The 72,089-nt window shown below is 37.4% G+C and overlaps 4 protein-coding genes across 4 annotated transcripts; 2 read left to right on the forward strand and 2 right to left on the reverse strand.

Annotated features, from left to right (window-relative positions):
- Positions 1–500: 500 nt before the first annotated feature.
- LOC124960049 (olfactory receptor 2D3-like) lies at positions 501–1,424 on the forward strand. The gene has a single exon (XM_047518574.1). The coding sequence runs from the start codon at positions 501–503 to the stop codon at positions 1,422–1,424; it is 924 nt and encodes a 307-aa protein (XP_047374530.1).
- Positions 1,425–21,978: 20,554 nt separating this feature from the next.
- LOC124960003 (olfactory receptor 2AG1-like) lies at positions 21,979–22,929 on the reverse strand. The gene has a single exon (XM_047518523.1). It carries the CDS (start codon positions 22,927–22,929, stop codon positions 21,979–21,981), a length of 951 nt encoding a protein of 316 aa, XP_047374479.1.
- A 16,905-nt stretch (positions 22,930–39,834) lies between these two features.
- Positions 39,835–40,788, forward strand: LOC124959512 (olfactory receptor 2AG2). The gene has a single exon (XM_047517938.1). The coding sequence runs from the start codon at positions 39,835–39,837 to the stop codon at positions 40,786–40,788; it is 954 nt and encodes a 317-aa protein (XP_047373894.1).
- A 5,705-nt stretch (positions 40,789–46,493) lies between these two features.
- Positions 46,494–47,435, reverse strand: LOC124958952 (olfactory receptor 2D3-like). Its single transcript, XM_047517563.1, has one exon. The coding sequence runs from the start codon at positions 47,415–47,417 to the stop codon at positions 46,494–46,496; it is 924 nt and encodes a 307-aa protein (XP_047373519.1). The 5' UTR covers positions 47,418–47,435.
- Positions 47,436–72,089: the final 24,654 nt, after the last annotated feature.

The following is a 72,089-nucleotide window of genomic DNA, read 5'->3' on the forward strand; positions in this document are numbered from 1 at the left end:
TACTATATCATCCTTTACCTTAACTTCTTTTTTAATTGATCACAGTGATGCATTATGATCGTTTTGTAAATACGATGAAAAGTATCAGCCTTCGTATATGCTAACAGACAGTTCACAGCATAAAAATCTAACAGGTTTAAAGTCACATCATTTGTTTTCTTCCTAAACCTAATTAGAAGGAAGGTTGCAATATAAACATCATTATTGTCTTCTGACTAACAGGTGGTCCATTTGGGGGTTGGTGTGCAGCAAACTTGGAATGATTTTTTGCACTGGTGCTACTAAAAGATTCAAGAGGTGAAAAAATTGAAATGGCTTTCAATGATTGAAATGAAGGAAAAAGAGAACCAGACTTTTGTCATATGGAAACTAGGTATAAGACAGAAATCAAGAAGCAAACTTTAAATGTCAATTAAAAAATATCTAAGATACTCAGATCTTCTGAAATAACTAATGCACTTCTTTTCTTGATGCTGTTCTACAAACAGGGACAAACATTCATGGGAGAGGAGAACCAAACCTCTGTGACAGAGTTTGTCTTCCTGGGCCTCTCACAGGACCCACACACCCAAGTTTTGCTCTTCCTCCTCTTTCTCCTCATCTACCTGCTGACAGTGCTGGGAAATCTGCTGATGGTGGTGCTCATTCACATAGACTCCAGACTCCACACTCCCATGTACTTCTTCCTTAGAAACCTGTCCTTTGCTGATCTCTGTTTCTCTACTACCACTGTGCCCCAGGTGCTCGTCCACTTCCTGGTGAGGAGGAAAACCATTTCCTTTGCTGGGTGCTCAATGCAGATCATTGTTCTGCTTCTGACTGGGTGTACAGAGTGCGCTCTTCTGGCGGTGATGTCCTACGATCGCTACGTGGCCGTGTGCAAGCCCCTGCACTATTCCACCATCATGGCGCACTGGACATGCGTCAGGCTGGCTGTGGGGTCCTGGGCCAGTGGAGCATTTGTGTCCCTGGTAGACAGCACATTCACATTGCGACTTCCCTATAGAGGAAACCATATCATTAACCACTTTTTCTGTGAACCTCCTGCTCTCCTGAAGCTGGCCTCAGCAGACTCTCACAGCACGGAAATGGCCATCTTTGCAATGGGCGTGGTGATCCTCTTAGCTCCTGTCTCCCTCATCCTGGTCTCCTATGGGAACATTATCTGCACTGTGGTCCAGATGCATTCTGGAGAGGGGAGGCTCAAGGTCTTCTCTACCTGTGGTTCCCATCTCATGGTTGTTGGTCTCTTCTATGGTTCAGCAATATTTGCCTACATGAGACCAAATGCCAAGCTAATGAATGAGAGGGATAAAATTATTTCTGTGTTCTATACAGTGGTGACGCCAATGCTGAACCCCATAATTTATAGCCTGAGAAACAAGGACGTCAAAGGGGCTCTCCGGAAAGTAACTGGAAAATAATCTTTTTGGAGGTGGAGATCTTGGATCATGATGACCATTTTAGGGATGTGGATAGAAGGGGTTTTCTTGAAGTTTTCCCAGTTCCATCCCATTTTTTCATTTTCCCCCCTTCTGTTTTCCTATATGTCTTCTCAGATTAAGTTGATATATTTCCTACTCAAAGTAAGCTACCTTGGTAGACAGAAAAGAAATTAAATTTTAAAAAAATGAAAGAAAGGGGAGGAATAAAAAATAACATAGGGGAGGTAATTCCAGATAAAGGAAGAAAAGAAGAAAGGTAGGAAAAGAAGGAAGAGAGAAGTAAATAGTCTCTTTTCTCTTAGCCCACAAAAAGGAAATAAAGAAATTAAAATCAGTAGACACATGATTATGCGTCAAAACACAAGCAAAGAACCAATAAATAAAAGCAACAGTGCAGTCTTTAAAAAAAAAAGTGGCAAGAAAAGAGTCATTTCTGGTAAGAGTCTCAAATGTCTCAGATTTTTATGGATTAACAAAAAATTGTTGAATTTGTCAATGAAGTCATTGAACTTGGCAAAAACTACTGCAACTGAATAATGGAATCATATAGTCATTATAGACTGTCACAAATGCTACAGAATACAATCCTGAGAAGGGGGGTTCTTTTGTTTTTGGTACTGGGGATTGAACTCAGGGGTGCTTAACCACTGTGCCATACCCCAGCACCCACCCCTGCTTTTTTTTCTCAAAATTTTAAGTCAGGTTCTCCAGGTTGCTTAGGGCCTCATTAAGTTGCTGACACTGTCTTTGAACTTGTGATCTTCTGCCTCAGTCTTCCAAGCTGCTGGAATTACAGGCATGTGCCACTCTTCCCTGTCTTCTTTCTAATTTTAAACTTGTCAAATCAAATTTTAAAATGCCACTAGAAATTTAATGGTTATTACATTGACTTTAGAGATTATTCATGAAATTAACATATTTAAGCAATAGTATTAATTCTTTTTCATCTAGGAATGGGTATATTCTACTATTTCTTAGGTGAATATAGGAAGAGATTTTGAATATAAGAAGAGATTTATACACACACACACGCACGCACACAATCATATATTTTAAAAATGCCTAATGTAGATATTATGCTGAAGTTATTCCCAGATTTTATGTAGAAGCAACAATGACACCTGTAAAGATTAATTTGATTTGTCAGCTTGATTGGACTAAGAGATGCTGAAGAGTAAAAGCTTCTGGGTATGTCAATGAGGGTGTGTCTAGGAATGATTGGAATGTGAGATAGTGAACTGAAGTGGAGATCCTCCCTAAGCATGGGAAGCACCATCCAGTAGGCTGGAGGCTTGGATGGAATAAAAGAGGAACAAAGAAGTAGCAGCAGATACAAGCTCCATTCTTCTAGATAGCATCATTGATCCCTCTTGTACTGAAGGTTCAACCTCTTGGACTATGTAGCCACTGGTTCCTCCAGCTCTCCAGCTTGAAGACGGCCAGGTGGACTATCCAGCTGTGTGTAAGCCAATCTAATAAATCTCCTTTTTATAATCACATTTCCTGTTGATTCTATCTTCTAGAGAACCCTGACAATACAATACCCAAACCGTAATCCATGCTCTTAAGGTGCTTTTTTGGAGGGTGGAATCAGAGATTAATGGAGTAAAGCAAGGCATAAAAAAGTGAGTTTTGAATAATGATAAATATTATGATGAAAATAAAACAAGATGACCTTTGGTTTGGGTGCACGTTGCTTAGAAGAAGTAAAAATTGTGGAATAGGCAAAGATTATGGAATAGGCATTTTAATTGTATTTCAAGTACCATTGGAGGGGAGTAATATTTGAGTTACATTAAGAGAAAAACAGTAGCCTATAATGCTATACTGAAAATTTATTTTTTAATTTATTCTGGCTTGTACCAGAATGGTATCTATGGAGAGTGACAGAAGTGGCCAGAACTGGGAAAAATATTTTAGAAGTACAGCTAACAGGATTACCGATGTAACAGAAAACAAGCCAAAGAAGTTCAGATAATTGTTGCATTAATGCACTGGGTAATGGAGTAACTGGTAATCTTATTTGTTTAGATAAGAGTGCTGGAAAAAAAATGAAAATAATATTTTGAATATTTTCATGTTCAGGTAGAGATTTCCCTTAGACGTATGTGACTGCATCTGGGACACACTGCTACTTCTTTTGGGAAAAATGCTTCCTGAACTCTCCATTTTCCTAATCCTTTCAGCTGACTATTCCTAGTTACCTTTTAGATTTTGATTAGGTAATTTTTTCCTCCTAGAAACCTTGTCTGAACCTCCCTAGACTTGGTTATTCTATGCTTTTTGTGTTCTATGGCACCTTTTCCATGACTTTTTTCCCTTGGGATTTACTATTTAATTTTCTTTTCACTTCTGTATTTCACTAAAAAGCTAGCTGCTTATTTCCTTTTCCAATTTATCCATTCTCCCATACTACATAAGCTGATTAATGATACTACTATTCACTTTGTCATCTAGAACTCTACTTCTCAAATCATTATTGATAAAAGTTAGAGTTTGCTACTTTTAAAATTTAGTGTGAATCAATACATTGCCCTGCTGGACATGACTAGTGAGTAGCTCACGTCACACCACAAGCTAGGCAACCTCAAAATGGGCCCATTTTCTCATCACCAAACCCACTGATTATGTACCTCAATAGCACAGCAATGTCAAATTGCCATAAATATTTATAAATATTCATTCTAAATTTGTGAACTGTCTTGTCTGAACTGGTACCAAACTGATCCACACCAGTTTTCCCACTATACTTTGGCACTAATCCAAGCATAACAGGTTCCATTCTCCTTCGAATTGTCATTATATTGTTAAATTTTAAATCAAATGAGTATTTTGTTTACTATTCTCATTTCTGCCTTTCTGCTCTTTCCTGTGATCTGGCATAAATCCAGTCAGTAATCACCTCTTGGATGTTCTATCAGAGACATTTTCCAGTTAGTTGTTTTTCTCTTTGTGGCAGACAGTGTGCTGCTGAAATACGGCAGTGAGAAGCCTCCATTTCATATTATCTTAAAGTTACTCAAGGGATGATTGACTATTATTTCTGCCCAGTAAGGTATCAGTAAAGAGGATGTGAATCATTTCCACAGAGAGATGAATGAGAGCAACTGTCAAGGTCTCTGCATTCTCCAGTCCCTTTGATGGCCACTGTGGAAGCTGCATGTTGAAAGCAGAGAATCAGGTGACATGATGAAAGTTCTTTTTTTCAAAATATTTTTATAGCGCATTGTAGGTATACATAACAGTGAGGCTCATTTTGACATACCCATACACGCATGGAACATAATTTGCTGCATTTCAGCCCCCTGTTCTTGCTCTTTTCCTCTCCTCCTCCCTCCCCTGTTCTCCTTCCTCTGTTCTTCTGGTTTTCCTACAGAATGAATGAGTTTTTTGATCTCCCAGTCATTGTGTGGAAAATGCTGCCCTGAAAAGTCACCTCAGAATTCAACTTTGTTGATTAATAAAAATTTTAGGCAATTTGTTATGCAGTATAATTTAGTTAATTTTAATAGAATCACATTCTCCTTGTAGCCATCAAAATGATTTTTAAAACCATGTCTCATCTCACCATTTCCGTATTTAATTTTTTTAATGCTTTGTTACTGTTTAAATGATGAAGTTAAAAAAAAAAACCTTTATACATTGCACGTTCTGGGTGTAGCCTATCCTTATGGTTTTGTTTTGTGTCATTCTTTTAAGAAACGTCTGCTCTAGCTGTACTGAAGGATGTGGCACTCATTCACTCTCCATGTGTGCCTCCACCTATCAGAGACATCCTTCTCTCCCCCAGTCCTGTCTAACCAGGGTGTTTAGACGACTCCTTATTGGTGTCATCATTGTCCTCTCACAACTGACAGTTCAGAGTGCCTGATTCTGTGTTTGCTCTGCCACAGCTGCAGAACATTGTTCACACTTCCTTGTGGCTGGAATTTCTCGGTTCCCACTATGCTGTCAGATACCTACTTTAGATTCTTTCAGTTTGAGTTTTTAAATATCCAGAACAAACAGAATTGTAACTTATCATAGTGCTTAAATAGGAATAATTACAATTCTAAGAATAAAACAACAAGCCTGTCCAGGTACCATCATTTGCCACATAATGGCATAATGGCATAGTCAGGCTCAGTTTCATTATCTACATAAAATGAACAGATGATACGACAACAGAGAAAGATCATACTGAAGATTAAATGAGATAATGCCTACAAAGGGCTTAATTCTAGGTCTCTCAATGATCTTTAAAAAAAGGATGTTGAAAGAAGAAGGAAAGAAATGATAAAGGAGGTGCAGGCAGGGTCTAGATTTCCAAGAATTTATTGAAAGTTATTGTTTTCTGGTTACTAACTAATGTAGTTTTGATGCAGAACATTTAGATACTATAGAAAAATAAATAGATGAAAAGAAAAACCCACTCTATCATCATCAGTCAGAAAAACACCACATGTACACCTTAGGGAGACAAATATTAAAATGAGTACTGGGGGAGGACCCCTGGGAGGCTCCATCACTCAGTTATATCCCCAGCCCTTTTTAAGTTTTTAGTTTGATACAGGGCTCACTGAGTTTCCCAAGCTGGTCTCAAATGAACTTGTGATCCTCCTGCCTCAGCCTCCTGAGTAGGTGGAATTACAGGAATGCATCAATGTGCCCACTTGGCAAACGTTTTTGATGTCATAAAATATTTCACTTTTTCTCTGTGTTTGCCTATCTTGCTGCATCCTGCACAGTGAGGGAGCAGTTAACCCAATGGGAGCAGTGAGCCACCTGAGAAAATAAAGGTCTGAAGTAAAAATAAGAAATAAAGAGAAAAGACACAAAGAATAGTTTAATAGCAGGGGCCTGCTGTGGGGATTAGACCTGATGTGTCTGACCCCTAACAAAGAGAAAAACCCACCAACATTTATTATATAGACAAACATATTAAAGGGATTTAATGTAAGAAAAGGTTCTTCAAGATAAACAAGAAGGAAGTGAGACCCTCTCTCTAAATAAAATACAAAATAGGGTTAGGGATGTGGCTCAGTGGTCCAGTGCTCCTGAGTTCAATCCCCAGACCAAAAATAAAGAAACAAAAAAGACCAACAAGAAGGGAGAGGCTGTGAGAAATTGGTCTGATTGGAGTTCACAGCAATTCCTCTTTCTGGCAGCTGGTGCCTCAAGTCTATGAGAGCCATCCATGTCTTGTCCAACCCCAGAGAGTAGCTTTGAACCTAGGGCTATTTGAACCAACAAATTCCATGGAATCACAGAATTCTCTTTGAGCAGGGCATTGCTAAGGCAATGGAGCTGTCTCAAATCGGTGAGATAAACACACAGAGTTCTCCAAAGGGCATCACCTCTGCCTAGAGATGGCTCAGGCAAGTCCACAATTCATTTGTGGCCCCCGACATGCATAGTATTTCATTATTTGGGCATTGCATGTTCATGTCTGGATACACTAGTACTCTCTTATCCTCAGGGAATATGTTCTGAGAACCCTAGTAGACATCTGAATCTACAGATAGTACCAAATCCTATATATGACTTTTACTGCAAATTTAATGCATTTTCCATCTTAACTAAGCACTTGGCCTGCACTGTAGCCATAAGTTTTAAGTGTGACAGCAAAACTAGCACAAATTTTTTATGGTCACAATTTCAGGCAGATGCATTATTAATTAGATCTTTGCAACCTTAGCATTTTTTTTTCCTTACTTTATTGAGAAAGCTCACCTTTTCAGAAACGTTTTCCATTTTCTTTTTGGCATATACAAATTTACAATATCACTATTCTTATATTCAGGGGCATTATTAAGTAAAATAAAGGATCACAAGGACTGTGATAACTCCACAGTCTATATGATATTCTAAATGACTTATGGGTAGGTAGCTTATATAGTGTGGATATAGTGGACAAAGGGATGACTGAGTGAGACAGCAGGACAACATGAAATAGCGTTCCGAATGTTTTACAATTTTAAACCTATGAATTGCTTATTTCTGGAATTTTCCACCTAATATTTTCAGATTGTAGTTGACCACAAGTAACTGACAACACAGAAAACAAAACACACAGGTAAGGAGGGACTAGTATGTTTGTCTTTTTAAAAATAACTTTATTATAGTTAATAATTAATAAATATTCTTATTACTGATTCACTTTGTCTAAATTATTTTGACTGTATTTTTGTTATTTATTATTATAAAATAACATTATATCTATATTCAAGTATTTTTTATTTTAACAAATTTAAATTTAATTGAAAAGCATCTGATTTAATTTTCCTCTTAAAAATTTCCAGGGATTGAAATTTATTATAAATTGACAATTCACACTTATACTTTTTTCTTGGAGTATTTTTCATTTATTTCCATATTAGTATATTATACTGCCTATGCTAATGATATTAGTCATTGATATGCTTTGTATGTTATGGTCGTATTCTTGTATACTTGTAATTTTCAATTTTTATTTTGTAAATGTGTATAGATTTAAAATATTTTCTGCAAATTAACATTTCAATGATTTTTCTTTATACTTTGTCCCTTGATTGTCAGGTACAGTAAAGTCTACTTCACAAGATCAAAGTAAAATCTCCTCATTGTTAAATGTTAATGTTACTTACATATGTGCATCTATACGAAATGCACAAACACACATCCTGAATTCTTCTCAAATGTTTTCTCTGTGATAAATTATGTGGACATGATAACATCATTTGTTTGTCAACTACTATGTCAACTGTCCAGTTTAGAGTAAGGTGCACTTTTCAGACTTATTGAAAGTGGTAACTTGATTATATGCTTAATTTTTAGGCAGCCTCTACTGATTCTGATTTCTATTCAGACCCATGATTTGTCTTTCTGTTTTTCCACTACCCTATCTTTACTTTCCTTGCTACTACTTAGTCTATATTTTATTAAAATTCATGTTTTATTTAAAATGATTTGTATTTTATGTTTTACTTAGAAAATGTAGGTTAAATTATACAATAAGTCAAAAGACAAACATAAGCATAAAAACAACAAAGAGGGAGCCTCTTCTCAGCCATTTGTCCTACTCCCTCTAGGACTCCATTTCCCAAGGGCCATCACTATTAATAGACTTCTTTTCTGTGAGTTGACTATCCACGTATACAAACTATTCTGCTGTGGCCTGATAAGTTTCCCTAAGAGTCTTCATGTATGGTTATTTTTATACATAAGGTTTTTTACTATTTGGGAAGATTAGGTTCTAATTTCAGACTAATATGACAATGTTAATTTCTTCTGGGGAGTTTCAACAATAGAGGAGTTTTTAACTAATTTTAAGTAGTTTTACTACTTATTTTTGCTGTTATGGGAATTGAACCCAGGGCCTTGGGCATGCTAGGTATGTGCTTTAACACTGAAGTATCTCCTTAGCCTTAGCCTTTTTTTTTTTTTTTGGTAGTTGGTAGTTCTCAGCTTCCAGTCTCCCAGAGCAGGGTGGGAGACAGATTGTGTATTCTTGCAGTGTGTGTGATGCAGAATTCTAAATTGGAGGCTCCAGTAGTTAGGGTTTATTCTTGGCTGAACTTTGGAACTCTGTGGGTGGATATTTGAGATCTGATCCATACCTTCTGTTGCTGAGGTGATGCCAGGCTCTGCAGGACATCTGGATCTCTAGGGCCTTTGGTCAAATCCAACTTTAAGGCATAGGGACTGAACCTCCACAGGTTTCACCTTTACTGCTCTGAGTATAAGTTACCTGGTGTCTGACATAGAGCACAGTTGCTCCTGTGCCCTTCTGCGACCCCAGTCACAAAGAGCTTTCTCCCTTGGTATCTAGAACCTGTATGGTACAGGTACAATTTTCTTTGTGCCTATTTCAGTCACTGGTTCAGGCACACTCTGGGACTCACAATATGTGACTACCGGCCACTTCCTTTATGAGTTCACTATCTCCTAGCTCTGCTAGGTGCTGCACAGAACTTACAGATGGTTCCCATTCTGTGTAGTGACCAGTTTCTGACCCTGAAGCATTTTTCTGCACTTGCTGGATGCTTTCCATGCCCGCAATCCTGGTTCCCACCAAACTGTCTGCCCCTGGAGCAAGCTATTTTGGGTTGGCTTTTTCTAATCTGCTTTCCCCACCAACTCCATGTCCATTAAATTCGTATGTTGTCTCTAACCCACTAGTTTCTCCAAGCCGTTTTTCTTTATTTTCATTTATTTATTCCACAGGGGGCAGTATTCTCACTTTCTGTCTCTCTCTATCCTCTTAGCTGCTATAGTTACAGCAGCTGCTGGCCAACCTGGCACATCTCTACAATATTATTTCTTATTATTACACCCAAAGTTTCTGACTTTCTAAGTCTGTATGGTTTCTTTTACAGTCCAGGATTAAGTTTCAGTGAATTCCCTTAGTGACCTACCTCACTGAGGAGCAGTCTCCCTGCTTGTAGGTCTGGTGCCAAAGAACTGCTGGGAAATACCTCCTTCTTCTAATTTGCCTCTTCCCCTTCCTCCTTCAGCCCTTTAAAAAAATTTTTTTTTTTTTTTTTGGCAAAGTCTCACCAAGTTGTCTAAGTTGGCCTTGAATTTATGATCCTCCTGACTCAGCCTCTGAGTAACTGGGTTTACATTATGTACCACTGTACCAGCCTATTTTTTGATACATATTTAGGAAAACTTTTATAATCCAAAGATTGTATAGATGGATGGATGGATGGATGGCAGACAAATATATAGGCTATGTAATTTTATCTGAAACTTAAATGCCTTAAATATCAAATTATTACTTCATTCCACAGTAATGTATGTTTATACATAATTTTCTAAAGTGAATAAGTGATTCTCTCATACCTTTGTTAAGTAACACACTGATGTAAGGTGGTCTTTTATCATGAATATTCATCTATACTAAGCTCTTCTGTGGTTCTAAAATATACTTATTGGTTGGATGCTTTATGTCTACTTAGTATACACTATATTATAGAAGAGAAATTAATAATTCATATCTTGCACAATGTTTCCTGAACTCCCTCATTTTAAAAATTTTACTTAGTTTTACATTTAATTAACACATAATAATCATACATATCTATGGGATTCACTATTATATTTTTTTACACAAAAGGGTAATAAGTTTATCATGTCAAACATTTATCATTTCTTTGTTTGGGGAACATTCCAAATCCTCTCTTCTATCTCTTTTGAAATATACAATAAGTCACCATTAATGATAGGCACACTGCTCTGCTACAGAACACTAGAACTCTATCTTCATAACTGTACTTTTGTACCTGTTAACCAACTGTTCTCTATGGCTGTCCCAGATTCTGGGACCACTATTGTGCTCTTTACTTCCATGAGATCAAATATGGAGCTTCCACAAGCGAATGTGAACGTGTTTGTCTTTCAGCTCCTGACTGTTTTTTTCCTAACAGGAGATTGTCCGGTTACATTCATCTTGTGGCAAATGATAATATTTCATTATCTTTGATGGCTTAAAATATTCCAATAAATATATATATCACATTTTCTTTAACCATTTATCAGTTGACAAATACCTAGTTTTTTTCCCCATATCTTGGTTATTATGAATAGTGCGGCAATAAACATGACATTTTCTCTTCATGTATATCATTTTATATCATAAAGCTACTTTCCTTGATTAAATTTAGATTAAACTTGTTAATTTCCTTACCACAGTCCTCTGTGAACTTAGTGGGAATTTTTGTGAATTTATAGAGTAATTCAGGGAAATTAACATGTTCATAAAACTTCAGGTAATAAGACTCACAATTTTCTTCAAGTACATTTTGAATACTTCTAAAGTTTTCACCTTGTTCAGCATTGTTCTTGTTGCAAATGATATTTTCCTCCCAAACCATACTTGATTATTTTGGTACATAATAATGCAGTAATGTTTGATTATTCATCCTATGTCCCACAATATTTCTTTAGCTATTAAAGGATTGAAGGAGGTTTTTAAATTTATCTTTATATATGCCATCAAATTATCTAAAAACACTGATTTTCATGAGTCCTTGTATTCCTTTAATTGTCCTTTGAGCAAGACCCAAAAAAAATGTTGAAAAGTTTTTTTTTAAACATGCTGTTTGCTCTTTCCAAGTACTTATATATTGCTACCATTAACTTTTGATAATTAGCTCTAACACCTTTAAAATGGAAAATCTTGTGGGCTTATATTCAAGGAATGGATGTGAAGTATAGCTTGACCTTCTCTACAACCAGATTTTGAGAAAGAAAGACTGGTCTAGTGGTGATGAATTCCCTCTGCTTTTGCTTGTCTGAAAATGACATTATTTCTTCTTCTTTTCTGAAGGATAGTTATGATAAGTATAGTATTCTTGGCCTAAAATTGTTAGTTTTTGTTTTTTCTTCAGTCCTCTGACTATACCACTCTATTCTCTTCTGTCCTTCAAATTCTCTGCAGAGAAATCTGCTCTGATCTAATGTGGATTCCATTATATGTATGATTTGATGTTTTCTCACTGCTTTAAGAATTCTATGTTTGACACTTGACAACTTGCTTATAATGAATTTTGGAGAGGATCTCTTTGTGTTGAGTCCACCTGGGGTTCTGTGAACTTTCTGGATCTGGATGTTCAAAACATTTCTAAAACATGGAAGTTTCCACCTATTTTCTCATTAAATATGCTTTCTATGATTTTTCCATCTCTTCTCCCTGTACTATTCCCATTTGCAAATATTTGTTTGCTTAATGGTATTCCATAGGTTTAATCTTGGATTATGATGAGCAATAAAGGAATGTGGAGAGTAGGAGTTTTCTTGAAAAGCTTTTCCACCTTCATCCATTTTTTCACTTTTTTTCCTCCTATTTTCCTGTATCTCTTTTCAGATAAGTTCAACAAATTGTCTATTCTAAATACGTAAGTATTATTCATCAAGTAAAAATAAAATTAAAAAACCAAAGCAAGGCATTTTATTTATTTGTTTATTTTTGGTTACCAGGGATTGAACACAGGGGCACTCAACCACTGAGTTACATCCCTAGTCCTTTTTTGTGTGTGCTTTATTTAGAGACAGGGGCTCACTGAGTTGCTTAGCACCTTGCTATTGCTGAGACTGACTTTGAACTCTTCCTGCCTCAGTCTCCCTAGTCACTGGGATTATAGTTTCTATGCTACCACCCTCGCCAAGCAAGGTATCTTAACAAACATGGGAAATAAATTACAAAGAAAGGAAAAGAAAGTGCAAAAGAGAGGAAGATAGAGAAGGGGGAAAGATTCTGGAAGCAAACACAACTCTCTGAATCCATACAATCTAAAAAGGACTTAATGTAGGTATATAACTATATATCAAAAAGAAAACAACCATACAAAATAATTACACCAATATGAAAATATGTGTTGGCAAATGGATTCATTTATTTTAATCCTACATGTAATTACTATATATCTTTTGAATGTGTTCTATATGTCCCAGGGACCATTTTGAGGTTAAGGATATAGACACAAAATATAAAGTCTTCATGGTATTATATTTCTAACCTGGCTTTTAATTCTAAATTTAACAATTTCTGACACTGAAAAGGGAGAATATTTAAGGAATAATAAATAGTAAATTTTCTAAAGCTACATGTATAGTTAGGGAAATAGTGAAATAAAAGGTTTGAAAAGATAAAAAGACCTAGATTGAAAAGTACCTTGAATTCAGTATTCTTCAATACTGAAGAATCTGACTAACATGTAATTTAGAAAACAAACAAACAAACAAAAGCTTTGCTGAAGATTGGGGGAATACGGTGACAGTAGCAGAAAATGAGAATGGGGTGAGAAAAGGAGGTCCGGGAGACTGTCTCATGCCTTGGTAGGACATTTGGACTTTATAATGTAGACCAGAGTTTGCATAACATGACAGCAATGGTTCCCAGGTTACTTGTTAAAAGTAATATTTCTCAGGACTTGGGATGCAGCTCAGTGGTACAGTACTGGCCTAGCATGTCCATGGCCAAGTGAGTTCAATCTCCAGCATGACAAGACAAGATGAAACAAAACAAAACAAACAAACAAAAAAAAACAAAGCATAACATAATATTACTCAATCTGGAATAAGAAGAAGCAGTTGATATCAAGAATTTCCATTTATATAATCCCCTGGTGACTTTTAACACAATTAGGAAATAGGATAAGTTTTAACATAAACAAGGTATGCAATTATCAGCTTAAATCCCAGTACTCCGTAGGTTGTAAACTGTTTTCTTGATGTCTGTGTGACTACTGCAATAAAGTGCCCAGATATCGCCATTGCTCAAGCAATACCCTCCTAAAGTACTGAATAAAGCAGGAATTCAGAAGGAGTTAGTGGCTAGAAAAATACTTAGATGCTAGTTTCAAATAAATAAAAGCAAGTGGATTTGATACATTTAAGGATGTGTGCCCAAAGTATAAACCAAGAAACCAAGTGTTCAGGTGGTTAGTTAAAATAGAGACATTGGTTCCCACAGAAGACCATAAGAGTGGTGAAGATGGAGGAGATAAACATCACATCTTGTGGCAAGAACTCAAAGTAATTCTTAATCTCCTAGATGAGACTTGAGGTTGCTAAAAGTAGTGTATACGAATCCAGGACAGAACCACAGAGTTATCAACAACTCAAGAGAGACCAAGTACCGTCAGTGAAGTCTGACACAGGAGGAGACAGAGACTCAGAAGGAGGACCCAGGTGTGCAGGAAAAATTTCTGTTTCTCAGAGTTTTGTATATAGAATTGTCAGTTAGGTCATTATTGATCTTGGCAAATACATTTCAATTGAATAACAGAATCACATAGTTACAGATATTAAGGAAAGGAGCAGAAAGAATTCCGGAGAAGGTATTTTAATTTGAGAATTGAAATATGAAAGAGTTAACCAGGCAAAAGGTATAATGGGGGTGAGAGGCAGGGAATAATGGTGTGGAGGAATACCTAGATTTTATTTTCTAAAAACAAATGTGTTTCCAAAAAACCTTGATTTGCAAAAGCAGAGCAGTTGGATCTGGCCTCATAACATAGTTGGTGATTGGCTACCCACCAGCCACCACACTCAAACCAAAAAATCCTTAATCTCAATGGCTTAACAGGTAAAAGTTATTTTTCACATACATAAATCCGAGGTGAATGATAGACTAGCAGGTTTGTGGACCCAAACTGAAAGATTGGTTCTTAAAGATTCAAGAGTTCCCTGCTTATTAATATTCAGAAGCTGAAATTAAAATGGTTATTCACTGGTAGGTTCTGTGGCTTTGAAGGAGCACAAATCTCACAGGGCACATTCTATGGATTGACACACTATCATACGGTTCTATGTAAATGCAAGGGGGTTCTGGGAAACCTAAGAGTGGGATTCTGATGTGGACAGGCTGATACAGAAATTTTATTACAATCATTTGATTACACAAATGGTATGCCTTTACTCCATGTACAAACAGAGAAACAATATGTATCCCATTTGTTTACAATAAAAATAAATTTTAAAAATATCTGGAATTCATTTTAGGAGAGTTTATACTTGTTAGTATGATAGTTTTTCCCCAAATACTTTGTAGTATTTCTTCTACTAACTGCTACCATGGTTAGTCATTCCTTCCCATTAATTTAAAATTCTATCATAATCTATAGTTGATTTTTCATATATGCTAGTGTGTTTGTCAATTACTGCACTTATTTCATTACATTTTGCTTCTTTAGGTACATTTTCATTTCATAATTTTATTGATTATTTTTATTTTTTCTACTTCTCAGCATTTCCACATCCACATTTGAAAGTGCCATGTCAATACTGATGGTTGCTACATTGAATTTATAGTTTCTTTAGCAAAAAATATTTTAATTTTTTAAAGCAAGAGTGTTAATTCTTTTTCTACTAGGAACTTGGCATATTCCTCTATTACTTCAGTGAATGTATATGCACATACACATATTTTTTTCATATTGCTATTGTAGAGATTGTACCACATTATGTTCCTGAAGTTTATGGGAAAAAGGTTATGATACACATATAGCATAGTTCATGCTTCTGGATCTTATTTTGGATAGTGTAGTCAAAGAGTAATGAATCCAAATCAGGAACATAAAGGGAAGTATTGAAGAATGATAAATATGATAATGAAAATAAAACAAAATGCATCATAAAATTTTTGGTTTGGGTGCATCTTACTTAGATTGGTATCTTCTTTGACAAGTTAACATTTAAAGTGAGATTAAATTGTGAGAAGTTGTAAGAGAGACATATTTGAGGACCACAGGTTATGAGAATAGTTAACTGGTCCTAAAGCAGGAACAATTACAGACTGTGTCATTGGCAGGAAAGAAGTCAATGCAGTGAGGTTCTAGTGAGGACAAGAGGACAGAGTATCTGACATAAACTAAAAGTAAGTGGAAACAAGATCATGTGCACCTGTGCTAAATGTAACATGATCTAATTAATGGTATTGGTACCCAAACAGGTTTGAAGACCAATGGAATAGAAGACACAGAAATAAACCCACATAATACAGTTGTCTCATATTAGACAAAGGTGCTAAAAACATACATTGGATAAAAGATAGCCTGTTCAATAAATGGTGCTGGGAAAACTGGAAGTCCATCTGTAGTCTACATTTAATAGACTCATCATGCTCAAAACTCAATTCGAAGTGGATCAAAGACCTAGACATTAGGCAGAAATCCTGCCCCTACTAGAAGGAAATGTAGCCCCAACTCTTCATCATATCGGCTAAGGAACAAATGTCCTCAACAAGATTCCTAAAGCACAAGATGTAAAATAAAAAAAAAAAATCAATAAATGGGAAGTAATCAAATTAAAAAGCTTCTTCACAACAAAGGAAACAATAAAAAACGTGAAGAGAGAGCTACAGAATGGGAGAAAATCTTGCCACCCACACCTCAGGTAGGGCATTAATTTCCAGGATATATAAAGAACTCAAAAAACTTGGAACCAAAAATTTCCAATAATGGGTAAAGCAACAGTCAACAAATATATGAAAAATGTTCAACATCCCTTGTAATTAGAGAAATGCAAAGTGAAACTACATTGAGATTCCATCTCACTCCAGTCAGAATGGTGATTATCAAGAATACAAGTAATGGTAAGTGTTGGTGTGGATGTGGGGAAAAGGTAGACTCATACATTATCAGTGGGACTGCAAACTGGTACAACCATTCTGGAAAGCAGTATGAAAATACCTTTAAAAAAATAGGAATGGAACCATCATTTGACACAATTATCCCACTCCTTGGTATATATCCAAAGGATTTAAAAGCAGCTACAGTGACATGGCTACATCAGTGTTTATAGCTGCACAATTCACGATAGCTAAGCTATGGAGCCAATCTAGATGCCCATCAACATATGAATGGATAAAGAAATTATGTTGTATATATATGCAATGTATTATTACTGAGCCTTAAAGAAAAATGACTTTATGAGTTCTGTTGGTAAATTAATGAATCTGGAGACTATCATGTTAAGTGAAATTTAGGCAATTTAAGGCAATTTCCCCCAAAACCAAAGGGTGAATGATTTTTCTGAAATTTGGCTACTAAACCACAATAATTGGTGCTGGGGGGATACAAGTTCAGTGGATTAGACAAAGGGGAATGAAGGGAAGGGAGGAGGGGTAGGAATAGGAAAGAGTGGAATAAATCTGACACAACTTCCCTACCTACCTACTTATATGAATATACCACAGCGAATTCTACCATGTGTACCTCCATAAGACTGAGGCCCTAATTAGAATAAGATATATCCATCAGGTATAATATTATCAAAATTGTCTCTAATGTCATGTATAACTGAAAGGAATCAATAAAAATATAAAATAATAATATTTTTAAAAGTAACATGATCTGATTTATGTTTATGAAGGTGCATCTCTACTTTGGAGAAAACTGATTATAGGAGGGCAAATCAGGAAAGAGAAAGACCCGATTAGTAAGATATCGTTGAGCAACAGATAATGGATTATGATGACTGGCTGAGGCACAAGTGTAGGGGAGACCAAGAGAGGAACATGTTTGTAGAATTTATTGTACACATGACGCTGACAGGATTTACTTTTGCAAAGGAGAAAACGATGTTTATACGTCAGGTTTTAGTTTGATCAGTTTCACAAATGGTGATGTTACTGATGGAAAAAAATGTAATGAAAAAATGAAGGAAGACTAGCAGGAAGATGAATCAAAAGTATATTTTTTGGCTATGTTTGAAATTCCTATTAGACATGCAAAGTCATCAATTAGTTATAGAAATCTGTGATGTATGCTAGTGGTCAGGTCTTTGGGTGTCAAGAGCAGGCAGATGGCACTTAAACCAATGCAGTCAGATGAAATTACTCAGGAGGAGTTCTTGAGTGAGGGGAAAGGAAGATTAAAATGAGTACTGTGGGGGTCTGGGGATGTGGCTCAGTGGCAGAGTGCTTGCCTAGCACGTGTGAGGCACTAGGTTTGATTCTCAGCACCATATATAAATAAATAATTAAAAATAAAAAGGTTCATCCACAACCAAAATTATATATATATGTGTGTGTGTGTATATATATATATAATATATATATATATAATATATTTATATATGTAAATAAATACATAGGAAGGTGAGGCAGGAGGATTGCAAGATGAAAGCCAGCCTTAGCAACTTAGCTAGGCTCCAAGCAATTCAGTGAGTACCTGCCTCTCAATAAAGTATTAAAAAAGGGCTGGGGATGTGATTCACTGCTTAAGTGACCCTGGGGTCAATCTCTGTTACACCCCTCCCAAAAAAAAAAAAAAAAAAAAAAAAAAACTAGTTCTGTAGGGAACTTCCACATTCAGAGAGATAAAGGGATCTGAAAAGGTAAAGAGAGTGAAAAGAGGCAGAAGGCAAACCAGGAGTGTGTGGTGTCTTTAAGTCAAAGGAAAAAATGGTTCAAGAGGAAGAGAGTGGTCAACTGCATCAGTGTTGAAAGAGGTTGAAGGAGGAGGATCCAAAGCCACCATTCTATTAGTGCAAGAAAGATGATTCTGCCAAACAACAGATCCTTGGAAAGAGAACACAGCTTGATTGAAAGTGAGTTACAATGTGAATAGAGAATCAGTAGACAAGAAGGTAGACATAGAAACTCCTTCAATTTTTTTTTAATTGTTGTTGTTTTCCTGTAAGATAAACTAAAAATATGTGATATTAACTGGAGAAATTGAAGGTGGAAAGGGTCTTTCTTAATGGAGTTAGCAGAATGTATTTGTAAGTTTATGGTTACAATCCAGGACAATGGAAAAGAAGAGATATAGAAGAAATTGATTCTGTAGGAGCAAAATGTGGAGAGGGTCAGACCCAGGGTGCCAATTAAGTGTTTGTCAGACAATGGTAGTGAGGGGAAACTGTGTAAGTGCAGATGCCCCTGGGTGGCAGTCATCAAGAAGGGAAGCCCAAGGAACCTGTGGTTGAATGCTCTGTTCTAAATGAAGTATGGAATAAGGTCATTTGATGGCGTGAGGTGTGAAATAGTTTTTTTAGAAAAGGGAACAATACTAGTTTGGGAAGGGCAGTAATATGTCAGGTTCTGAAAGGTGAGGATGAGTATTATAAAAATATCCCAATTACAAATTAATCTGAAAGTGGAATATACTCACAATCATATTGCCAGTGGACTTTTAAGATGTAGAGAATAGAATCAAATGTCTTCAGAAAAAATGAAGAAGAGACAGATGCTAGAACTGAGGAGACAGGCAATGTGTATCTTCATAGAACATAAACGGTGGTGAAGGAAGCAGAGCAAATTAATGGGGGATGGGAGGATTATTTAAAAGTATTTCAGGATAGTGACCACTTTAACAATAGATATGTATTTTACATGTGAACATGAATTATAAATTTATTTTAAAGCTTAATGTAAATTAAATGTAAATTACAGAAGGAATGAGAAGAATTGACAAAATACCCAAGGTTTTACTTTAATAAAGAAAGGAAAATCACATCCTAGCAGTAAAATCATCAGAAAGAAACATGGATATCTTATAGTGTGCAAGTATTTTAAATAGTTTTTTTGTTAAAAAGTCCCTTTCATAAAGATATTAAGCAAGTAACAAGTAAAAAATTAGAAGTTAGTACCATAAATAAAATAAACTATGTGTCCTTGGTATTGAATTTGTAAAGAATTTCAAAAAGAAAAATATAAAGTGACTGTGCAAAGTAAAATGATAGATAGAAATATTATATCTAATAAATTAGTAAACATTCTACAAGGAAATAATGCAAACTTTTGACATTTTTAAAAATTCAATTTTTCATTTAATTAAGTCAAAATATACTCTACTATCGTATATAACTTAAAAGAACTAATGAAAATTAAGAATTTTAACCTTAATGTATGTAACTTCACTTGTAAGAAATTTCATAAAGAAAAATTCATTTTCTTAAGAGATTAACATTGCTGATTTAATATGCATAAACACACATAAAAACATTAAATATTTAATGTGATGAAAGAGTTACATAACAAAACATCCATATGATGTAATATTATACCACTACTTAGCATTTTCAGGACAATTTAATCATACGTGAGTTAGGATTTATGAAGTAATCATTCTACACCAGATGCCTCACTAAATATTCCATATTTATATTCACTAAATTAATCATCACAAGAACACAATGAAATATTATTACTATTACAAAATATTATTATTATTACTGTCAACTTACAGTTTATACAACTGCAGAATTCAGTTCAAAGAGGCTAAGTAGCATGTTTAAAGTTTGACAATAAGTGGAGGTGTTGATTGTAACCTCTGCCCTCTGACAACCCACCCATGGCTCTTCATACTGCCACTGTACAACACAGGAAAACATCACTGTTTAAAATGGGTAAAAATTGTCTTTCTCCATGGAACATATCAACTCAGTTTTAATTGCATTAGAAATGGCAGGAAATTCATCTAGATATATGCAGAGTTTATCTCTGGGTTAAGGAGATTTTACATGAGTTTTGCCTTCTACTATACTGATTTTTATTAATTTTTAAAACAACTTCTTTTTCATATATTTAAATGATTCACAAAAGCACAAAATGTACATTTTAGTGGGGTTCCATATTATGTTTTGATACATGTATACATTGCATAATATTTGATATATGGATATATTGCATACTATTTAAATTAGATTAAACATGCTTATACCTGGAACATTTACCATTTCTTTATGGTGAAAACTTTCAAAATCCTTTATTCTAGTAACTTGAATGGTGCTGTATGTTATCATTATATGTAGTCACCTACCGTGCAACAGCACACCAGAACTTCTTGCTCATATCTAACTGTAACTTACTATTCATCCCTTCCCTTCACCCCAACTTTCTCTGGCCTCAGGTAACAACTGTTTTATTTTCAATTTCTATGAGATCAACTCAAAAAGATTTTCTTTTAAAGATAAAAATGAAGCAGTTGTAGCATGATTTTATTAAAAAAAAAAAAAAGAAAATAATAGCCAATTTCTACAAATAGCAGAATCATCCAAAATAGTGTCACAATATTTTTAAGCTTCTCTTTTGTTCATAGCTTGTGTTCTAAATATTTTCAGACTTATAAACAAACTAATAGCAGTGTAGGATACTTAAATCAGCAAGAAAATGAATTACGTTGTCTCGTTGTTTTCTTAAAATTTGAATTTATTTTATTTAATACATAAAAACAGAAAAATTGTACCTATTTATACAGGTACATGTGATATTTTGATACAACATATACTTTGTATAATATTGAACAGGGGTACACATGCCAAGCATATGGGAACAATGTTGCAATAGTTGAAATCTGTTAAGACAGGTTTAGAAAAATGGAAAGGCAAAGTTTTGCTCTACTTGAGTGCTTTCATGATTAACGAGAGAGAAGAAACACAGATGTTTGCCATGGCCCTTGCTCATGGAAAGCCTACACTTTCTACTGTATTCATTTCTTTAATATTTGAATTTTAAGCACTGTTAAAAGTCCCCATGTCAAATGCAAACAAACACTCATGTACATACACACAACAAGCGAAGACACATGTGGGAACAGCCCTATTGGCCAATGCTGGGAAAGAGGAAAAGGCTGAACATGAAGCAGATACATGTAAACTACTACCAACAGGGACATCAGACCAGACTATAACTGTATGCTTTTTAGACAAGATCAGTTGGTTTTAAATTTGTGCAAATCTCAATACTCCTACCCTATTGTTATCTGAGTCTTGTTTAGTGCACATACTAGAAATCATTTTCTCTGGCTCTAAAGTTGATCCAGGATGGGCTAAAAAGCTCAGTGGTCAAGTCCAAGTTAATTCCCTAGAGAACCTGTTAATTAAGTACCTACTTGGGGAAATAATAAATTTTAAAGAAAGTTATTAGTAGTTTTAAATGGTATGGCTGAAAATACCTCTTGGAGAGACTGAAGGAGAATTTGAAAGTACAGTATGTACACACCTAAACTTCTCTGTCATAAAATATGTTCTTTACTGTATTGGTTTTACTGTAAGCATGTGATTCGTAATTGAAATCTCTGACTTTGAGGAGGAATGAAGTTTGGAAGGTAGCTATCAGAGCAATCTAGAAGGCTGAATGTGTTGTCAATGAGTGTTTTCCAAAGACCCTCCTCAAGGCCCCCATGACCTCCTTATTCCTCAGGCTATAGATGAGGGGGTTCAGTGCTGGAGTGACAATTGTGTAGAAAACAGAGATGATGTTGTCTTGCTTGGGACTGTGGAAGGAACTGGGCAGGACATACATGAATGTGGCAGCCCCATAGAACATCCCAACCACAGTCAGATGGGAAGAGCACGTGACAAGGGCTTTCTTCCTTCCCTCTTTTGAGGGCATGTGGAGAACAGTGAAGAGAATTAGTGTATAGGAAGCCAGGATGGCAGCAAGAGGGGGAATCAGGAAGGTTACGCCCATTACATAAACCATAAGCTCATATCTGGAGGTATCTGTACAGGTCAACTTCAGCAAGGGTGGGATCTCACAGAGAAGATGCTTGATCTGTGCTTTGCAGTAGGGATAGTGCATTGTATACACAGTATATCCTAGGGCACTTAGGGAGGCCAGGATCCAGGATGTGGCCACCATGAGCCAGCAGACCCTTGGGCTCATGAAGATCATGTAGTTCAGAGGATGACAAATGGCCACATACCTGTCATAAGCCATGAAGGCCAGTAGGAGGTCCTCTGCACCACCCAGCGTCAGAGCTAGGAACATCTGGAGGGCACAACCCCCAAAGGAGATGCTGTTTTCTCTGCGCAGATAATCCATGAGGGCTTTGGGGGTGACAACGGATGTGAACAGGAGGTCCATGAGAGAGAGCTGCCCCAGCAGGAGGTACATGGGTACGTGGAGCCGGACATCTGTTGTGATGACCAGGAGCAGCAGTCCATTGCTTGCCAGGGCCAACATGTACAGGACAGTGATCGTGGCACAGAGCAGTTCAGGAGCCCCGCTGTCATTCAGAATGCCCACCAAGATGAAGCTGCTTCCCCAGGTAGAGGAGTTCCAGAGCTCCATTGCATGTGATTCCTTTAGTTGCCTAGAACCAGAGGGATTCTCAGTGAGGTTTTGCTAAGATGGACCCAAGTATTGTAATGTCACTTACGTTATTGGGAGAACTAGAAATACAACAGCTGAGGCGCTCCCCAGGAAGATGAGTGTTTGTGTTTGGGACAAACGATGAAGGCAACAAAAGAGCACTATTGCATGTTGTAATTAGTCCCAGTAATTCTCTGCCCTCTCCTGCTTTTGTCCCAGACATTCACTTTCCTTTCTGAAAACCCAGAGCATATGCACTGAATAGAAAAGGCACAGGAACAGTGAGGAAAGCTGCGTGTGGTGCATGGAATCCACTCCCATGAAGAAACCAATAGAGGCCTAAGATTGACAGGAATCAACACTGCGCCCATGGAATGGGACAGAGAAAACCAATTCACAGCATGCAGTTAAAGGTTTAAAAGTGCAATATCCTCTGTCAATCATTTAGCTGTATAAATGTGGCATAAATGTGGTAAAATTTCATTGTTTCCACTGATGTCTTTGGGGGCTCTCAGTTCTTAATAGTTAAAATAAATAATTGCAACAAGACTATCATCAGTTTTTCAGTGGCCCTTGTGGAAGCATTCTGATATGAGCAAAAATGCCCAGAGGCCAGCAATAGCAAAAGACAGGTTTTGAGAATCCTATGGAAGCAGATACTCAGGCCTGGCCTATAGCAGACTATCAATCCTAACTAGTTCTCTATTCATGTTCAGGAAACCAAAATTACAGAGATTGGGATGAAAAACGAAGCACAAAGCATGAGGGAATCTCGCAGACAGAGTAGTTTATGTTCTTAGGGTCTGTGTGCAACTCAATTTTTGACTCAATTTACTTAGAAGCTATATACTTCCCTGAAAGGGAGACAAAGTCTTTACCTCCAGCTGTGAGAAAACTCCATTCCTAATCTCTCAAACTTCCCTGGAGTTGTCCAAAGGCTGATGATATTCCAGTAGAAAAGGGAGGTAGGATATGACTTTCCTCAGCAGTGTTTGTTGGTTGAATATTTGCTAAGTTGGTTAAGTATCTCAGATATCCCATCGAGATCAGGTGTCAGGGTGCTTCTATTCCCTCCTCTCATCTGCAAATCTTCTGTGAAGATGACAGTGGATACAGACAGCAGCTAACACAGTCTTTGGGTAGTTTCTTGTGGCTTTTCTGCTCTCACACCTGAAAGGAATTAGTAGAAACTCCTAATGTCATACAGGTTTCTGGGCAGGGAGCCCGTCCAGCTGGCGGTATTGTCAGACTGAGTTCTTGGATCCAGATACGCAGGCTCTCCTTTATTCCTGTTGGCATCTGGGAGTGACGATGAAAGCTGTGGGGTTGTGGAGGAACAGATGATAGAAGAGCTGCCCAAAGGAGACAATGTCATGCCAACGGCATTATCCCTCAGGTCAGTAGTGAGCCAGGGCTGTGTCCCAGAGGAGGCTGATTCTATTTTCCTCTCTTTACTCTGTCCTACGTCTATTTTCAGAGGGACTTATTTATCCTGGCAGCTCACATGACCTCCCTGAAAATGCTGATCCAGGATATAGGGTGTTAATGATCCTCTTGGGTGTATTTCTTGTACTGGTATTCTGCATTCTTCCCTCATTAAATGACCTCTGAGGCCCTAAGTTTCTATTCAACCCTAAGGGAGACACTGATGACCTACTTCTGTATTTCTGCCTGATTGGACCAGGAAGCAAAGGCTCCCTGTGCTAGAGATTTCCCCCAGAGCATTAGGAGCTTTCCTGGCCTGTGGGATGCCGCTTCCCTTCCTGATGGCCCTCTTCACCTGGACTATTTCCCTTCCCATATGACTGCTCTGTGTGGAGAGTGTAAACATGAGGTCTTCTCTTCATTGACCTCTATACCCATTTGGCTTATGTGTGTGCACATGTCTTGGTGTTACAGTTGCCTCTTATAGTGATGCTAGAAGAGAATACTCAATTTTCCAAGTATTGAGCATAAGATAAAAAGAGGTCCATAGAGTAATGAAGTTGTAGAGGTCAATATTTCTTAAAGTCTTCTAAATGGTCTCAGAGATAAAAGATTACCCAGTAATTAAACATACTTAGATGACCATGGACTATCAACTGTGGTAGTAGGACAAGGGAGAAATATATTTTAAAATGCTGAGGAAATATAACTTTACACCTAGAATTCCATGTGCAGCTGAACCATCATTAATGAATGATGATGAATTGAAAGCAACAACGAAAAGGATTTTCCTTTAATTACTCCCCTCAAAATAAATTTAGGAGTAGGAAAAGTAATGCCAAAGGAATATATACAATGCAGGGAGCAATGGGGAGCTGAAAAATTGAGTTGGTATTGAATTGGGAAGCTTAATACTTTAACAATGATAAAAACATTTATGATTTTTCAAAGGTAAAAAGAAAATGTTTTCCACAAAAACAATAACATGGGAGTGGAATTTTTTTCCTACATATGGTCAATAAAGGCTAAAGAGGCAGAATATTAACATCCATAAATTCATTCATTTGAAATGATCATTTTTTTTATTTTTAAATAAGGTACAGTTTAAATATAGTAAGATTGATCTTTCTTTAAAATGTTTTGAAAAGTCTTCATACAGGAGTCTGCCATATGGGCCATTCGGCTCTAGGCTTCACTCTCCTGCTTAAGAACCCCAGGTTGCTCTGCTGTGCAGGGGCTGAAGAACTCTAGGGAGAAGGACTGGCTCCTGAACACCCAGAAATTGTTCAAAAAACTGGAGAGACACTGCTCTGAATGAAAGCAGGGAGCTTTAAGCAGAAAGCTTCCAGAGGCGCCTATCATCCGCCATTTTCTTGCCTCTCGCCTGTCCATCGTCGGCCTTACAACTATCCATCACCCAATGCACGAGGTTCACCTCCTGATCGTCAGACAACAGTCAGCAAACTGATCTTCAACTGCCAGTGGAGCACCAGCTGCCTGCTGTTGCCTGGAAGTTCACTGTTACAGTACCTGCAGGATCCCTCAGTCCGACCGATCATTCCCTGCCTCTGGGGCCTTCACATCAACTGATTGCTCCCTGCTGCCAGTACCCCCAGACCAACTGACTGCGCCCTATCACCAGGACCCCAGACCCACTGATTGCAACTGGCCTCCAGGATCCCACAACCACACCAAACACACCCAACCTCCAGGACCCCTGCCTGACCAACTGCATCCCGCCTCCAGAACCCCCAGCTGACCATGGCCACACCCTGAGCTGCAGCTCCCCATTTGCCAACACATTTCAAAGCCAGAGCCGCCATCTTGGATAATCCTGGAAGCCATAGCTCCAATCTTTAGGTGGGGCAAAACCCATCCTGAGAAGCCTGCTGGAGGCTTGAAGCTCATTGTCAGGTACCTCTCATGCATCAGGCTACTGAACTCTGGGAGGCTTCATTACTATATGACTGTTATACTGTAGATTTTCTTTTTTCTCCTTATTGAAAAAATTTAAGTTTTTATTTCTTTATTTTACTTTTCTTGCTCTCTTTTCCTTTTGTTTACCTGTTCCCTCAGAGTCTCTTTCTCCCTTTTTTGCATACTAACATCCAATTTCTTTTGATTACAATCTCACCCTTTCTATTATCTAGAACTTCTGTATATTCTTTTCTTATCCCATTAACAGCCAAATTCTACATCCCTCTGCATTCTCTTTGTCCTCCATTTGAAACTGCAGACCTTATTGCAAATTTGTTTGTTTTACTGAAGATAATATTTGAACTCATTCTATTTATTATGACAATGTTGTTATTGTCCTCATAGGGGCTATTTGGTCTAGGATTGCATAGTGTCTGAATTGGGCACTGCTAATATTGATCTCCCCTTAAAGAAAGGGTTTTGGAAACCTATAGGGCCACTATAAGCCTATAGGAGGAAATCTGTAATACCCCAGATCTGCACTGCTAGAGGGGAAGATACATGAACAACATGAAAAAACAAGGGAAGAAAATGATCCAAACAAATCTAGATTCTATATTAATAGAATCCAATGATAGTATGTTAGGAGAAATGTCAGAAAAGGACTTCAGATTATACATGATTAAGATGATTTGTGAAGCAAAGGATGAGTTAAGAGAGCAAATGCAGGCAATGAATGATAATACCAATAAACTGAAAGAGCAACTGCAGGAAGCAAAAGATCATTTCAACAAAGAGATAGAGATTCTCAAAAAAAAAAAAAAAAAAAAAAAAAAAAGAAATCCTTGAAATGAAGGAAAATATAAACCAAATAAAAAACTCAATGGAAAGCATCACCAAAAGACTAGACCACTTGGAAGACGGAACCTCAGACAATGAAGACAAAATAATTAATCTTGAAAATAATGTTGCCCAAACAGAGAAGATGGTAAGAATTCATGAACAGAATCTCCAAGAACTATGGGACATCATGAAAAGACCAAATTTAAGAATTATTGGGATTGAGGAAGGCACAGAGATACAAACCAAAGGAATGAACAACCTATTCAATGAAATAATATCAGAAAATTTCCCAAACTTGAAGAATGAAATGGAAAATCAAATACAAGAGGCTTACAGAACACCAAATGCACAAAATCACAACAGATCCACACCAAGGCACATTATAATGAAAATGCTTAACATTCAAAACAAAGATAGGATTTTGAAGGCCGCGAGAGAAAAGCATCAGATTACATATAGGGGGAGACCAATACGGATAGCAGCCAACTTCTCAACCCAGACTCTGAAAGCTAGAAGGGCCTGGAACAACATATTTCAAGCTCTGAAAGAACATGGTTGCCAACCAAGAATCCTATACCCAGCAAAACTTACCTTCAGATTTGAAAATGAAATAAAATTCTTCCATGATAAACAAAAGTTAAAAGAATTTACAAATAGAAAGCCTGAGGTACAAAATGTTCTCAACAAAATATTCCATGAGGAGGAAATGAAAAACAACAATGGAGGTCAGCAAAGGGAGGAACTACCGTAGAGAAAAACCACTCAAAGGAGACACCAAGCCAACTTAAAAAACAAAAATAAGCCAAATGACTGGGAATACAAATCATATCTCAATAATAACCCTGAATGTTAATGGCCTAAACTTATCCATCAAAAGACATAGACTGGCAGATTGGATTAAAAAGAAAGACCCAACAATATGCTGCATGCAAAAGATTCATCTCATAGAAAAAGACATCCACAGACTAAAGGTGAAAGGATGGGAAAAAACCCACCATGCACAGGGACTCAGTAAAAAAGCAGGGGTTTCCATCCTCATTTCAGATAATGTGGACTTCAAGCCAAAATTAGTCAGAAGGGATAAAGAAGGACATTTCATACTGCTTAAGGGAACCATAAATCAGGAAGACATAATGATAGTAAATATTTATGCCCCAAACAATGGTGCATCCCTGTACATCAAACAAATCCTTCTTAATTTCAGGAACCACATAGACCACAACACAATAATTCTGGGTGACTTTAATGCACTGCTGTCACCACTAGATAGATCTTCCAAACAAAAACCAACCAAAGAAACCATAGAACTCAATAACACAATCAATAACCTAGACTTAAGAGACATATATAGAATATTCCATCCATCACTGAGCAGATTCACTTTCTTCTCAGCAGCACATGGAACCTTCTTGAAAATAGACCATATATCATGCCACAAAGCAGCCCTTAGGAAATGCAAAAAAATAGAGATACTGCCTTGTGTTCTATCAGATCATAATGGACTGAGAATAGAAATCAATGACAAAATAAAAAACAGAAATTACTCCAACACCTGGAGATGAAATAATATGCTATTGAATGAAAAATGGATAACAAAAAACATAAGGGAGGAGATAAAAAAATTTTTAGAGGTCAATGAGAACAACGATACAACATATCAAAATCTCTGGGACACTATGAAAGCGGCACTAAGAGGAAAATTCATTGCATGGAGCGCATTTCAGAAAAGAATGAAAAGTCAACAACTAAATGACCTAACATTACAACTCAAAGCCCTAGAAAAAGAAGAACAGAATAACAGCAAATGTAGTAGAAGACAGGAAATAATTAAAATCAAAGCTGAAATCAATGAAATTGAAACAAAATAAAACAATTAAAAAAACTGACAAAACAAAAAGTTGGTTCTTTGAGAAAGTAAACAAAATAGACAAACCCTTAGCCACACTAACAAAGAGAAGGAGAGAGAAGACCCAAATTACTAAAATTTGTGATCAAAAGGAAATATCACGACAGACACCACTGAGATACAGAACATAATGAGAAGCTACTTTGAAAATCTGTATTCCAACAAACTAGAAACTACCGAAGACATTGACAAATTTCTAGAGACATATGCTCCTCCCAAACTGAACCAGGCGGACATACACGATTTAAACAGATAAATATCTAGCAATGAAATAGAAGAAGCCATTAAAAATCTACCATCCAAGAAAAGCCCAGAACCAGACAGATTCTCACCCGAGTTCTACAAGACCTTCAAAGAAGAACTCATTCCAATATTTCTCCAAGTATTCCAGGAAATAGAAAAGGAGGGTACCCTACCAAACTCATTCTATGAAGCTAATTATCACCCTCATACCCAAACCAGGCAAAGACACATCAAGGAAAGAAAATTTTAGACCAATATCCTTGATGAATATAGATGCTTAACAAAATATTGGCAAACCATATCCAAAAACATATTAAGAAAATTGTGCCCCACAATCAAGTGGGGTCCATCCCTGGAATGCAAAGATTGTTTAACATCCGTAAATCAATAAACGTAATCCATCATGTCAATAGACTTAAGGGTAAGAATCATATGGTTATTTCAATTGATGCAGAAAAAGCGTTTGACAAAATACAACACCCCCTCATGCTCAAAACACTAGAAAAAATAGGGATAGTAGGAACATACCCGAACATTGTAAAGGCTATTTATGCTAAGCCCAGGGCCAACATCATTCTTAATGGGGAAAAACTGAAACTATTCCCTTTAAAAACAGGAATAAGACAGGGATGTCCTCTTTCACTACTTCTATTCAACATTGTCCTTGAAACTCTAGACAGAGCAATTAGGCAGACCAAAGAAATTAAAGGGATACGAATAGTAAAAGAGGAACTTAAGCTGTCACTACTTGCTGATGACATGATTGTATATTTAGAGAATCCAAAAACCTCCTCCAGAAAACTTCTAGAACTCATCAGTGAATTCAGCCAAATAGCAGGCTATAAAATCAACACACATAAATCTAAAGCATTTTTATATGCAAGCGATGAAACAGCTGAAAGGGAAATGAGGAAAACAACTCCATTTGCAATAGCCTCAAAAAAAAAAAAAAATACTTGGGAATCAATCTAACCAAAGAGGTAAAAGAGCTCTACAATGAAAACTACAAAACAATGAAGAAAGAAATTGAGGAAGACCTTAGAAGATGGAAAGATCTCCCATGTTTTTGGATAGGCAGAATTAATATTGTCAAAATGGCCATACTACCAAAAGTGCTATACCGATTCAATGCAATTCCAATTAATACCCAATGATGTACCTTAAAGAAATAGAGCAAGCAATCGTGGAACTCATCTGGAAGAATAAAAAACCCCGAATAGCTAAAGAAATCCTTAGCAGGAAGAATGAAACAGGGGGCATCGCAATACCAGATCTTCAACTCTACTACAAAGCAATAGTAACAAAACGGCATGGTATTGGCACCAAAATAGACAGGTAGATCAATGGTACAGAATAGAGGACACGGACACAAACCCAAATAAATACAATTTTCTAATTCTAGACAAAGGTACCAAAAATATGCAATGGAGAAAAGATAGCCTCTTCAACAAATGGTGCTGGGAAAACTGGAAATCCATATGCAACAGAATGAAACTAAACCCCCATCTCTCTCCCTGCATAAAAATCAACTCACAATGGATCAAGGACTTTGAAATCAGACCAGAGACCCTGCATCTTAGAGAAGAAAAAGTAGGTCCAAATGTTCAATTAGTTGTTTTAGGATCAGACTTCCTTAACAGGACTCCCATAGCACAAGAAATAAAAGCAAGAATCAATAACTGGGATAGATTCAAACTAAATAGCTTTCTCTCAGCAAAGAAACCATCAGCAATGCAAAGAGAGAGCCTACAGAGTGGGAGAATATCTTTGCAATCATACTTCAGAGAGAGCACTAATTTCCAGAATCTATAAAGAACTCAAAAAACTCTACACCAAGAATACAAATAATCCAATCAACAAATGGGCTAAGGATATGAACAGACAATTCACAGAAGAAGATCTACAAGCAATCAACAAACATATGAAAAAATGTTCAACATCTTTAGTAATAAGAGAAATGCAAATCAAAACTTCACTAAGTTTCCATCTCACCCCAATTAGAATGGTGATTATCAAGAATACAAGCAACAATAGGTGTTGGAGAGGATGTGGGAAAAAGGTACACTCATACATTGCTGGTGGGGCTGCAAATTAGTGCAGCCACTCTGGAAAGCAGTGTGGAGATTTCTTAGAAAACTTGGAATGGACCTACCATTTGACCCAGCTATCCCACTCCTTGGCCTATATCCAGACGACTTAAAATCAGCATACTACAGAGATACAGCCACATCAATGTTCATAGCTGCTCAATTCACAATAGCCAGACTGTGGAATCAACCTAGATGTCCTTCAATTGATGAATGGATAAAGAAAATGTGGTATATATTACAATGGAATATTACTCAACTATAAAGAATAATAAAATTATGGCATTTGCAGGCAAATGAATGAAATTGGAGAATATCATGCCAAGTGAAATAAGCCAATCTCAAAAATCCAAAAGACGAATGATCTCACTGATAAGCGGATGATGACACATAATGGGGGGGTGGGAGCGGGGCAAGAATGGAGGAAGGAGGGACTATATAGAGGGAAAAGAGAGGTGGGAGGGGTGGGGGGGAAGGAAAAATTAACAGAATGAGTCAAACATTATTACCGTATGTAAATGTATCATTACGCAAATGGTATGCTGTTACTCCATGTACAAAGAGAAACAACATGTATCCCATTTGTTTACAATAAAAATAAATTTAAAAAGGTTTACATACAATATTCCTCACATTTGAATTTTTTAAAATTCTCAGAAGTCATGTGAAATAAAGCTTATAAACAGTTAAAAAAGTGTTTTGATTAGTTCATAACAATTATACATAATATTGCATTTGATTTTGACATAGTCATGCATGCATGTATTAAAATTTGCTATATTTCATTCTGGTATTTATCCCCTGTTGGAAGAATAGCTAGTAGATTTTCTCCCATTCTGTAGGCTCTCTCTTCATGCTTTTGTCTCCTTTGTTGGGTAGAAATTGTTTACTTTGCTACCATCCCACTTATCAATTCTCTATTTTATTTCTTGAGTTTTAGGGGTCTTGTTAAGGAAGTCAGTGCCTGTGCCAATATGTTGTTTTTTCCTAGCAGTTGCAACATTTGTTGTCTAACTTCTAGTTCCTTGCTTTACTCTGATTTGAGTTTTGTGCAGGATGAGAGACAGGGATCTAGTTTTATTCTTCTATATATGAATATCTAGTTTTCCCATTTATGAAAAGACTATTTTTCTCCAACATACTTTTGGGCACCATATTAATAACCTCAACAAGAATGGTGGGGGATGAGACTATATAAATTAAATAGTTCTAATGGATAATAAAATTATAGTTCCATAAGTGAAGAAAAAATGAGGAAGAATGGCAAGAGAGCTTGAAATATTTAAGGAGTGAACTGAAGGGAAGCAGGAGAGAGCAGGTAATGGCTATAAACAGGGGTAAAAATAACTAAAAAAGAAAGTGAACAAGAAGTAAGAAGAACAAAAACAAAGGTAAGAACAAATAAATGAATAAAAAAAATCAAACTAGAACAAACCCACAAAAATTCTACCTCTCAAAGTAAAACCTAGGTTAAATATATAGGTAAAGAAAAAATGATTAAAAAAAAGAAAAAATTTATACACACATACACACAAATTTATGAATTTATTTGTGCAGGAAGAACATGAACATACAAGGAGAGAGAGAAAGAGAATGAAAAAGTTAAAAAAAAAAAAAAGGAAAAATGTAGGAAAGACACTCTTAGTGAAAAATGAAAACCTTGTTTCCACCGAGTTGGTCAAAACTATTGACGAGGATGTATGTTCACACCTACCCTGTGGCACCCTTCTTTGCTTATTCTTTTGGCCTATGTACCCTTGGATTAAGGGTAGGATTATTCAAGTCAACCACTTTGTGTTTCCCTCCAAGCTGCTATTTGCTGTGACCTGGAACAGAAGCTGGTTGTAGTAGCTCTCAGCTTCTCTTCTCACAGTGTATAGTAGAACAAACTGAGGAGTACTGATCACTGGAGTTTTGTCTGGACCACTAAATTGATGGGCTCCCAGAGCTGAGCTAATGCAGAATTCTACATGGGAAGTTCCAGTGACAGGGGTTTTGTTCTGACTGTCCTTTGGAACTTTGTCTGGAGGTGTTTACCCTTGTAGTTGGGCAGATGCTGATCTCTGCTGGATATCTGGGACTCTGGGAGCTCTGGAATATTCCACTCAAAGAGTGCTAAGGATCTCACCCTCCAGGGGATCCCATGTTCCACCACCATAGATGTGGATTTCCCAGGATCAGACCTGAAATGCAGAAGGCCCTGTTTTTGCAGTTTGGGCCTCTCCCCAGGTGGTTGCATGAGCCACCAGAAACAAAGGGAACACAAGCCTCCCTCCCCACCTGAATGGCCTGGGCACAATCATCTTTGTGCCTATTTTAGTCAGCCTGGACGAGGCACACTCTGATCCTATTTGCTGGGAAAGACTGGCAATGCCTTCCTGAACTCTTGAGCCCTGCTGATGAAAGCTGCCTTGTGGGCACTTGCGAATGACTCCCACCTTACTCTCTACTTCTCCACCAAGACATTCTGAGTACTTTTCAATCATCAGCTCGTCCTGTCCTCTCTGGGTCATTTAAGATCAGCCTCCCTCTCTGTTCCACAGGTTTTTACATGGCAAAATTATTCACGGTGCTTTCCTCTCTTTCTGCCTCCCCTCTATAGTAAAATGGTGGTGCTGATACAGTCACCGTCAACAAAACTGGTTCATCTTTATGTATTTCTTCTTGTTCTCTGCCTAACGCTTCTGATTTTGTGTGACTCTGTGATTATTTTATTATCCAATGTTGAATTCAGCGGATTCCCTTAATCATCCACCTAGCTGAGAAGCAACACTCCTGGTGCTTGAATCTCAACCTGTGGAGCAACTGGAAAGTGCTTCCTTCGTCTAATCCACCATCTTTCCATTCCTAATGAATTTTTAAAATATACTCCTTTGCAAGTTTTGATCAATGAACATAATCATGTAACCACCACCAAAGTCAAGATACCAACCCCTAAAGTTTTGTCAACTGTCCAGATACTTTTGTGTCCTTTAAAAAGTACTCTCTCCTTTCACTCAAGCCTGCCAAGTATATGATCTGTTTACTGCCATTATAATTTTGACTTTTTCAGAGTGATTCTTTCTCAGAGTGGAACATGTTTGAGATCCATCATTATTCTTGTGTCTATTAGAAGTGCTTTCCCTTTATTACTGAGTAGTACCCAATTGTATGAATGCATCATAGTTTTTTTATCCATTCACCAGTGAAGGGCCATTGTCACTTCCAAATGTATTGGGTATGAATAGAGCCACTAAACATTTGTGAACATAATTGCCCATTCACTTGGGTAAAGAACCCACCATAAATAACTGCATATATGGCATGTATACATCTAGGTTTCTGAGAAATTGCTAAACTATTTTCCATAAAAGTGTTGACCTCATAGATGTGGAGAGTAGAAGGGTGGTTACTTGGGGCCAGTAGGAGGGCAGGGAGTGTGTGTGAAGGTGTTGGTCACAGGATACAAAATCTTAGTTAGATAGAAGGAAGAAGTTCAAGAGCTCTGTCATGCAGTGTAGTAATGTTCTCATTATAAAAGATGATAAATATGTGGGAAATGCAAATGTCAATTAGCTCTGTTCAGTCAATCCCCAGTGCACACATGCATCCATTATCATGGAGACCACAATCAACACAAACTTTTACATTTTAGTTAGAACAAATTTTAAAAAGAAAAGTATAATTTAAAAAGACAGGGATTTAGGTCTTCTGGTTTCCTTACTTTGACTTCTGTATAGTGTCCCTTTGTGTTATTATTTAAGAATTCCACTGTTGGTGGGCATAAGTGCTTCCATTTTTGTTGTTCTTTAGTGAATAGTCCTGCCTGATTTAACTGATGTAAAACCTCCTCCTATAGTTTAGATGTAAAATGGCCCCCCAAATTCCATGTATTAAGTATTTGGTCCCCAGATCATACCATTAGGAGATACTTTATGGAGTACTTAGGTCATTGTAAGTGTGCCCTTGAGGGGGATTTTGGAACTCTGGCTTCTTTCTCACTATTTTTTTTTTACTTCCTGGTCATAATATAAGTGGTTTTTCTTTGCTACATATACCACTCCATTGCTATTCAGCACGCCCAACAGAGTCCCAAAAGAAGGATCAGCCCAGTCCAGGACCAGAATTCCTGATAAACCATTTCTCTTCGTAAGTTAATTTTCAGGTATTTCATTATTGTGATGGGATGGTAAATAATATACCTCCTTGTGGGTATGGTCCTTTTACACTAGTGAAAATAAATAGATGCTGTATTTCTTCTGTTGTGCAATATTTGTCTTGGGTTTATTCTTTTTATACTGAAAAAATGAAAACTTGATTTCAACTTTGTTTAAATTGAAAGTAAAAGGAATGAAAACTCTGGCAGTACTTTTCCAATATTATTGGTGAAATGAGTGATTTAGAGTGAAAAATAAGGAGTATAAGGCAACGATTTGGGTGAGAGATGAGAAACACCTGAACTAAAGCCACGATGCTGGAGCTCAGTGCTGTGTCCTCATCCCTCTGAGCAGCTGAGTCCCCACAGAACACATAGGCACATGCCCGTGTGCACATGCATGAGAGAAGGTGGAAAGGAGAAAGAAATAGAAAAGCATATGAAGATCCAATAAATCACTGTAGGATGCTAACTAAGATAGTGAAGGAAGACCTGATGTTAGCATTGTTAACTCCTTCCAGCTGGAAATATAATATCCAAGAAAAGAGCTTCACAGAGGGAAATGGAGAGTGGTAACAATTAATTCCAGAAGCCAGGCGATATACTCCATATGATTTGGACAGAGGAAAGTACAGGGGTTACTTGCTTCTTGGACCAGTTATGGATACCACCTATTTCGTCAGGGACAGCCTCAGCAAGACCTTGTGGGGCAGAACAAGTATTCAGGTATCAGTGCCCATTGTCAGTGAAATGTAGGGCCAGGAGACATGCCCAAGAGGATTCATTAAAATCCAGTTTCCTGGAGTGGCATTTTCAGGGAAGGACGTGTTACCTGAGAGGAAGAGACTGCAATATGTCCCTCAGGACAAGGCCAGGGCTCACCATTGCCCTAGGGAGAGTGGGGCTAGGCCCTAGTGGGTCTCCTTTGAGTAGCTCACCCCATATCTTTTCCTCTTAGTTCCTACTGTGCTCACCTTCTTACAGAATCCCAGCAGGAGAGGAATATGTGAAGATCTGAGTACATGAACTCAAGAATTCAGCCAAAATCATTCCATGACTGTGAAGCACTTTTTCACAAGAGAGTAGATGGGAGCCATTCTGAGGGATTTAGTTCCTCACTTCCCCAGGATCCTGCCCAAGGTTCTTAGCTGCCCATATGCATCTATCTCTTTCTCCAGGAAGGAGTGTCAGTGCCAGTGACCAGAGGAATTTTGACCCCTGGTTCCAGTCACAATCATACACATACCTATATCTCACACTGCCAAAAGGACCGTCTCCTCTATCTACAGCATCTTGAACTTCTGGAACCCACAAAGGAATCCCAGGATCCTTGCTGGAGTCTAGCAGTGGTGTCTTTCCCCAAATGAGGTAAGGGCTCTGTCTGTTTTTAGGCAGTATACAGACCATCTACGTCTTGAGAAACAGAATCAAGATGGCATATACTCTGCAGCTTAGATTCTTTAGATCCTTAGGCTTTACAGTTCATTCACTCCTATCTGTACAAGGTGACTCTAGGCACTTTGAAAATGTGGAACTTTTGCAATTATTTAGTGCCACTGGCCAGTATAGAGTTTCTAGAATTCCTAATGTTGGCTTTCCAATAAAAGTCTCAGTTCTTACCTTTGGTGCATCTGATTTTCCTGGACTCCAGCACTCTAATTAGGCCCCTCAAAGGACAGGACCTCAAAAGAGTAATACCCATTATCAGTTGACGTTTCTCTTGAACATGTCACAAAAAACAACTGAAGTCAATATAAATGTTTATATAACAGAAAAAAGTTAAAAATTATGCCTTTAAATTTTAGCATTACCTTAGTTGAACGACCATCTCCCTTGAGTGCTACAATAGTCCACGATTCATGTCAGGCTCTGCTGAGCACTCTAGGTTTGAGGTACCCATAGACCTACAGCAATATTCCACAGAGGAGCCCTTCCTCTGTTGGTCCAGTGTGTGCTCCCTGGCCTTTCTCCTTAGAGGTCTATAGAAGTGAGGAATGAGTGAATGGAAAAGGAGGGAAAGCAATCATCCTGAAACAGAGAGGTGGCATGCAGGAAGGAACCTGGAGGTCTGGTTACACACCTGACCAAAGTCCTGCTTTTCTTCTCCTCTTTGAAATCTGTTCAATTACTGACCCAGAGATCTGGAGAGATATGCCCAATTATTGCTTTCCCTTTATATCTCTATCCATTCATCTTTTTTATTCAACAAAATCAAGAGCATCTAAAGTCTCATAATTACCAGGAACCGTGTCCACAATTGTCCTTGAACATTTTATTTTTTTCCATAGGCAAATAAAGTGTTCCAATCAGTGTTTCTCAGTAAGTCCTGCAGTTTTGGTTTCATGAAGCAGCAGGATGATCATATACCACAAGGAAGGGTGAGGCATCACTTTAAGGAGTGTTTTTCTGGAGGTCTCCTTGCCCAGCATTCCTTATGGCAAAAGTGCAGGAAGGACATCGCGGTACTGTACGCCAGTGTCCTGACTTTCAAGCACTATCTGCTCTCTTTTTGTTATGCCCTAACCCTTTTCGACCTTGCCAGCTTCTATTCATTCTCAACTTGTAGCCTATATCCCATTTTGTTGGGGAATCCTTTTCTGAAACCTCCCTTATTTGTTCTGAAGTATGTCATGTTTTCCTTTATATATTGATCATTGCCATGGATGAGGTAGGTGTATTTGTGATTAGTTTTCACATCGATGTAATTACTTAGCATCAGATGTGGTACCAGATACATCATAGGTTCTTAGCAAAATAACCCCCTGAGTGAATGAAAGGAGCTGGAACTTATGGGCCACCTGAAGTCAAGTTTTATGATTCCCAACTCTGAGATAACGAGGGTGGTGACCTAAAAATGATAGGAGCTGGTGCAGATATTACAAGGGAAAGGTGATGAATTTGGTGGTGAAATTTTCTTTTCTCTTCCAGAGTGTCTCCTATGTCCTCCCTCTAACTGTGAAAGATCTGCATTCATAAAGTGCATGCCAAGTGGATACCATCGCCCTCCCCACCCCACGTACCACCTACTTTCTTTCTCAGTCACTTCCTTTGGAGACTATCATAAGGTTTCAGGGCACAGCAAGGCCAGCATCCTTCCATACACTTCTCAGATTTGTGAAGCTCAGAGTGTTGCTTTGAGTCCCAGGTAAAAGCATGGCTTTGTGTCTTTCCTACAATGCTTCCTCTTTTGTAACTCACTCTTTTTATCATATACCATAAATACACTTCTATGTCTCTGTGAATCCCATAATTTTATTTTTTCTTGTTTCCTCCTGAGCAAATATCTAACTACTGCCTTCAAATAGGCAAATATCTTTTCCACTCTTCCTACTGAATTGCCTCAAAAAACTACATTACCCTGATCATTCAGTTAAGCCCAGAATTGTTTTTCTTTAAAGCAGACTCACTATATCCCTGTCAAGGAGGTGAGGATGGGTAAAGAGTACAAGAATCAGGTGATCCAAGAGCCCTGAAATTTTGCTAGTGAGGAAGGTGTCAAAAATGATGAGGCCAGCAAATGGATGAAACTGGAGAATATCATGCTAAGTGATATAAGCCAATCTCAAAAAACCAAAGGAAGAATGATATCGCTAATAAGTGGATGATGACACATAATGGGGGGTGGGAAGGGTTAGTGTTGGGGTTGGAGTTGGGTTTAGGGAGGGGGGCAGGAATGGAGGAAGGAAGGACTGTATAGATGGAGGGGAAGGGTGGGAGGGGAGGGGGGGAAGGGAAAAAATGGCAGAGTGAATCAAACAACATTACCCTATGTAAATTTATGATTACACAAATGGTATGCCTTTACGCCATGTACAGACAGAGAAACAACATGTATCCCATTTGTTTACAATAAAAAAAAAAAATGATGAGGCCAGAACATAAAAGCAGACATAATGTCAAGGGAACAAGAAGGCAAAGAGTTTTTATGAAAAAACTTTAGAATTGTGTCCCCAGATAGATTTTAAGCAGAAAAACAGCTAGCTTTTAAAGCACTGCCCAGTGCATTTGTTTATCATGGAAAGAGAAGTTTTCATTTACGTACAAAGATCTTTGTCTGGGCTTATTCTTTTGCATATCTTATGTAAAGATAATTCTTAAGAATTCACATTTTCTGACATGCCTATTTCACATTTAGATGGAGGTGTATCAAAATTCAATAAAAACATTTAAAAATTCAGAATGCAGAGGGGAAATTTAACTCAGAGGATGAAAAGATGTTTCATGGGATTTCTATTGAGTACTGCATACTATCCTGGGATGGTCCAAAAAGGTAGGCCAAGGCCTCTGAGAATCTGTCTTGTTTTAGACAACAAAAAGAACCACACAGAATGGAGCTCTGGAACTCCTCTACCTGGGGAAGCAGCTTCATCTTGGTGGGCATTCTGAATGACAGCGGGGCTCCTGAACTGCTCTGTGCCACGATCACTGTCCTGTACATGTTGGCCCTGGCAAGCAATGGACTGCTGCTCCTGGTCATCACAACAGATGTCCGGCTCCACGTACCCATGTACCTCCTGCTGGGGCAGCTCTCTCTCATGGACCTCCTGTTCACATCCGTTGTCACCCCCAAAGCCCTCATGGATTATCTGCGCAGAGAAAACAGCATCTCCTTTGGGGGTTGTGCCCTCCAGATGTTCCTAGCTCTGACGCTGGGTGGTGCAGAGGACCTCCTACTGGCCTTCATGGCTTATGACAGGTATGTGGCCATTTGTCATCCTCTGAACTACATGATCTTCATGAGCCCAAGGGTCTGCTGGTTCACAGTGACCACATCCTGGATCTTGGCGTCCTTGAGTGCTTTAGGACATACCGTGTACACTATGCATTTCCCTTTCTGCATGTCATCAGAAATCAGACATTTGCTCTGTGAGATCCCACCCTTGCTGAAGTTGGCTTGTGCAGATACCTCCAGATACGAGCTCATGGTTTATGTGACTGGTGTGACTTTCCTCTTGCTCCCCCTTTCTGCCATTGTTGCCTCCTACACACTAATTCTCTTCACTGTGCTTCACATGCCCTCAAAAGAGGGAAGAAAGAAAGCCCTTGTCACGTGCTCTTCCCACCTGACCGTTGTTGGGATGTTCTATGGGGCTGCCACATTCATGTATGTCCTGCCCAGTTCCTTCCACAGTCCCAAGCAAGACAACATCATCTCTGTTTTCTACACAATTGTCACTCCAGCCCTGAACCCCCTCATCTATAGCCTGAGGAATAAGGAGGTCATGGGGTCCTTGAGGAGGGTTCTGGGAAAATATGTGCTGCCAGTATATCCTACCCATTAGTGAGGGCTCTTGACTTTCCTCTTATTTTTCTTTCTCCAAATGAAATTGTTATGCTCTTCCCTTTTTTCATATTATACTCTGATAGAGATGAACATACACTTTTTAAAATTTCCCCTTATTTTCTACTATGTAGCTCTTGCATAAACAGAACTTTATGTGAACTCACTAGGCAATTATTACACTGACCTGTGAAACCCCACATGAAAAAGGGAGTAGGAGAAGAAAAAGCTTTGAATGGATGTCCTTGACTCACTCTGGTGAGGCATCATCCTGACACATACCAAGTAGAGATGGTAGGAGACCAACTTTCCATTTCAACATTATGTAGCAATAGGGAACCATAGTACTTTGGAACTGAGCAAACTCCAATGGCCTGTTAGCATTGAGGGAGTGTTCCCTTTGAACTGGATTCTTAGGTCATTTGTAGATAGAGGGGTCCTCAGAAGATATATTAGACTTGCTTTTTGTTAAGATGTTAGCAACTGGTAGGGAAGAGTAATAGAGATGTGACTGCATTTGCAATACAGATCTAAGGAGTCGGTCACACTGAGTTCATAAATAAAGGCATAAACCTAAGTTGGTGTAGTAGAAGGGGCTGAGGAAAAGGATTCTGGCATTTCAAGTTGAAAACTTAACAGAATCTCTTTGACTTTGGGGGATTTTTTACTGTGCCTAAAATTAAAATTAAAGAAATGAATAAAATAAAATTGGAAGTGCCCAAGTTTAAACAGAAAAGTCAGATGCAATAACAGTGAGAGAAATGTGTTGTGCGTATTTCATTTGAATTTTGTTAAATGAAGATATGTGTTTTGGAGCATTGAAATGACTGGAAGGAGCTAAAATCCTTGAGATGAATGCATGTGATGTCTCTCTCCACTGGAAAGGAAGTGTAAATTACATAACTTATTCTCTAGTTAGCTCAAATGTGATGTGGGAAGATTTATAAGAAAATGTAGGAACTTGAATTTGTTGCATGAAGAAGCTCCCAAATACTTTACCTATGTAAAGGTCATCATGGTTGAAAACAGTGTTTGTCAGAACTTGGAAGTTCTTGTTTTCTTTCTAAAAATAATCTTAAATTGTTTAATCTATTAAACTAATCCATAATATGAAAACTAAAGCTGATTAAGACAAGTTCTTTATAATGAGGAAATTCAGAAATTTAGAAAGAAATAAAAAAAACCTGTAAAATTGTTTTGTACTGCTTTTATTATGCATACTTGTATTATTTATATGTAACTGATAACTCCTTTTGTGATTTAAAATTTGGTGAATCTTCTTCCTTGGTATGTGGGTATATTTCAGAGTAATGATGGAGAGGGAGGGGACCAGAGCACCTCAGTTTGAGTCCCTGGCTCCCTTTTAATCCTCAGTGCACCATAGGACACTAAATTAAACCCTTTGTATCTGTGCATCCTCAAATGTGGTGATAATTACAGGCCTGCTCTCTTGGTGTTGTTGGGTAGATGGAATAAAATAATAAATGTTAGGCATTTAGACCATGGTCTGATTAAATTGTGCTTAAAATGTGTTGGCTATTATGGATGAATAAACAGTCTCCAAAAATTTTAATCTTTATTGTATTTTTTTAAAGTAAATATTTGCTCATTTTGTTCATTTTAATTTTTATCTGCAAAAGTTTTATCCATTTGTGGTGTATAATATAATATCTTGATATTTGTATACGTTATGAAATTGCTATATTAAGCGAATATATGTTTTACCTCACATACTTGCATTTTATGATAAGAACAGTTAAAACATACTTTCTCAGCAATTTTCAACTACACAATATATTACTGTTGTTGCTACTATAATTGCCATGATGTGCAACAGATTTTGTGAACTTCTCCCTCCTAACTTAAAGTTTGTTTTCTCTGACCAGCATCTCTCTGTTCTCCACACCCTAATCTCCAGTTATCCCCATTTTGCCTTCCTTCCTGTGTTTGTGTGAGATTTCACATATAAGTGAGTTCACACGGTATTTTTTTTTTCTGTGCCTCACATCTTTCTTAACCTAATATATTCCAAGTTCATCCAGGTTGTTGGAAAGGACAAAATTTCCTTCTTTTCCTAAGGTTGAAAAATTCTCATTGTGTATTTACACCACCTTTTCTTTATTCATTCATACATTGTTGAACATTTAGTTCACTTCCATCTCTGGGCTGTTCTGAATAATGCTGTAATGAACATGGTACTGTGAGATTTCTCGTTGCAATACTGATTTCATGTCTTTTGGACATATCTCCAGTATGAAATTGCCAGATGATATGAGAATTCCATTTTCAATTTTCTGAGGAACTTCCATGCTGCCTTCCACAGTGGCTGTACCAATTTACATTTCCACCAGAAAAGTGCAAAAATTCCCTTTCCCTACATTCTCACCACCACTTGTTATCTTTCATCTTTTGGAAATAGCCATGCTAGCAGGTGGGAGGTGATATCTCATTGGGTTATTTGTATTTTTCTTGTGATTAGTGATATTCAACATATTTTCATAGACTTGTTAGCCATTTGCATGTCATCTTTGTATAAACATCTCCTCAGTTCCTTTGGTAATGTTTCACTTGGGTTGTTTACTTGATATTGAGTTCTTAGATATTTTGGATATTAGCTCTTTTTCAGATATACTATTGGCAAATACTTTTATTTATTCTGGATATAAGTCCATGTTCTCTGCAAGAGACAGTCTTACTAGTTCCTTTCTGATTTGGATGTATTTTATTTTTTTTTTCTTGCATAATTCTGTGGCTAGGACTTCCAGTATTAGGTTGGAGAGAAATCTCAAAACAAGGCATCCCTGCCTTGCTTCTCAATATAAAGCAATTTCTTTAATCTTTTCTCACGGAGAATGATGTTTAATAAAGGTTTGTCTCTTATGGCCTTTATTATGTTCCTCCTATACCTAATTCACTGAGAATATTTATCAGGAAGGAATATTGAATTTTATCAGTATTCTTACATGTCTGTGAGATCATCAGCTAGTTTTTGTCCTCTATTCTTTAAATGTGGCATATCACACTTATTAATTTGTATGTGTAGAACCATCATTACATCTTAGGAATAAATTCTGCTTAATAATGATGAATGATCTTTTTCAGGTCCTGTTCAATTTGGTTTGCTATTAGTTCATTGAGAATTTTTGCATCTATGTTCATCACATTGGTCTGTATTGTTATTTTCTCACAGTGCCCTTGTCTGATGCAGATCCCTCTTCTGTAGTGACTGGCCTGTGTTTAGGTGCCATGGGATTCTGCCTGACTCTGAGCCTCATCATGGAGAGACTAATCTCAGGTTCCTATGCAGTAACTTGATACCTACCTCCTTTTCTTCCTCAAGTGGAAAATTCTCTCTGTGTTATTCTTCCTAAGGTTGGGGGAGATATGAAATGGCTAGTCCCATGGCCACCAATTCCACAATGCTGGGTCATACCTGGAGCCCACAGTCTGTTAAACGCAGTCCAGCACTGAAGCAGGATCATGATCTATACTGCTGAGGCCTGCCTGAGACCTCTGCAACCAGTATCAGGTGATGCTGGCCAGAATAGTAGTCTGTCCAACAGGGACCCTGAGTTTTTGCTTGTCACCTGGAGGGTCCAAAGGCTCCATCCATGGTTACTAACCTGGGGACAGGGGTCTCTGAAATCTGCCAAATAATGACTTTCACCAGCCTGGCACTGAGTTTCAAGGCAAAATACTGTGTTTTCTTCCCAGTCATACTTCCCAGTGGAAGAGTATTGCTTATTCTGCCCAAGGGTAAGGGAAAGGTAGTAGGAACCATCCCTTAACTATCTGGCTAACTCATGTCAACAGGCTTGGTCTTCAGGCATTGTCCTGGGGTGGAGGCATGGCTCTGTGTTCCAAGTGGCATGACTGGTACTGGGATTTGAGTTTAAGGCCTGGATTTAATTCCCTTCTCTCCCCCAAGCAGGAGACATCTCTTTCCACATAGGGTTGTCAGAGTTGAAGGGAGAAGTGATATATTCCTCCATGTATCTTTTCTTATTATTATGTTAAAACCAGGTGCTATACTCTAGTGACAGTAGTTTGGCACATGAACAGCTGTTCAAAGTGATGTTTGTAGAGGGAAAAAAACTACTGGAGAGTAGTACTCAGTCAGTGTCTTGATTTTCCTTCACAATCTTTTTATGTACATTTGTAAAGTTGATTCCATGGATCAGAACTGCTGAATCAAATTACATGATACTGAGTCTTTAAAAGAAATTAACATGCTTATGTTTTATTTATTTTAATTAACAAATCCAATTACACGCATTCATCCTGTGCAACACGATGTTTTAAACTATTGCACATTAGGGAATGGTTGAATCAACTTAAGTAATGCATGCCTTTCCTTAGAGTGTTGTGATTTTTGTTTTTTGGGTCTTTGCTGAAAGAAAACTTCTTGTGCTATGCTAAATAGCCTTTCCTTCCATGCCTCCTTTACCCCACACATGTTGTCACCAACTGTCTGAGGTCTACTTTTCTCTTCTAGTCCCATCTACCCAGTTTATCATTGGACCTGATTCTTCTCATTGGTATCACCATCAGCCCCTCACAATAATGATTTAGAAGAATTTATCAGTTTTTTTGTTTATTCTGTCACTTTCCCTAATATAATTGTTACAACATTGTGCTTAATTGAAATTGCAATTTATCAGTGCCTAGCATGCTGTCAGACACTTACTAAAGTATCTCTCAATTTAAATCATTCCCAAAACAAAGTTGTAAATTATTAGAATGTACAAGTTGAAGTAATAAAATACTAAAAATAAGAATACCAAACTTCCTAGGCATTTCATAAGGGCTGCTCAGTAAATGTGTGTTGGCTGAGAAAATTACACTCATTAAAGTGATTAAAGCTGTAGATTATTAGGTACTATGATCAATAAGATTCCCTTCAAATGAAATTAAAAGAAAAATAAGATAAAAATTATTTCAGATATTGAATATTATAGCCTGATAATTTCTGACATAATATCTAGACCATAAATCCTTTGAAAAATTATGGTATTGTGATCACACAAATTGTCAAGCACAATATTCTACGCCGTTACTGTCTTTCAGAAGAAAGTTCCTAAGCAAAGTTTTGACCAGGTAATTTCTACAGGGCAAGTCTGCATACAGGGCAAACTGGTTAACCTTGTGCATAAAACCTGTGCAGAATATTATAAAACTAGCTAATTCTGTGAAAATATCACTCCTGCGCATTATTTCCTGACACATATTCCTGATTTTAATGGGCCCTCCCTGACGGTCTTTGTTTTTGTTCATGTTATAGTCTCTCTTAGGTATCTTTTATAACCATTGACACTTGTTGAATTGTATATATTACTCATAAATCAAGACTCATTTTAGTAGAGTTATCTACAAAAATATTTCTGATCTTCAAATAAGCTATGGCCTTCACTTTTGATCTACATAGTATTTTTCTTTTACCTTATCTTAAAGCAGTTCCTTTTATTGAACTTTTAAAATGGTTATCCCAATGTTTATGTCCTCTTGTTAGTGGGTTGCCACATCTTTTGAGGAAAGTCCTGTTTTACTCATCTTGTGGGTGTGGACACAGTGCCTGCATAGAGAAGTCTTTTAATGAATATAGAAATAAATAAGCCAAGGAATTAAACAAGGGCAGGAAAAGATGCTGATGTCAGAGCTATGTTGTCAACCACAATGTTCAAAGGAAATCACTACCTCTGAGGCACACTATCTTCCAGCCAGCTTCCTGAGGGCCCCCTTCACATCCTTGTTCCTGAGACTGTAAATGATGGGGTTCAACATGGAAGTCATGACTGAATAGAACACAGAGATGATCTTATCTTTTTCATTCATGGTCTTGGAATTAGGTCTCATGTAGGCAAATATTCCAGAGCCATAGTAGAGAACCACAACAGTGAGGTGGGAGCCACAGGTGGAGAAGACCTTGAGCCTCCTCTCCCCAGACTGCATCCGGATCACAGTGGAGATGATATGCCAGTAGGAGACGAGGATCAGGGAGACAGGAGCTAGGAGGATAAGCACACCCATGGAAAAGAGAGCCATCTCAGCATTGGAGGTGTCCACAGATGCCACCTTTAGGAGAGCAGGAGGCTCACAGAAGTAGTGATTAATCACATTCTGTCCCTGGTAGGGGAGATAGAGTGTAAAGGCACTGTCCACCAAACACACTAATGCCCCACTTATCCAGGACACTGTGGCCAACTGGACACAAGCCCTCTGGGTCATGATGGTAGAGTAGTGCAGGGGCTTGCAGACAGCCATGTACCGGTCATAGGACATCACTGCCAGTAGTGTACACTCTGTACACCCTGCTAAGAGGAAGACGACTATCTGTATTGAGCATCCAGCAAAGGAAATGGTTTTCTTTTTCACAAGGAAGTGGACCAACATCTGGGGTACAATGCTCGAAGAGAAACAAAGGTCAGCAAAGGATAAGTTTTTGAGAAAAAAGTACATGGGAGTATGAAGTTGAGAGTCAACTTGGATGAGGATTATTATCAGCAGGTTTCCAAATAAGGAAAGAAGGTAGATGATCAGGAAAACAAAGAACAACAGGATTTGGATCTGTGGATCCTGTGACAGTCCCAACAAGATAAATTCAGACACATAAGTTTGGTTTCCTTCTCCCATTGATTCTTATTCTTGTTTACCTGTCATCAGAAAGAGAACATAAACATTCCAAATGTTACGTTTCACTGCTTTATAAATACGTATAATGTTAACAAGGATAGTTGTTGACTGTCAGCTTTCATCTGCTTCCAACAAGGGACCAGTTAGCCTTAAGATTCATACTTCTGTTTCCATCAATGCATACAGCTTTCAAACACATTTTCCCTTGTTTGATAAATGAGGATCACACATTGTGGCTTCTTCATTTATCCTGATGTGTAGATATGTAGGTATTAATAAATTAGTATGTAGAAATTAAGATAATTATTTTGGTTAAATTTCATTTTTATTTTTGAAACATACATTGTATATACTAAGATTAGTTGTCTGAGAATAGAGTGCACTGATTTAATTAATTTCAAAATATCTAGTAGCTAATGGAAACACAGGTGTTAATGAAAAATTCACACACAGTATATTAGGAAGTCCAAATATGGTTTGGGGATCAAACAGATAAATTATCACTGTTAGTTCTTTCTCTTTTTCATAGTTATTTAAAATAAAACCACTCTTAAATAGCAATCAGAATCCAGGTAAAACAGCTAGACTGATTTAAAGAGTTACCATGTCACATGCCAGATCTGCTGGGAGAACCAGCATGGAGCCCAAGTTAGTTCAAATATGGTACTTTTGATGTCTACCCAAGTTCTGTAAATTTATTTTTAACACTGAAATTTATGGATTTTATTTGCAATGCAGAAGATAGGAGGGACACAGGAGCTGACTGTCACATCTAGCACTTTGAGTCCTAGGCAGCAGAACACAGTGCCGTTAACCCTAACAATGATGCTCACCATCATTACCACAACAACTAAAAAACTCACTTTACCTAGCACTTTGGTATCTCCGGAACTCTAAAAAGAAGAATTTCTAGAGGTGAACACTACTGACAACCTCATTTTGTAGATAAAGATTTTGAGATCCCTGTGATGATTTCAAAGAACTTTCAGAGCCGCAGAGATGCAAATTATTAAATCATTATTGAGTATCAGCCGTCTGGTGTCAGATTTCAGACATGATAGTATTGCACGAAAAATGGGTGCCATTTCTAAAGATGCTCTCTGGTATTGGGCTCTGAATCCATAGCAGCCATAAATAGAATGCACCTCACAATTAATATTTGAGACAGGGTAAGGCAGAAGTTAATGGTGTACACTGAAAAGAAAAACACCTGCTATCTTTTTGTGGTCTGGATGCAGGTAGAGAAGAAGTTAGGCAGAGTCAGTGTAAATATTTGCACTAATCAGGAGAGAATACTATTGCACCCTCTAAATATATCCCATAGTTTTCGTTCTGCTCATCCTTCTTTTTTTTTTAATTGTAAACAAATGGGGTACAACTTGTTTCTCTGTACATGAAGAAGAGGCATAACATTTGTGTAATCATACATTTACATAGGGTAATGATGTTTGATTCATTCTGTTATTATTTCTTCCCCCCACCCCTCCCACCCCTCCCACCCCTCTTTTCCCTCTCTAAAAGCAATCAACAGATATATGAAAAAAATGTTCACCATCTCTAGTAATAAGTGAAATGGAAATCAAAACTACCCTAAGATTCCTCCATTCTTGCCTCCCTCCCACCCCCATTATGTATCATCATTTGCTTATCAGCGAGATCATTTGTTCTTTGGTTTTTTGGGACTGGCTTATCTCACTTAGCATGATATTCTCCAATTTCATCCATTTGCCTACAAATGTCATAATTTTATTCTTATTTATGGTTGAGTAATATTCCATTGTGTAAATATATATATATATATATCACAGTTTCTTTATCCATTCATCAAGTGAAGGGCATCTAGGTTGGTTCCACAATCTGGCTATGGTGAATTGAGCAGCTATAAACATTGATGTGGCTGCATCTTTGTCCTGATGCTGATTTTAAGTCCTTTGGGTATAGGCTAAGGAGTGGGATAGCTGGGTCAAATGGTGGTTCCATTCCAAGCTTTCTGAGGAATCTCCATACTGCTTTCCAGAGTGGCTGCACTAATTTGCAACCCCACCAGCAATGTATGAATGTACCTTTTTCCCCACATCCTCGCCAACACCTATTGTTGCTTGTATTCTTGATAATTGCCATTCTAATTGGGGTGAGATGGAATCTTAGGGTAGTTTTGATTTGCATTTCTCTTATTACTAGAGATGGTGAACATTTTTTTCATATATCTGTTGATTGCTTGTAGATCTTCTTCTGTGAAGTATGTGTTCATTTCCTTAGCCCCTTTGTTGATTGGGTTATTTGTATTCTTGGTGTAAAGTTTTTTGAGTTCTTTATATATTCTGGAAATTATTGCTCTCTCTGAAGTATGTGTGAGTGGCAAAGATATTCTCCCATTCTGTAGGCTCTCTCTTCACATTGCTGATAGTTTCCTTTGCTGAGAGAAAGGTGTTTAGTTTCAATCTATCCAGTTATTGATTCTTGCTTTTATTTTTTGGGAGTCATGTTAAGGAAGTCTCATTCTAAGCCAACATGATGAAGATTTGAACCTACTTTTTCTTCTATAAGGTGCAGGGTCTCTGGTCTGATTCCAAGGTCCTCGATCCATTTTGAGTGAGTTTTGTGCAGGGTGAGAGATAGGGGTTTAGTTTCATTCTATTGCATATGGATTTCCAGTTTTCCCAGCACCATTTGTTGAACAGGCTGTCTTTTCTCCATTGCATGTTTTTGGCACCTTTGTCTAGTATGAGAAAACTGTATTATTTGGGTTTGTCTCTGTGTCCTCTATTCTGTACCATTGATCTACTTGTCTATTTTGGTGCCAATACCATGCCGTTTTTGTTACTATTGCTTTGTAGTATAGTTGAAGTTCTGGTATTGTGATACCCAATGTTCACTCTTCCTGCTAAGGATTGCTTTAGCTTTCCTGGGTCTCTTATTCTTCCAGTTGAATTTCATGATTGCTTGCTCTATTTCTGTGAGGTACATCATTGGGTATTAATTGGAATTGCATTGAATCTGAATAGCACTCACACTATCCCTATTTGCTGATGACATGATTCTGTATCTGGGGGAACTGGGAAATTCCACCAGAAAACTTCTAGAACTCATAAATGAATTCAGTAAAGTAGCAGGATAAAAGATCAATGCTCATAAATCTAATGCATTTTTATTCATAAGTGATGAATCCTCAGAAAGAGAATTTAGGAAAACTTCCCCATTCATAATAGCCTCGAAAAAAATAAAGTACTTGGGAATCAATCTAACAAAAGAGGTGAAAGACCTCTACAATGGGAACTACAGAACACTAAAGAAAGAAATTAAAGAAAACCTTAGAAGATGGAAAGATCTCCCATGTTCTTGGATAGGCAGAATTAATATTGTCAAAATGGCCATACTACCAAAAGTGCTATACAGATTCATTGCAATTCCAACTAAAATCCCAATCTTCTTTATCTACCTAGTATTCATTGGAAATCTCATTTAAATCTATTGCCTCAAATATTACACAATAGATTGTCTCAAATACTATCTGATGCATGTCCACTAATCTAAATTTAAAGTATGAACACTACCATTTATCCTAAGAAGAACTTTGCAGACTTGGTAGAAATAGTGAGTACTTTCCTGCCCTTATCCACCTATTTGATTTAGTATTTGGTAGCTATGTCTTCAGTACTCTAGAAGACACATTTGTTAGTATTAGAATGTGTTATTTGTAATAAAAAGGAAAGAAAGCCTATTCAAAGACTTTGTTTTTAATGTGAGGATTTATAGATTTGAATTACCTAGAATCCAAAGTAGGCTGACTTAAGGTTAGGTTCCTTCTGAATATTCAACATGTTCCTTTATGTCCTTCCATGTAGTCTCCATCATTGTTAACTTCGTCTTAGAAGGTATGACGACACATGCTTTCTTGCTCACATCTAGCCATAAAAACCAAGTATCTTACAATAGCATCTAACAGCACTAAGATAAAATTCAGTGTTGTATAAGATCCAATTCTCTGAAAAAACCCAGGTCCCCAAAAGACATATCAGAATAATTTAAACAGAAGAAAAAGTCTATTAAAAGAATAATGTACATGTATCTTATTTAGCTGTATATTCCAAGTTAGTTCATTTTAGTTTATAATACAGGCCAGATTCTAATGTCAAAATGTAACACACACAATGATAAGAATTTCACTTTTGATTAAATATGGAAAAATTATAGATGATAAACTAACAAATTGTACATATATAGAGAGAGGAAGGAATATCTGATAACTAAGTAGGATTTTGCCAAGGAATTTAAGTGTGGTTGAACATTAGGGGATGAGTCACATGATAACATCAGAACATAAATACAAATACACACTGACTCCCAATTCTAATAATTATGGGATCCACGGTTTCCAACTGACCTTTTCACTGAAAACAGCTATGAAGCCAGTGAAACCTCAAGGTACAAAGACCTTGGAGAAAGAAGCAAAACAGTGTAGTGAACCCAACAGCAGAATTTCCTGCCCCCAGAGGAAGGTGGTGGATTCCAAAGAAGCAATTGAGAGTCTAAGCTCAACAGAGAGTGGGGGATGACAGGTTGAAAAGTTAAGAAAACTTTCTGCAGTCTTAAAGTAGTAGGAGGGAAGGGATTAAAAAGTGGACTTTAAGGCTTAGCAATATAAGACATATTGAGAAATACTCTAGGTTTTGGGGGGATACCCTTGGAATGAAGAATGAAATGAAAATATAGAAATCAACTCTAAATCAATACAATCTCTATTTTTCTTAAGACTATCTGCTCTTTCCTTAAGTCCCTGCCGAAACCTAAATAAATCCTGCATTTAGAACCTCAAAGGGGTTTTAGAGTACTGCATGCACAATGCCCTGCATTCAGTAAAGTGAAATTACAAGGCACACCATAAAATAGGAACAAGAACAATAGAAAGGAAGAGGGAGAGGGAAAGGGAGAGAGAGTGGGGGAGAGAGAGAGGGGGATAAAGAGAGAAAGAGCAAACAGCATATAAATCAAAACAGTCAATCTTACATGGGAATTTTGAGACATAGTCTTTAAAATATTGTGAAATAAAATATATACATGATATTAGGCAATAGGTTAGTGAATTTAATCAGAGAACTTAAAGTCTACTAAGAATAAAAGAATGAAAATTTTAAATCTGAAAATGGGATTAATTAAAATGAGAACACAAAAGAGATTTTAACAGCATATTAGACACTGATGAAGAATGTATTAGTTCCCAGCAGCTAGGGAGGCCGAGGCAGGAGGATTGCTAGTTCAAAGCCAGTCTCAGCAACTTAGCAAGACCCTGTCTCTAAATAAGATATTTTTTGAAAAGTCTAGGGATGTGACTCAGTGGTTAAGTGCCCTTGGGTTCAATTCCAAGGAAGAAGAAGAAACAAAGAAAAGGATTAGTGATCCAGAAGATAGGTAGGAGTCAAAATAAAAAATGAAGCATGTTAAAAAAAAAATCAAGGGCTGAAACTTTAAAAAGCATGAAAGGTGTATTATTAAAAAAGTTTAAGCAAAGGGAAATTGAAGTCTGAGGAGAGAAAAGACAAAATATGGTGAAAAAGACATCTGAATAGATAATAATATTTTTTAAGATAAATATTAAGCCAACTATCCAATAAGTAGAATAAAGTTAAACTTAATGATAGCTAAATAAATTGAAATTTCATCATGTTTTCTAATTTCAATAAAGGAAAACAATTAAAACAATTTAACTACACAGAGTTCATGAGGCGATTATAACTAAAAGACACAGAATGCCTAAATATTCAATTACATGACTTAGAGAAAAAATTTCCAGCAAACTATTTCTTAACATTCCTGATATAAATCTTCTCAGAAAGCAATAAGAGCCCTACAAAAACTGAGTAGTGACAGGTATGCTGGCTCACACCTAATCCCAGTGATTTGAGAGACTGAGGCAGAAGAGTCACAAGTTCAAGGATAGCCTCAATAACTTAAAGAGACCCTAAGGAATTTAGTGAGACCCTGCCTCAGAATTATAAATAAAAGGAGCTGGGCTGTGACTCTGTGGTTAAATGCCCCCAGGTTCAATCATCAGTATCAAAACAAATAAGCAAACACAAAAAACTGAGTGCAGAAAAGAAGCTAATTGAAAGAGCTTAAGATCACTAGAAAGATAAAGTCCTCCTAATATGTGAAAAAACTGAAAAAGAATCTGAGCTATATGACATAATATATAGATACCTTGAGTTAGTAATTTAAATTATGTCTGTATTTATATTTATAAAATGAGAATATTAATATCTAATTTTTCTTTTGTTGCAAAAAATAAGTTGATAATTTTTATAAGCCTCAAGTTAGTATTTGGCACACTAATTTTAGTTATCCAGAATATTAGTAAATATGTATTTTTTATTGTACATGAATGGACAAGTAATACACACATTTTCTCATCCAGCTTCAAATTGAAAACAAACTATGATGCGCCTTCTCGGATTTTTTTCCCTACAATTTGTATTCTTCAAAAATACTAAAAAGAAAAATACTCCTTGTGAGATAGAGATGAGATAGACATGTGCAACTACACTAACTCTCACACTGAAGCCACTTTTTGTTCCTCTCTTTATTTTTCCACCTACTGAAAACAGTTATGAGATTTTACTCAGATCAAATCTCTCTCCTTTTCTCTCTGCCTGGAATTATTTGCCAACCCAGTAATTTCTGTTTATTTTAGCTCTATTATCTCTCTGCATCTTATATTGCTCCATTCATCCTATTTCCATGTAATAGAATAATCTTTCGATAATGCTAATGTTATCATTTTCAGTTCCCCAATTTGATAACTCTCGGTTGTGTATAGGCTTAAATCCAAACAATATTCTGGGCCTAGAGCATCTTTGACTGTCTGCAGAAGTCTGCAAGTCAATCTCTCACACTTCCTAACCCTTGATCAACTCCCTGCCAGGCTCAAAGGTACATGAGCCAGTGCCTTTGTCCATACTGTTCCCTCTGTGGAAGTTGGCTTATTGCTTTATCTGCTAGGTAAATTCCTAGTCACCCTCCAGTGTTTACCTCAGTTGTCACTGTTTTGCCCAAGCTTTCACTGCCTCTGTTAAGTGAAGTTAATTTTTTTACATTTCACTTTTCTGGGTTTCATATTTACACTAATAAATACATCTTTATATGATACAACATATATTTAATTTCAAGGCATTCTTTTTCCTATTTTATCAATCCTCCAAAGGTAGAGAATGTTAGTGATCTTACCCCTATTATTTATTGCAGTTAAGTTTTTAAATAAATATCAGCTGAGCAAATCACTACCCATCTATCTCATGCACACATTATCACACATAGAAATGTAGATCTCTTTTCACTCATATATTCAAATCCAAACACTCATGCAGCAAAAAGGGAATGAGGTATAAAAGACACAGTATCCACTGGGCCACTAGAATGTCTCCAGGAATGAACGGCAGGACAATTAAAGCATGCTCACCTGGGTGTAATCATCTACCAAGAGTTTATGAAAGAAATAATACAATGCACAAACCATTACCTTCTATCTGAAACCAGGGTGAAGTACTTACATTGTGGCGGAGGTGACAGAACAAGGGAGTGATTCTGATAGTAAGAAAACCCCTCATATAGACATCATATCCAAGGCTGTGGCCACACACCACTTCCTAGATCCAGGGATTTTCAATATCAAAAGACCAGACTTCCCTTTAGCTCACAGCGCACCAGAGATGGAAAAGACACAAGAAGATGGGAACCACTTCAACAAAGGACTATGGAGTGTCTGGTAGGTTTACAGCTGCTGGGAAATGAGGTCCGGGTGGGAGGCTATTAACCTGGAGCTTTCTGGAATCTTTTGTGTAGGGTCTGATCCCTGCAGACACCCTGGAGAAGGATTTCTGCACTGAGCCCTACAGGAGGAGGAGGAAAAGTGAGAAAGGAGGAAGGAATGTGATGCTGGAGAGGAGAGGGAGGGCCAGTTCCTCACAGACCCTGCGGAATCTCCTGAGGAGGTGTGGCCACCTCAGCACAGTCCTGCTTTCCCTGGTGGGCTGAGCTGAGCTGAGCTCAGAGCAGTGGGGTCTCAGGTGAAGAGGCTGAGGGAGCGGGCAGGGTGTTGAGACCTCTGGGCTGAACACCAAGATCCCACCAGGCCGTGTCACCGCACTTTTATTCCTGGGCACTCAGAGTGTTTCTCCATCTTGAACCTTTGCCAGGCACTTTTCTCAAGGTCACAAGCCTCAATTCTCCCAGGACCTAAGCACTGGATTTTCCTAAGGGGAAGTTCTTAAAAATGTGGTCCTGACAACTGATGTAAACAACACAGTCCCATGAGTTCCCGATTCATTAGATACCCTGAAGCCTTTCTATTATGCTTGTAAACAATGTAGAAATTTCTGAATCTCCCCTGATTTGGAACTCTATTAAAAAGAGAGAAAAATTTAAATTGTCGCTTTGTCCACATGATGAGATTGTAGTATCTCTTGCTCTGTTCATGAATTTGGTAATCACATAGGCAAAGAACACTAAAGCCTCCTTAGTGTTTATTAAGGAAGTCTAGATTATTACTTTGGTTGCCTCTTCTCATGGTGATTAATATGGATAGATTTTAAGGAAAATATTTTAAAAGGATTTCTAAAATCTACATTAATTGCCAACTTTGGTTATTCAAAAGATTTGTGGTGCCTTAACTGAATTAGCAATAAATTTAGACATTGTTCCCATAACCAGGTATCCCTGAGGTTCCCAGACCTTCTTTTTTATTTTAAAAGAAATTTTAAAGCTTTTGCTTACTTGTATTTGAAATTTTTTTTTGTATCTTATTTTTAAAATTTTTAAATTTTTGTTGCTTTTAGATATGCATGATAGTCAGGTATATTTTGACATATTACACATATGGGGTGCAACCCATTACAATTTTGATCACATTCTTGTGGTTGAACATGATGTGGAGTTACACCAGTCATTGTACATTCATGTATGAGCATTGGAAAGTTATGTCCAAGTCTTTCTACTCTCTTTCCTATTCCCATCCCTCCTCCCCCCTTCATTCCCCTTTGTCTAACCCAAAGAACTTCTATAATTCCCTTCCTTACTCTCCCTTGTAATTGGTTAGCATCCACATATAACAGAGAACATTTGGCCTTTGTTATTTTGGTATTGGCTTATTTCACTTAGCAAGATATTATCTTGCTCCATCATTTAACTGCAAATGCCATCATTTCACTCTTCTTTATGGCTACTATTCCATTGTGTATATGTACTATAGTTTCTTTATACATTCATCTGTTTAAGGGCACCTAGTTTGGTTTCATAGCTTGGTCATTGTGAATTGAGTTGCTATAAACATGGATGGGACTGCATCACTGCAGTATGCTGATTTTAAGTTCTTTGGGTATAAGCCCAGGAGTGGTATAACTGGGTCAAATGGTTGTTCCATTCCAGGTTTTCTGAGGAATCTCCATACTGCTTTCCAGAGTGGTTGCACCAATTTACATTCCTACCAGTAATGTATAAGTTAAACTTTTCCCCCACATCCTTGCCAACATTTATTGCTACTTGTATTCTTGATAATTGCCATTCTGATTGGAGAGAGATGGAATCTCAGTATAGTTTTGATTTGCATTTCTCTAATTGCTAGAGATGTTGAACATTTTTTCACATATTTTTGGACCATTTGCAATTCTTCTGTGAAGTTTCTGTCCAGTTCCTTTGCCCACTTATTGATTGGGTTATTTGTTTTTCTGTTGTTAAGTTTTTTGAGTTCTTTGTATATCCTGGAGATTAATGCTCTATCTGAGGTGCAGGTGGTAAAGATTTTCTCCCATTCTGTAGGCTCTCTGTTTATGTTCTGGATTTGCTTCCTTTGTTGTGAAGAAGCTTTTAGTTCGAATCCATCCCATTTATTGCTTCTTGATTTTACTTCTTGTGCTTTAGGAGTCTTATTGAGGAAGTCTGTTCCTGAGCCAATATGATAGAGTTGGACCTACTTTTTCTTCTAGTAAGTGCAGGGTCTCTGCTCTAATGCCAGCGTCCTTGATCCATTTTGAGTTGAGATTTGTGCAGGGTGAGATATGGGAGTTCGATCTGAGTCTACTACATATGGATTTCCCATTTTCCCAGCACTGTTTGCTGAAGGCACTATCTTTCCACCAATGTATGTTTACATCACTTTTGTCTAATATGAGATAACAGTGTTTATGTGAGTGTGTCTCTGTGTCTCCTTTTCTGTTCCATTGGTCTTTGATTCTATTTTTGTGCCAATGCCATGCCATTTTGTTACTGTAGTTATAGTTCTGTAGTGTAATTTAAGGTCTGGTATTGTGATCCTCCTGCAGTACTTTTCTCACTACAGATTGCTTTGGTTACTAGACCTTCTCGCACTAAGGATAGGACTTCTCATTTACTGCAGTGTTCACAGACTCATATCACTTGCTCACTTTCAGCATTTTACTTCAGGTTGCAGTTTACATATCTTATTCAATGAAGATTTACATCATATCATTTATTTCTTGCAGACCAATCTCAGAGAAAGGCCCACATGGAGGTTCTAAGGCCTCCCAGAGAAAGCTACCATCAACTGCCAGATGTGTGCAAGTGGGAAACCTTCAGATAACTATGGTCCCCACGCTGTGAAATGCCCCTGTTGAATTACAATTAGAACAGAAACAAACTCCACTTTGCGACTTGCCCAAATTTCAGGTTCATAAGCAATGTTGATTGTTGTAGCTACCAAATTAGGTGTTATTTGTTGCATCATTATATAACCAAAATAGGGAATTAAATCACAATGAGATGCCATCACTCAGTGCAATGGCTAACATTAAAAATACTGGCATTTCCACATGTTGACAAAATTGTGGAACAATCAGAACCCTCATACACTGATAATGACAATGAATATAAAAATCATGAATCCACTTTGAAAGAGAATTTGGTGGTATGCTATGAAGTTATATTTACTGTTCGTCTCAGCAGCTCTACTCATAGATGCAAAAACAGATGAAAACCTATGTTCACACAAAGATTTGCAATTCAATTACTCATATCTTTTATTCAGAGTAGCCAAAAACTTGAATAAAAGCAAATATGCATCAATAAATGTGTACGTTAACTGTGATTTATCTTCGTTCTGGGTCCATCTAATGGAATACTACTCAGAAGAAAAAAATAAACTATTGATAAATGAAATAACATGGTTGAATCTAAAATATATTGTGCCAATCAGAAGAACTAGACAAAAGAGTTCATACTGATGAGTCAATTTTTATAAAATGGTAAGAAACTGAGTTGGTGATTACTTGGAGATCAGTACTCCAGTTCCCAATATAGGAACTGACAATGAAGGACAGGACAGAATCATGCAATGCAAGTGAAATGTTGTATGTCTTGATTTTGGAGCTAGTTACATAGGTGCAAACATTTGTCAAAACTACTTTGGGGCTGGGGAGAAAGCTCAGTTGGTAGAGTGCCTGCCTTGCAAGCACAAGGTCCTGGGTTCAATCCCCAGCACCCAAAAAAAAAAAAAAAAAACTACTTTAACCATAGGATTATATATTTAAATTATATATCTATAGAATTTATGTTTTAGAACTCTAACATTTATGCAATTTAGAGAAAAGGGGAATTCAGAAAAATGTTTATTGAAATAGCAATTCAAGAAAGTCATTCAGTGAATCATTCAGAGGGTTACTAAAGCAATGATGTCAAAGTCAGAAGTATACAGACTTCCATAATGTCACCAAGATGAGGGTTTTTGTAAATAGAAAATCTTTTTATACAACTTTCATAAGAATTTCTGAGGTGATAATAATCAATCTTAAAATATATGCATAACACAGTCATTGGTAGTTTATTTGCAAAGTTCCAAAATGAAAACCAAACTCCAAATAAATGATGACTTATTTGACAAAAGCTAGATACCACTAGTTTTGCACAAAAATTTTTGTAATGAAATAAATAATTGTAATCTCTCTCTTCTTTGAAAAAAATGATGACACTGAATTTTGCCATTTACCTTCTTATTCTGATATATTCCAAGCCCTCTGTGCTTTTCTCTGTCCTCTGAGAGGTTGCTGTCTAAGGAATATATCACTGACTCCTTTGCCAGCTGGTTTCCAATTCCACACAGACAATGGCAAGTTCAAGTAGAAGAAGAGTACATATAGAGATATTGTTTTCCTCTTTGCTCTTTGCTCTGTGAAAGACCTTCCGTCCCCCTGTCCAAGGAAAATCACGCGAACACTGGCTGCAAAAGCAAGAGGCTATTTATTAGGTACACAGGCGCCTGCGGGTGCGCAGCAAAACCTCAGCCGGAGCTTCGGTGAAGTGGCACACCGGGCTTTGGGGTACAGGTTTTTTTATAGGGTAAAGGGGCAGGTTTCACGCGCGGTAAGCAACAGATTTCTTATTGGTTATTTTGAATCCAGCATTTAGACATCCTTGGAAAAGCCATAAATTTACTTTAACTGGAGAGGGGGGATGATAGATAGAGACACAGACAGAGACACAGGCTTCCCCAAATTGCCGCAGCCTCACACTTCCGCACCTGCATAAACACAGGTTTTTCCCTAATTGCCCGCAGCACGGGTCGTGAAAATGGTAAAGAATGTATAAACACAGACTTCTTTCATTTTATCTGTGAAGGCCCGAGAAGGAACCTTGTTAAGGATAACCTTCCTGGGGGGGGTCAGAGCGGCTCAGAACTTAGGATAACACGCTTCACAAGCCATAATTTTACTTTTTCATTTACAGTCCTTTGTTATCTCATCCTATTTACTCTGTCCTTGGTCAGGAATCTGGTATCAGAAGTTTTACAGGACAGTTTTATAGTTCCTGCTTATCAGCTCCTGTTAGTTCAGACATGCTCTGACTTTCCCAATTATCCTGCCTCTTTCTTAGCTAAATCTTCAGATAAATTCCTTTAACATGCCCCGTTAATAATTTTTCTTTTTCTCTTAAAATAGGCCTGAGCTGGTGGGACAGGGGTCTTTTCATTCCCCCCTTTTTCTTTATCATGGATAGAATCTTATATCCATTTGTCCATCCTGCCTCGGTTATCAGTTTGCTTAATCATTTGGTACTGTTGAGTAAGGACAATAGTTTGGATTGTTTAAAGGGAATAATACAGACTTCTCCCGGCAGGGAGAAGGGGGCCATGGCTGATATTCCAAAAGTCCCAAGAAGTGAGCGCACCCCACATCTTTCACAGGTTAAAGCCTCCTTTGTTCTTCAGTTCTTCCCCCCCCTTTAGCTATAGGAACTCCCAACTGCTTTAAGGAAAAGGGGGCGTCGGTCGTTCTGGCTGCTTTGAAGCTGAAAGGGGGCAGTGAGGGGCAAGCAGTTTGGAGTTCCTTTTTTAAAAATCGGGTCAATCGAGGGGTCCAAGGTAGAAGTCTGGTTGGGGAAGAGCAGGTTGTAAAGTCATCTGGGGGTGGGTGCTTCTATGATAGAAGAACAAAAAGACATGAGTACTGAAATGAAATTAGTACAAAGTAAATGTTGCAGCATCTGGAGCATGCCACTGAGTATCATGAAAATGACAGAAGTCAATCTCTCACCAGGAGGTGGAAGAACTGAGAAATTGTTCCCATAACTAGACCTAGCAAAGGCTGGAAAGGACAAGGCCTTTATTTGGGAACTTTAACATTGTCCAGGTTATCAGGAATGTAAACACAACATTTAACTCTTAATGTCATAGATATCCCAAAAAATATAGTTAAGCTACTTAAGTCATCTGATTTTGTAAAATATCCCTTTATTGGTATAACCTGTGTTTAGTAGAGAGCTCTATACTTCTGTTACTTAGGGCTAGGTAATCATACGAGCAAACATAGATTAAGTCTACCTGTGTAGCTTAGGAAGATCTGCAGGCCTTAAACTGACTAAAAACTTCTGACTCTGGCAGTTTCTCTTGATAGTTATCAGGCACATTTGCTGAAGAATCTTTCTTTCATTTGTAGCTTCCAGTTTTTATTCTAGTGGACTAACACAAGTGTACATCTTAAGTTACATTTAACTGTTATTTTTCTTAAATGCCCAAGAATGGTTATATTTTGGTTTTAACTGTTTTGCTGGGTGTCTAACATCAAGTTGGTCAAATTGACCTGGTTTCTGTCTTGTCAGCTGAGTTCCCACAGGGGCCACTTGTAGAGAACTTAAGAGCAGCTTCTTAGCTCCACCAGTGCCATTGGTTAGGCAGGGTCTCCTTGATGAGGTGACTTCCTTTGGAAGCATTAAGGGGTGTCTCCCTTTTTCCATGACCCTCCTCTGCAGCAGATGCACTGAGTGATTCTCATCCTCTAGTCTCAACAATCTCCTTGATCAGGAGGTTGTGTGACACAGAGTTGCAAAGCTCCTTAGAGAAGTTCTCTTGTTTGTGGGTTCAGGCTGACTGAGGACAAAAGATCCAAATACTGGCCTATCTTGCCTTCTGTATTTAATTCCAATCTCTAAGTTTGATCTTAATCATCCAGCAAGCCAGTTTCACCAGTCATAAAGTAAGAGTACTGGGCTTTAACTTTAATGTCCATAACTTTACAGTTATTTACCCTTTTATCTAACTGGAGTCTGCATTAGTTCTGGAAGTTACCACTATCTGTTCTGATATCTGTTACCACTATCTGTTAGGTGATGGCTTATTATCACAAGTTACCTAGGTTGTGTGTTCTTGAAGCAGCTACTTCTGCAAAACATTAACAGGTAACAGTTTTACAAAATGAAATTAGCAAGAGTAAAAATATATTCTGCTTGTATAATAGCTATCTTGAATTTTGACTGAGAACCACATTATATTTCCTATTTGAGATCATAGTAATTTTACAACAAAAAACCAATCTTTTGATTATAACTTTAAATAAGCTGAAGTCTGACTTATCTTGGAGTCACTCTAACATGCAGTAAGGTGGGAGGCAGAGCCTTATCTCAGGTAAGGCGTGACTCTTTACAGATTTTAAGTGTTCTAATCCTACAACTAATTTTTGCCCCTTTTGCCATGACCAGCATGACCAAATTTTCAAGTTCAGTGAGGGTCAAAGGAGTATTAGAAAATAAAGGTTTATAAATACAGATTTTGAAGATTAAGCTGAGATCAGATGGAGCTCTATTCTCTGATGGAAATGCAGACCTAGAGAGTTATGTTAGCAATCTTTATACATGTCTTATTATTTTAGAGACTATGTAAGCATTATTCTTTGTTTTTAGGAGAGTTACAGAGACTAGACCATCTATGCAACTTTTTCCCACAACTGCAAAGTGCAATGTTAGGAACTCTGTGTAGCTCTCAAATAAGTCCACTGTCCAAAGTTACTGTAAGGTGGGCAGGAACTAGAGAAGGGAACTGATGAAACACTGGTTATCTAGCAAAACAATTTCTTTCTGCCCAAGAGCTGTGTGCCTGATATCAATGTAAGAGCTGATAGGACTCCTGTACAGAGCCTCCCCAGGGAGGTTACTGCCACAGCAGTTAGGCATCTTGTGCTCCTACACAGGAACACTTCCAGGCACCAGGCATGCTACAGTCATGAAGTCAGGGACCCCAATCTCAGTCATTGTTGTCCCATTTTTGCTATAATGCATTATACTCTTTCTTAAATGTCAATTTAAGAAGTTTATATATATTGATTTCTAGGTCCATATGAACATTAGTTAACACAGTCTAACATTATATCCAAAACAGGAATCAATCAAAGAAAGGCTGAGAGAGCTTTTAGCTTTTCTTTTGTGTAGCAAAATGCTTTTACCTTTTACAATATGAACCTTTAAACAAATCAGGCTGTCACTAACTCTTAGATATATATTTACATTTAAATTTTTATCTCAGTGAAATAAGTAACCAATTTTACATATACCTTACTGATAATATGTCCCATAATAGAACATTAAATGATAGAAATAAATCCCCAATTAAAATTTACTCTTTATAAGTTTAAGATTACCATTACAGACAAGTTTAATCTGGAGAATAGCAGCTTGATAAATTTCCTGCTTTAAAAACTTGTATACCTGGAAAATATGAACACATTTAATATACAACTAGAAACCATTTCACAATTACCTTGACATTTTTTTTCTTACCAAATTTAGTTTTTAAAGAAAAATTTAGACTCTGTAACACAGTACAATACTTTAACAGTTGTTTAACCATAATTGTATACACCCCAATTTTTAAGACTAATTGTTCTAAAGAATAAAACTTAATAGACATAAAGTTAAGAGTAAATTAGTGTTTCTAAGAAATCCTTGCCATTTTACCATGTCATTTTACCATGTAGATTAAACTTTGGTTTATATCAGAACATTAGTATTTTCACCTTAGGAAAAACCTTAAATAGCTTTAGCTGTTTTACATACATACAACCAATTTAGTTACACACAGACTTGTTGAAACTTGCCCTTTACTTACACACAGACTTTCTTAGCACTTAGACCCTCATGTATTCCATCACACAGGCACTTTGTTACCCAGAAACATTTTTTTTTAAATATATTTTCAAACCCAGAATCTTTTATTTTCTCTTTCCTATTTGTTGACCCCTTTTTGTTCACATTCTGAAACAACTCTTATGAAATTTCTGAATTTAGATAAATTGCTCTAATTTAATAAGATTAAATATTTTGTTGTTTATAGTACTCTAATTGAAACACAGTTGAAACTTTTGGGACCCTTTGTATATAGAATTCCACTTGTTAGGACATAACTCTTAGTAACCTTGTTTTTAGTTTAGTGATGACACAAAGCAAGTTTAAACCCTTTTATTTACCAACCTATGAAAACACCAATAATGTTTAAGTACGATACTCCATGGGATTTGAGGGGTTAAGAGTACTTGATGTTATTTAACAATGAGCATTTTAATTTTGCAAATTAATCAGATGTCACCAACAAACACATTTGAGTAATCCCATACATGTTAACTCTAATCCACTTATTCTGTAAAAACCAAGAAAGCAGGCAAGTGTCCTGAACAGTATTTGCTGTCTCTTTCCTGTTGAAGAAAAGTCCTAGGAACAATTGATATTAGACATTTTATTAACATCAATATTTTATTTGCTTGACCACCTAGAGACTTGTGAGTTATTTTCAAAGACATTTTACTTTCATTAGTTTACCCAATTTGAATTGAACCTTTAAATCACGTGAATTAAAAGTATTTGGATCCATTTTAAAAAATTTAATTTTTATGCGCGCTTATATTTAACACAAAACTAAAGGCCTTGTAATATTCATCTCCATTGAAATGTAGCAGATGTTTAAAAATAACTCGAGTTGGATAAAAAGAACTGATCAAAAATCATTGACCTAGGTCTGTAGGATCAAAATTGTGAGCTCAAAGATACAGCATTAAAGAAAAACAAAACAAAACAAGAATCCTAGAGAATAAGTTAGTTCTGTGTAGAAGTTTAAAATGGACACCTTTTTTTTTTCTTTTCTTCAGGTTACCCCCCCCTTCCCACTGAGACTGCTGCAGTTTACATTCCAATGCAGGCTTTGGCAAGGCCAGGCAGAGGGGAGGGGGGATTACCCAGGACTTTTTAACCCTTTTTTTCCTGGTTGAGAAATCAGGTTAGGTTTGAATGCAGAAAATAACAAAACATTATTTCTCACTACTTTTGAGGAATGGAGCTGCTGAGCTCTCTGCCTAGGGGGATTGGAGTAAACAAATCTCTCAGGAACAAGGAGGAGGACTGTAAAGTACCCTGCAATGAGTATCCCTAAGCCTAAGATCGGATTAACACAATGAAGAATTTAATAGAAGGCAAGAGTAAAGACCATATAGTACAATACACAAACAGACAGACACGTAGCGCGCTAAATCAAAAATTGGCTAGCTGGTACTTTGTCAATAAAAACAAACAATTTCCAATTATATCAAAGAGTTGCCCAGGCGCAACACAATGCCCAAATGGGGCCAAGAGTTAACCAGAAGCGACAAGTCGCCAGAATGCAGCACAAAAGCTGCTCAGATGTGAGAGTCACTCAAATGCGACAGAGTCGCAAAGACCCTTCTTTGGGCCAGCCTACGTTGAAGGTTGGCCATTCAGAGGGCAGAGGGTTACTCACTTCTTCTTTTTGACCTCCACCGACAAGTTGCCGGCACAGTTCCGGACGTCTTGCCAATGGTCGAGGGTGAGACTCAGGGGGGTTATCATGGATTGCCCCATTTCAGTCTCGCTGGTAAAAAAAGGAATTTAAGAAACAGGCACAGGACACAAGAAAACACAGACCAGACAACAGATTACAAACGCTGCGCGTCTTCGGCACGGACCGAAGAAATCAAATGTCGGAGAGTGCAAGCCCCTCCGGCCAAAAACAAGTCCCGACGAATCGGGCACCAAACAAATCCCGACGAATCGGGCACCAAGACCCCTAGGACGTCTCCCAGGGTGGCAGGGGAGAAGTCTGAGCTTCTCGGGCTGCCCAAAGTACAAAGTGACCACGCGTGATCGTACAAACGCTGCGCTCAAGTGACATAGAAACAAACACGAAACACGAAACAAACACGACAACAAGCTCGAGCTGGCCAGTTTACCTCCCAGTAGTTCTTCCAGAATTTCCTCGGGCAGGGATTCGGGGCAGCAAGAACACAAATCTCGGTGGGACCTCCAAATGAAAGACCCTCCATCCCCCTGTCCAAGGAAAATCACGCGAACACTGGCTGCAAAAGCAAGAGGCTATTTATTAGGTACACAGGCGCCTGCGGGTGCGCAGCAAAACCTCAGCCGGAGCTTCGGTGAAGTGGCACACCGGGCTTTGGGGTACAGGTTTTTTTATAGGGTAAAGGGGCAGGTTTCACGCGCGGTAAGCAACAGATTTCTTATTGGTTATTTTGAATCCAGCATTTAGACATCCTTGGAAAAGCCATAAATTTACTTTAACTGGAGAGGGGGGATGATAGATAGAGACACAGACAGAGACACAGGCTTCCCCAAATTGCCGCAGCCTCACACTTCCGCACCTGCATAAACACAGGTTTTTCCCTAATTGCCCGCAGCACGGGTCGTGAAAATGGTAAAGAATGTATAAACACAGACTTCTTTCATTTTATCTGTGAAGGCCCGAGAAGGAACCTTGTTAAGGATAACCTTCCTGGGGGGGGGTCAGAGCGGCTCAGAACTTAGGATAACATGCTTCACAAGCCATAATTTTACTTTTTCATTTACAGTCCTTTGTTATCTCATCCTATTTACTCTGTCCTTGGTCAGGAATCTGGTATCAGAAGTTTTACAGGACAGTTTTATAGTTCTTGCTTATCAGCTCCTGTTAGTTCAGACATGCTCTGACTTTCCCAATTATCCTGCCTCTTTCTTAGCTAAATCTTCAGATAAATTCCTTTAACATGCCCCGTTAATAATTTTTCTTTTTCTCTTAAAATAGGCCTGAGCTGGTGGGACAGGGGTCTTTTCACTCTGCACCCTGTTTTCTTGTTTCTGTATCTGTGTGTGTCTACAACTCTTGCAGGGATCCCTCTAGACTTCATCCTGGAACAAAGCAGGACAGTATTTTTTCCCTTCCCCCTTAAAGTTTAGAGTAGTAATAACTTCCTGCAATTGCCAGCCTCTGAGTATCTCTATTCCTTGGGAGTTTCCTTAGTTCTGTCCTTATCTCTACAAGCAGTCCTTCATGAACATTTGTTTCCTGCCAGATTCTTGATTGACACAGTGATGTTTTAAAACAGAGGGGAAAAATGCAAACAATCTTTTAAATAAAGTAATGGTAAGAAGAGACATTTTTTAAAAGGGATGCTTGATATGTTGGTGTTCATATGTGATTTTGTGGCTAAGCATAATATATACTATGTATAAAATTCTCCAATGCTTACACTAAAATTTTGAAAATATAACTTTATAAAGTGTTAAGTCTCCCAATGAAGAGTGTGAGTTTTGAACCATTTTAATTTAAACAATGCCATGTTGCAAAGAAATTAAATATCAAAATACGTAGTTGAACTTTTAGCTCCTTCTTAGGTGAGTATCCTCTCCACCATTGTTATAATAGTGGAGAAAATATAAAAATGAAGACAATTAAAAAATTGATGTTTTCTTATTATTGATATTAATAAAAGATCATCAAGTGCTGAGGAAAAGATGATAGTAATATAGTTTGTTCTTATAGCACATTAAAAATAAAATTATGACAAGGATAGCACAGAGGACTGAGAAAATAATTGTAAACTTGCTGTCATAGTTCCTGTGCAAAGCATGAAATAGTATAATATTACCTGAAGAGAGACTCCAGTTAACTCAGACATATATTGTAAATCACAAAACAACAATTTATTTTCTTACAATGATATAAAAATGAACCACAATGCTATAATATAGAATCATAAAAAATTCAATTTGTCCAAATGCAGGCAGAAAAGGAGAAAAAGACAGAGAACAAATGAAACAAGAAAAGCAATAAAGAAAATCTTCACATTAATTAATTATATCAAGAGTTATGTTAAATATTAATATTCAAACAAACTAACTAAAAGCCACTGATTCTCAGATTGGATAGGAAAACAATACCAAACTATTGGATAGGAAATCAAAACCAAACTGGCCACAGGAATTCATTTTAAATGTAAACATATAGTTAGGTTAAAAGTAAACTGAAGTAAAGATACACTATGGAGACATCATTATAAGAAATCTAGAAAGATTATAGTAGCATCAAGGTTGAATTGAGAACAGGAAGTATTAATGAGGATAAAGGAGAAAGAATCATGTCACCTTGAAGCCATAATAATCCTAAACGTGTATGCACACAATAACAGAGCTTTGAAGTACAAGAAGAGGGAACGGATGAGAGAAACAAACTAACCTCAACTATAGTGAGATAGGTCAACATTCCTTTAAAAATAATCTATAAAACAATGAGACAGAAAATAAAGATATAGACAGTGTGAAAAACTATAAATGTCTTTACTTAATGGATTTTTATAGAACACTTCATTCAAAAACAGCAGAATACAAATTCTTTCAAGTGTTCATAGAAAAATCTCCAAAATAGACCAACATCTAGGTCATAAAATAAGCCTCCAAAGTTTAAAAACATTACATTATGCTCCCCCTCCACATCCAAGCCAACCTGTGTGTAGCTGTCTAGGACTCTAGCCACCACTACAGATCACCATGGATCCCAAATGCTCTGTACTACCAGTGGATCCTGCACCTGCACCAGTTTCTGAAAATGCAGTGTAAATGTACCCTCTGCAAGAGTATAGAAAGAATATAGAAAGGGTATAGAAAGAGTTGCTGCTTCTACTACCCCGCAGGCTCTGCACAGCTTCATCTGCAAAGGGAGGCAATCCAATAAGCACAGCTGTAGGCCTGATGTCAGCAGGGCCCTATACTGGGATGAAAATAGACATAAACAAACTGAAACGTTTATTTTTTTCTTTTCAGTGCAACCATGACCCATTTCCTACATTCCTTTTTCTATGAAATATGTGGATGAAAATAAAAGTTGTTGGCTTGGAAAAAATTTTAAGAGAATTAAAATCACACAAAGGATAATCTCTATTCATAGTGAAGTTAAACTAGAAATCAATATCAGAAAGATATCTGGAAATATTCTCAAATCTTTAGAAAGTAAGCAACATAATTGAAAGCACCCAGAAACCACTCTGGACCCAGAACTCATGTAAGAGATTTTATTAAGTGGACAGGCAGAGTGCCTCCCTGCAGGGTGAGAGAGAGAAAGAGAGAGAGAGAGAGAGAGAGAGAGAGAGAGAGAGAGAGACAGACAGACAAAGCCAGGAGGGGAGATAGAGAGAATGGTGGGGAGCTATTCTTAAGTAGTGGAATTTCATGGGCTAATAACAACAGACCAATGACTGGAAAGGAGGTCTGGGGGGCTAACAATCTGGACCAATTACTGGTTAGGAGGTTCTCGAGCTAACGATCTGGGTTGTAAAGTGGTGTGGGGGAGGCAGAACAAGGGTGTCAGCAAAATAGCTGATCTTATGCCAATAATAATTATAAATATCCATATTACATAGAGAGGAGAAAAAGATAACTCAAAAGGGAAATAAAAACTACTAAGAGAAATAAAAACAAAAACAATATATGAAATTTTGTGGGATGCCTCTACAGTGATGTTTAGAATTAAGTGGATAGCACCAAATGCCTATAGTATTAGAACACAGGCATGATCCAAATCAATAATCTTAACTTCCAACTTAAAAAAAATGCTAGAAGAAGAACAAATTAAACTCAAAGCAAGTTTAAAAACAGAAATAATACAGACCATTATAAATAGCTACCCAGAGAGGTCAGGAAGAAATAGAGAACTCATAAATTGACAGTATTAGAAATAAGAAGACTACCAATTCAGATTCTATAGATATGAAGTCTAATATAGAAATCTTCTGAAAACATTATGCCAATAAGATCAATATCACATCAAATGGACAAATTCATTAAAAGACCCAAAATAACACCACTCTAGCAAGAAGAAATAGGCAACTTTAATAGTTCTATATTGGTTGGTTTTGATGATAGAAGAAGTTCTATATTGGTTGGCAAAGGATGTAAATAGCTTCTGGAAGTTGGAAAAAAAAAAATCACATTCTCCCCTGGATCTCCATAAGGAACTAGTTCTCTGACATATGGACTGTAATGAAACTGAATTTGGACTTTTGGCCAACAAAACTCTAAGAGACTATGTTCTGGTTGCTTTAAGCCACAAAGTTTGTGGTAAAGCTTTAGAGCGATCATAGGAAACTACAACATACATACATGCTACCATTTATTACCACCTTTGTAGTACTGTTTCCCTAACACATAACAGCATTTGACATGTGAAGGAGTTTCACTACTCATTTATTAAATTAATAGATGAATAAATGGATTTGATCAATAATTAATAAAATGTCAAAGACATAGTAATGAAAAAGCAGTACAAGATTACTGGGTTCTCAGATCATTTCAAGGAGTGAAATCAAGTGATTGGGCTTATAGTTCTAAAATATTTGACTGCCTACTGAACAGTCAAAGATAGATGTCTATCCAATGAGGCTAGCACATGATACAAGTTACAGAGGTTGGTGACTCAGACCAGACTGGTAGCAGTGGAAGTAGTGAGAGGTGGTTGGATTTTGGATATATTTTTAAGAGAAGCCTGATAAGATTCGTTGATGAATTTGACACATAGTGTACAAGAAAAGGATTCAAGGATGACACTGAACTATTTTTTTCCCCCAAATTTTATAAGCATGCCTTCTTACACCTTTCCTATACCTGTATCCTAATGGGTGGAGGCAGGAGGAGAGAGAAAGGCAGTTTCATTTGGAGAAAAGCAGCAGAAAGTCATCTCTCAGGTCAGGTAAGGATTTCAGTTTAGGGAAAACAGGGATATTCCATGGGTAAACAATGAAGCAGGAAGGGAAATTTGTTTCTTTATGGTTAAAATCAGAAGAAAATTGTTTTCCCATGAATCTGAGATGGTATACGTGTTGCCATTTTTCTTCAACACTTTCTGTTCCTCACAATTAGTTAAGCTGCTCATCCTGTTGCAACAATACATTTTCTGGTAATCCTTGTCCTTGCATAGGACACCTGGCAGCCAAAGCCATTTGTAGGAAGCTTAGTGAAATAGGAAATTCATTAATATTGTCAATAGATACATTTGAGGTGGAGTCCTGTGCAACACAGACGCTTCCCAGTTCTGTGAACTTGGGCAAAATTATTTTTTCTTGGGTGTTGTTTTATGTTCTTGAAAAATATCCACTCCATAGGATGACAACAAAATTATGGGCCTGCCCTTCTTTCCAGAGTAGATACACAATAAATGGTATCTACATTATTCTTCTTCAACCTCTCACTCTATTTAACTATCTTTTCAATTTCAAGAATTTCTTTTTGCTAAATCTGATATTGGACCTTTCTCTTGATTTTACCAAGGGCCATCATTTCCTCCCAACTGTTCCCCCTAATCATTTTGTTGAATTCACCCACATATCCCAGGAAGGGAGATGTTTTTATCTACAAAGAATACTTGTTTTATTCTTTATCAATTTTCACAATTTTTAATTGAAATATTGATTAAATTTGTACATTTGCTAATTGAGTTTTTAAAATTTTTTTATTTTTTACCATGTATGCAATAATTTTACATAACTGTAGTCATACTTTTTAACTGCTCCTATGCCATAAAATTTTATATATCACCAATTAAACTTCATGGAATAACACAAAAAAAATTTGTACAGAAGTATAGGGGAAGTAGTTCACATTGTTAGAAGGGTTAACAATAATACAACAACAACAAAACCCTACCAAATGGGCTTCTGTAGCATATGAAAGGTACTTCACCTGTAAACTTGAATGAATTTTAAACATTATTTCCATGAATAACTTTTCAGAAATTGCTGGAAATTATTTTATTTTGTTCTAGAATCACTGAAGTTAGTATCTCCCAGTCATAAACCAAGTCTTTCCACACTCAGCAGCATTCAAAGCTACCTCAGCGAAGCCCTTCCATCACCTTTTCAGAAAAAAATTTCCTGCTCTAGTTGCCCAAGTTCACAAAGTCAGAATTGTCTCAGCACCGAACACAACACCTGAGGTAAGTTCTGGTCAGGGTACAAGCATTCCACTCTACAGTCTGGCACGTTGCCAGTAGTACTGAAGTCAGATTAGGATCAAACCCATTTGACTTTGGCTCACATGGAGCTGTTTCTGTAATGCAGTCTTGGGGTCTCTTTAAATTTT

Source organism: Sciurus carolinensis, chromosome 11 (assembly GCF_902686445.1).
Source record: "Sciurus carolinensis chromosome 11, mSciCar1.2, whole genome shotgun sequence".
Classification (NCBI taxonomy): domain Eukaryota; kingdom Metazoa; phylum Chordata; class Mammalia; order Rodentia; family Sciuridae; genus Sciurus; species Sciurus carolinensis.

Coding starts and splice junctions, on each gene's coding strand:
- LOC124960003 (XM_047518523.1), bottom strand. CDS start 22,929: ATGGAGCTCTGGAACTCCTCTACCTGGGGAAGCAGCTTCATCTTGGTG.
- LOC124958952 (XM_047517563.1), bottom strand. CDS start 47,417: ATGGGAGAAGGAAACCAAACTTATGTGTCTGAATTTATCTTGTTGGGA.
- LOC124959512 (XM_047517938.1), top strand. CDS start 39,835: ATGGAGCTCTGGAACTCCTCTACCTGGGGAAGCAGCTTCATCTTGGTG.
- LOC124960049 (XM_047518574.1), top strand. CDS start 501: ATGGGAGAGGAGAACCAAACCTCTGTGACAGAGTTTGTCTTCCTGGGC.